The following is a 60,948-nucleotide window of genomic DNA, read 5'->3' as shown; positions in this document are numbered from 1 at the left end:
CCCAAGTGGCTTTTTTTTTTTTTCTTACAGAAAAGGCTCTGGCCACGGGTGATTACATTTTCTGGGGGGTGTAATAAACAAATACACTCCTTAGTGAATTTTACTTTGCTTGTGTAACAGGAGAGGCCTCGTTGATTTATTACTATTATATATATGTAACTAGTGCCATTACAGCACTGCAAAATATGTTTGAGCTATATAAATACATGTTAATAATAATAATAATATCAACTCAGAATTCTGTATCCAATTAACCTGCTACATGTCAGCAGTTTGTACATCCAGTTGGCCAGGGGGTGGTGAAAAATTGAGGCTTTGTAGGATTTTTCTCTCCCCTATTAATAACTATGGCAGAAGGGTAGAACCGTGTACTAAAAAACCTCACATTTTCTGTTTCTGCATATCAGTGGTTACCCATCACTGCATGCCAAAGGGTACAACTACTTTACCATTTCCACACCAATGATATAGATTCTATGTTAAGGTAAGACCCTGCTGATTGTGTACAATCTCCACCATATAATTAGCCCCAATAAGAAGAATAAAATAAATTGAAAATGGCTGCTGTTTACTGCCAGGAAAAGCCAAAGGCAGTGAAGCCTTAGTGGTTGTACTTGAAAGTAATGGTTTTGTATTCTTTCCACAGAGGAGATGCAGAGGAAAAAAAAAAAGAAATCAGCAATTTGAATGCAGTGCATAGGTAAACTCATAGTTAAATGATATAATATGTGGATATGAAAATAGCCATACACTGTATTAAGAAAATAGATTGACACCACAATTATGGCATTACAGAAAAAAAAATAACTAAATATGTATAAATAGTAATTTAGCAAGTACAGTATGTACATATACAAATATATATATAGTGCAGTAGGTAGGACCACAGACCTGTTTCACATCACACTGCATATAGCGACTGTGACATTACTATAACGGACTTGTTCACTTTATCTACATTTGCAATGCAGTCATTTCCCGTCACTTTCCCTGTGGGAACAAGCCCTTTCTCATCTGCTAAACAGGCCTGACATGGTGGCAGGAGTAACAATATTGCTGTGTTACACTAAAGGGAACAAAGTGTAAAAGCTACAGATGTGCACTGCACTATCTGCTATGTATTCATGGAAATACACTTTGGGCTGTATTTAGACAAAAATTGCTCTGTTGTGCTTTCATTTCTGTTCTTAAAATAAATAGAGAGTAAACCATATTGGTGCAGAGATGTTTCAGCTTTTGTTTAAGAATTATAGCTGTTAAATTGCCTCTCATATTGACAGGAATCTAAAACTATCTGCATTTAGTCAGTTTTCTCTGAGGGGTTCTGCACCTCTTTAGTTTGAATTAGTTAATATTTTAGACCCCTAGCCAATCTGCTTATATGTAAACACAGAAAAGGGGGAAGCATATTATTTTAAATATTATTTAAAATATATTATTTAGCCCTTTACTAGAATGCAAAGTGCAAGCCCGTGCTTTCCTGTTGTTATGCATTAGCAGCAACATTTTTTGCTTGGGCAATGGGTTAACTTGTAAATCTACCATGAAAGACAGCAGGATCACTAAGGTTATGTATGGGCCTGCGTGTCAGCTCCTTCTTATGCATATAAGAGAAGGATCTATTTTAAGGGAAAACAAATGGAAGATGAAAACGGCTTCCAAACAGTGCACATTTCACATTAAAAAGAAAAGAATATTGCGTATAGTGCATGAATCTGAACACAATCAAATGAGTGGACAGGGCCAGACTGACACTTTGCTTAGATATAAATGCAAATAGTATTACTTAAATAGTTTACTATAAAAATGTTCTATCATATGGCATTCTGCTGCTACTGAAAGAGACATGCTTTTTTCCTGGTTATTAAGCTTGATATTCTTAGCAAATCAAGCTGTTCCTTACAGAAAAAAAGCCTGGTGGGTTTAAATGTTACATTTGGAAAGTCACATGCTTTGGTGCTTTAAAAAAAACAAAAAAAAAAACATGCAGTATGTAAATGTTATGGCTCATAGTGATAGATGGCAAAGACATGTTTGTACACTGAAATTGCTCCGTGAAACCCTGAGGAAAACACGTTAGGCAACAGTAACCAGCCTCCCAGATTCTGGGTAATTAGTCCTCACGTCACCCTTGTTCCAGGGAATATGCTTGTCTTCTGCCAAAAGACTCCCAAGGCAAACTTTATGACAAGGATTCAGTGGAATATGCTTGGTTGGAAGCAGTGTCCCCTCCTGAAAGTGATTCACTGGTTGTTTCTAGGTCTCCGTTTTCATTTTCATCAATGTGCAGCTTCTGTTCAAATGCTGGAATGGAAATGGAGGAAGAAAGCTTAAACATAAAGAAATGTCAGAAATATCTTGGCAATTCTAAAAAGCATTGTACACACCCCTTTTCAAAATTAGTTCATTGACTAGGGCTTGTCTTAAACATATATTTTGCCTATTCTTGACAATTCTACATCCTCTGTATAATAATCTCCTTCTTATCTCAAAGCTATGACTGCAACTTAGGGAACGGAGGATTTTGTTTTTACAGAACTAATTATCTCCCTATGAACAAATGTCCATGTTTATGGACATGGGGGGGGGGGGGGGCACAGTTTAGTAAAAACAAAAACATTTCCATTAGTTTTAATGGATGTCAGTATAGTGTAGTGTAGTGGGGGCAGCCATTTAAGCACAGGATAAGTTCTGAAAAATCCCATTGTATACTGCATAGCGTATCCATTATCTGCTGTGTATCCTGTGCCTTTTCTCCTTTTTAGCTTTGAATAGCTGCCCCCATGGCTACACAGCAGCTTGTTTATATGAACACCAGGTTTTCCAATGCAGTACTTCAGCACATTATATTTTCATTACAAGACTTTAATTTTTGGTGTAGCTGTCCCTTTAACAGAACAAAACCTTTGGGGCTATAGCACTCTCTGCGTGTCATTCCTAGTGCTTGCATCTTTTACTTAAATGGATCCTGTCATCGGAAAACGTTTTTTTCAAAACGCATCAGTTAATAGTCTGACTTGGGGCAGCTGGGAAACTGACAAAATGTCTAGCCCCATGTCAGATTTCAACATTGAATATAAAAAAATTTGTTTGCTCTTTTGAGAAATGGATTTCAGTGCAGAATTCTGCTGGAGCAGCACTATTAACGGATTCATTTTGAAAAAAATGTTTTTTCCCATGACAGTATCCCTTTAAGTAGACAATCATAGGCTGGGATGACTTCCATTGCTGTCAAAGAGAAACAACTGATCATGTTCCCTAGAAATTAGAAACCAGTTTAGCAACTCCCATTGGACTAATTAGGATGTTTGCATTTACACTGACATTTGGTATGATTCAGATAGCAGAGATTCCCCACTTTGGTAAAACAAGTCTCACGTAATTATCATGGTTACCTTCCATGCCTCCACCCATCACTGCTAAAATTACAATTAGTATTTACATTTGTCTGAAAAGATTATATATTTCCATTGCCTTCACAGACAACACATAATTTACATCCATGCCCCAATGGAGCTTACAGTCTAATACTTATCACATTCACACACTATGGTCAGTCTTATTAAGAGCAGACATGAAGAGAACATACACAGCCAAGTTGGGTTGAAATAAGACCAAAGTCCATCAAGTTTAACCCCTCCAAATGATCCCCAGTGCACATACACTCACATAAAGATATTAACCAATATCTATACTAATTGTATATTAGTCTTATGTCTGTCCAAGAAAACATGCAAGCCACTCTTAAAAGCATTAACAGAATTAGCCATCACATCATCATCCGGCAGTGCATTCCACAACCAAGCATTTCTCTTGATCTTGATTTTCTGCATTGTCGTAGTACCCAGGCTCTGTAGAGCAAATTGCCCTTTTCATTAGCACAGTGAAGATTTACTCAACACTTTAGCTGTGCAAATTGTCAATTGAGTCCTAACTAATGAAGATCATCTTTCAAGGAAAGAACAAAAGAACAGGAGTGTCCAACCTGCAGTCTTCTAGCTGTCAGTTCTTCATCATTTGAAGTGCAACTGGCCTGCCACAGAATGGACATTCCTCAGAAGCTAAAGCTGCTTACTAGATATAAAGAACTAAAATGTGTTACATTTCTTATAAGCTATATAGCAATCATCAGGTAGTATTTAATTACACTTCTCTCAAACAAACATCTTATTGGTTGCTATGGGTTACTACATCTGGGCAAACTGTGTTTTACATGTGAAGACAATAGTACTATAGATAATCCTCAAAGATAACCTTACCTTGCAGTGGTTTGGTATCTGCATCTTTAGTACTAACCCCAGGGTTAGCACCTCCATCTTCTAATTCATCAAGATACAAGCGATAACGATGCCCACTCTCATCTTCATACTCTACGTTTTCATCGTCAGAATCTATTTCAGGGGCGACATACACAACCTCAAACTCAATTTCTCCTCTCTGGAAGGCAAAGAATGTGGGTTAGAGAAAATGTAATACAAAAGGCTACAGCAACATATGCGCAGATCAGAATGGCAGTACTAAGAAACATTCAAACACTGTGTGGTTAATTCCCACGTAACTGCATTATAAACACCTACAGGATGTTAATGTAATTCCAAATGTAATTTATAAGGACATTAAAAATCACCAAGGATTTCCATAATGATCTAAAGGCATGAGCCTAGAGTATTACCTGCTGAGAGAGAATTGTAACGGCTTCTTTGTGCTTGGCGTCTCTAAGATTAATTCCATTTACAGCTAAAATTGCGTCCCCAACATGCAGTCCACCACAACGGTCTGCTGGCTGAGCTGGATGGATTTCAGAGATAAGTATTGGAACACCGTGCTCTTTACCACCCTAAAATACAACACAAAAGCCTTTATTTTAAGTCACACTTGCATAATACATACACATTCACCCTCACAGCGCATCTAAAATGACATACATATGGTACAGTATATATGTGTATTTATAAAACATATAGCAATAGTTTGATATGATATGTAGTCACAACTTCACTGCAAGCCCACTTTATAAAGTGGTGAGCACATATTCCTCTTTTGTTGGACCCATCATGTTCATCACTTGTCAGACACTGTTCTGCACACGCAATCATGTTGACATACCTCCACAAGACAAACAGATTTTGAATGTACAGACAACTAATAAACAAGAACTGCTACTCACCGTGATTGATATGCCAAGTCCTTCATGGTCTTCTTTAGCCAGAATAACTTTTCTGATTGGGCCAACTCCTTGGCTTTTCTTTAAGCATTCTGGGTCCTGCTGAGGCACAAAGACATAATGATTATCCTAAATGCAGAAATGAGTTCAATACAAAACAGAAGTGTTAAATCTGTTTGCAACCACATCCTGGAACTTTTCCTATATTTGTAACAATACTTGCATGAGTCTGTCATGATAACAAGGACACTGGTCTTAGCAGTTGGATGTTAGGTTACGTGCTACTGCAGGTGTGCAAACACTGCAATAAGGCAGATTAATTGCTCACACATAAGATCTTCTGGAACTTACGTGTCCTGGAGGTGCTGGCAATGGCCGCTTCAAATCATTCCGCCCCCGACAGGCTCGAATAACAGTCTTGTGCCGATGCAGGTGAATTTCAGCTTCAAGCTGATTCCATAGTTTGTCGTGAGCAGGGCCCTTCATGTCCCTACCAAGCAACTGAATCTGCTGGACTCTTAAAACAAAATAAAGTTCCTTTACTAACACTTTCCACTTCTTTGTGTCCTGCAACACTAACATTAAAGTATAGCCTTGTGCCTGAAATCAAAGGCAACATTTAGTAAAGAACTGCTGGGGAAAAAAAAGTTACGGTATTTACTCATCCCAAAACGGTCTTTGCATAGTGAAACAGTATGTAATTCTAAGCAACTTTACAAAGATTAATGGGCATTAATGAGTTTAAAGCGATTTGTCAATGTAATTGCAATTCAAAGCAATTCTGTCTGCCCCTTACTATTTAAAGGCCTGGAGATCTGAATTCTGCAACGATGTAAGAAAAACAAAAAAAGATAATCAAACACTGCTTTCAATTACAATAACATTTACAATTAAATTTAAAATTATTTAACCTCTCAAAATTTGTAATGAATGTATAATGGAAAGTTGCTTAGAATTACATTTTCTTACATTAGGGACAAATCAGTTTTTGCGTGGATGGTCCCTTAGAGGATACATTTTCAGCATTTACTGGTCATCTGTTTAAAACCTAAAATCTTATTGGCTGTTATGGGGTACTTTACCTGTGCAAACTCTGTGCCTTTTACTACATATGGGGTTTAGAGTTTAAGTTCCAAAGTTAATGCACAAATTCATTTTAGAACTATTAACATGCCAAGGCATATTAGATATTATTGCTCAAATCCCATTTACCCAACATAACAGCCTTTCAAAGACAACCCTTAACCTAATATAAAACAGGGCTGACAAAAAAGGTGTATTTTGGTTTATTAAACAGCAACTGACCAGATTCCTGGGACCTTTCCTTGTTTAAATTGCACCGGTACAATTCAGTAATGGAATGAATGTCTTTCAGCATCAGCGCTCTTACAAAAGATATATAATACGTACTATTATATATGGTTGTATGTTTATTAAATTGCCCTGGAGGTTAAACACACAAAAGGTGAAAGGGCACATGTTCAAATATAAACCCCCAATATGAAAACATCTGGCTACCCACATTTCCATCAAGCTAAACATTCAGTTAGTCATCTAGATTTTCAAGCGATCGGTTTGGTAGGGAACCCCAGATGTGGTGGCTCGTGGGAGGTGCAATGGATCAATAGATTGGATACCGCTGCCCACGAGGGTTCAATAGGGATTACACCCCGGCAATGTTTATATATACCTAATTGGGTTTGTAGTCCTGTTATCATATAGAGAATTAAAATAAGGCATGACAGTTTTTCTGTATTGGTTTTAATCAAATTTTCCTTCCTCTTTCTTTTGAAGGATTTTGATCTACAATGTGTATTGGTGCCTATTGGTGCATACAATGAAGTGTCTCAGGTGCAGAAGATGTGTGCTTTATGTCATGTTGGTACCAGATGATAGATGGACCATGTATGTTCTCACTGGGATTATATTACTGATTTTGCAATAATATCAAAACACATTTTACAATTCCAATTTATTTACCTATATGGAGTACGGACACTACTATTGATATGTACTTGGCTGACATGGCCTTTTTCAATTGATGCCGGACCAATTATATCCACCTGAAAGACTCTTTGAATAATGTTTTTTTCAGGGCAGTATAAGCCTCCTTCTCACTACCTTAGATCACTTTCATTATTATACCATTCACGCTTGACAAACATTGTATAGACCTAAAACTTTGCCACTGTTTTTTGAGTTAATAAAACACTCATCACATTTTCATAGAATCAGAAGTGCCACTGGTGTTTTTTTTCTAATATTAGATATTATTGTGCACAAATTATAGAAGTTGTGTGTTTTTGTGTGTAGTTTTGTAAATCTGCTAAAATCATGACACAAACGGACTCATGTTAAATTAGGGGACTTGACGCAGCACTTGAACTTACATATTTTGGCCCAAAAAACAGCAGTTGGTCAACACTGCAGTGAAGGTTATACCAAGCACTCATTATATTTCCTCCTTGTTTCACGACTGTAATATTTGTGTAAGAGGCCAGTTTCCACTTTATTTAGCTGTATGCAAGTACTGACCAGAATCCCATATTTTTTATTAAAATATATGGGTTTCTTACGCTTATGATTTTTGGGCTGCACAGATCAAAGTTTAGTATGATTGTGTTTGCAGGGTCCAAACTTATGTGTATACATAATTTACAGTTTACGGTTCTCTACATGCCTACATATTTGGGTAATCCTATGCATAGCAGGTATCAAATTGTTCAGAAGACATCTGGCATGCATATGTATAATATCATCTTTGTGGGAGATTGCATTAATGCAATCCTTTTTTACTAGGATTGCATTAATGGACTGCAGAGTGAAAAGTCCTACCTCATCGGAATGTGTATTGGAGAAAAACATATAGTTTTCTGCTGACCACTTTCTGTTAGGGCCTTTTTTGGCCCGGAATCTACATTATGCTTATTTCTGGTGCTGTGGTTTGAAAGTATATCCTATTTTTTCTAAAAATATATGGTTTCTGGGGGTTAAAAATAGTGTTTAGTGGCTTTTACCACTGACCACTTTTACATAAAAAGGCATGTGTTGTATTTGCAGGTGCCGAAGTGTCTGGCTTGAAAGTTTGTATGGACTATCTATATTTTGGGACTCTACATGCTAAACGGTTGTGCATTATTATGCTAAAAGGAGCAGCCTACATGGCTTCACACTAATCTAATGTAATAATGTTTTCCCGTTAAAATAAATATTATAAAGTGACACTCCCTCGCCATCCCCTACATATTTTGAGATTTTATGTAACACCTCAGAACAGAATACCCACTTGATATCTCTATTGTATAACAATCTAGTGGTGGATATTACCACTTTAAAGCAACCCTATATGACAAAATGGGAGGAAGATCTGCAGGAGGGGATCACACCAGCGAAATGACAGATTATCTGGGACAAAACTGGCAAAACATCCATCTGTACAACAATAATGGAAAGGGCATACAAATTGATAATTAGGTGGTATTACACTCCCACAAGGCTAGCCCATATCTTAAGTAGTACTTTATCCCCGCTATGCTTCAGGGGAGATAGGCACATTCCATCACATGTGGTGGACCTGCACACTGGTTAAAGAATACTGGGACATGGTAGCTCATACTCTATTGGCTGTATTTAAACACACTATCGAACTAGATCCATTGGCATTTCTTTTGTGACTACCAATTAAAAGCACTCCGAGCAGCTCAGTGGAAAAGTACCTTCCTTCCAAACCAACAAGCTCTCATTATCAAAGTTAAATGGGTCAGAACAACGGAAACTATTAGAGCATATTTGCAAGGTATGAGATACGAAAGCAAGCTGTTGTGGCTTCCTTGATGGAATTTGAAATGGCCCAATCAGAAACTGCGTGATTGTGGGACAGATCCCTTGGTAATTACTTCTTAGACCCCGCCCAACCCACCTTCCTGGTTTATCCCCATAATTTACATAGCACATAGTTAACATTATGGATAGTTCCAAGATCGAACAGGGATTACAGGTTGCCTATGTAAATGATACAAAAATATACATGAATGACTGTGTATGGAACTGAACCACCATTGCATACTTGCTACATTATAACTGTTAATTGTTCAAAATACAATTGATTGTTAATGGCATGTAAAATTGATAAAAATGTGAATAAAAATATATATTATAGTAAAGCAGGAACTCACCTTCCAGCTAGTTCCTTATCTAGGTACTTGGCAGCCAGTCGTGCTCCATACACTTCTGCCTGCAGAACTGCAATGTGCCGACGAAGAGCTTCATTTTCCTTTCGAAGTAATTTCACTTCTGCTTCTAGCTGAGCTTCCTTCACCTTTTCTTTTTTGTTTGCCTCAAGTTCTTTTTCCTAAGCCAGACATAATGACCAGCATTAGTTTGTAAAATCATGAATATTATCATGGCATTTAGCAATTCATTCATCTCAACCATGAAACTCTCTTGTAATCTTGGTTGAGAACACATTGAAAATAGCAAACAAAGGGACCCCATGCAGAATTAAGGTGCGTAGGTTTAAAAACTTTGCATTTGGTCTAACAATTTATATTTTTAAGATTTTGGAATTAAATTTATTCTCAAGCTCTCCATTGTGGCTCTGGTTGCTATGCCCACTGTCCCTAGGTTGTAGACAATTTGAGTGATAGGTAGGAATATAGGAAAGGAGCAGAATAAGGAATAAAAATACCATCTACTGTCAACAATTTACTATGATAAGCAAAATTAAATAGACATGCAACTATGCATTCCAGATGCTACAAAGATAAAACTCCCAGCATTCCTACATCTGTTGATCTGCTGGCAGAATACTGGGAACTGCAGTGCCAACATTGCACCATCTGGAGTGCCAAAGAGTCCTTATTTTCCTGTTTTGTATTTCAGAACTGGATCAAGTGTGTATGAAACGTTAATGTTCAGTGCTATTGCATATCATAGTGCTATGCTTTACAGAAAGATAGGAACATACTCACCATTGCCTCCACAGAAGGTACAGACTTAAAGCAAGAAAACAAAGACTTCAGATTAGAAAGGCTGTTACAAAGACAGAAAGAAACTGTAAATCTATGTCAAATGCTTTCTTCATTTGTATATGGGCTTTTTTTCTAATTGTTAAATGATGGTAAAGTAGCATGAACGTTAAATGCGTTCCAGTAGAATAAGAGAATATTAAAGGGATTCTGTCATGATTTTTATGATGTTTTTATTTACATTGCAAATAATTCATTAGACAATATAAAATTTAATTCCTGAACCAGCAAGTGAATTTTTTTTTAGTTGTAATATTGGTGTGTAGGCAGCCATCTCAGGTCATTTTGCCTGGTCATGTTCTTTCGGAAAGAGCCATCACTTTAGGATGAAACTGCTTTCTGGCAGGCTGTTGTTCCCCCTACTCAATGTAATTGAATGTGTCGCAGTGGGACCTGGATTTTACTATTGAGTGCTGTTCTAAAGCTGGCCATACATGCATAGATCCAATCGTATGATTTTCGGACCGTGTGTGGAGACTGCCGTCATTTTTCGTCCCACGGAGATCTGGCAGGTTAAAAGATTTCTGTCAGCTGCTGATAATATCTCTGCATGTATTGCCGGTCGTACGATTTTCAGTGGGAGACACCAGCTTTCTCGGACATAACTTTCGTACAATTGCTGTCAGGGGCAGAACATCGGCTGATCTGTTCTTCTACTACTTTATTTGATCGGAATGATTAGTGACAGTTCTGAAGATGGGGGAAGTCCGATCGTTCGAATCCTTTGCATCTATGGCCAGCTTTAGATCTACCAGGCAGCTATCTTGTGTTAGGGAGTTGCTATTTGTTTACCTTCCCACTGTTCTGTTGTTAGGCTGCTGGGGGGGGGGACTGGGTGATATCCCTCCAACTTGCAGTACAGCAGTAAAGAGTGACTGAAGTTTATCAGAGCACAAGTCACATGACTGGGGGCAGTTGGGAAACTGACAATATATCTAACCCCATGTCAGATTTCAAAACTAAATATAAAAAAAAAAAAAATCTGTTTGCACTTTGAGAAATGGATTTCAGTGCAGAATTTTGCTGGAGCAGCACTAACTGATCCGTTTTGAAAAAAAGATTTTTTTTTTCCCATGACAGTTAGAGTTAATAAATGCAGAGGTAAGAATTTGTTCACCAAACCTCATCCTCATGTTAATACTACTCATTACGGGGTTGTAGTAATTTTCTTAGCACGCAGCTACACACCAGTTTAGCCTTGATGGCTCCAGAGTCGACATTCTGGCCTGTCTTTGAGTGCAGCTGAAGTTGTACAGCGTGTAACTGCAGAAGCTGGTCATGAACCTCCTTATCTAGCACTGCCTTCTCTGCTTGAACTTCTGTTAGCTCTGACTTCATGTCCAACAGCTGTGCCTACAAAATACAAGGAAAACAAAGGGGGAAAAGAACACATTTAGCTTTAGGGGAAAGCTAAACTGAAATAATCACAGTATAATGCTGGATTTTAATTAAGACAACTATTGCAGTATCTTGTGTTTGAGATGTAAAAATCCTCTGTATTATTTATGCATCTACTCTACAGTGGGGGGAAAATTATAAGGAATTTGGAATTGTCGGATTTTCTGCATTCATTTGATATAACAATACAGAGAATCTTATAAAACATAAATAGGTTGTGGACAAATTGCTCTAATAAAAATAATTAAACATTTAGGTTTTAGAACTGCTAGCTTCTACTACCCAACAGACCAAGCTAATCCTTTATCTGTATAGGCTTTCAAATATTTTGGCCCATATGAACTTCGGGGCTAACCTCCACAATCTTGCACCGTCACGCAAACATGTATAACTAGTTCTTCAGTAGGGTTTTTTTTAGGGATGCACCGAATCCACTATTTTGGATTCAGCCGAACCGTTGAATCCTTCGCAAAAGATTTGGCTGAATACCGAACCAAATCCTTATTTTTATATGCAAATTAGGGGTGGGAAGAGGAAATTTTTTTTACTTCCTTGTTTTGTGACAAAGTCACATGGTTTCCCTCCTGCCCCTAATTTGCATATGAAAATTAGGATTCAGATTTGGTTCGGCCGGGCAGAAAAAAAGGCTGAATCCTTGGCGAATATCGAACCGGATCCTGGATTCAGTGCATCCCTAGTTTTTTTTTATGTGTTTCAGATTCTTGAATGGTTTATGACCAGGGTGCTGCCATTCTCAAAAAAATCGGGGGGAAGGGTTATATTTACCCTTGAGATTACTCTGAACTAAAATTTCTTAAAAGTGAATAGCTTTGTTCAGGGAAACCCTTCAACCGTTGATAAACATAATAATATTGTATGAACTTTGTACCAAAGGAGGAAGTAGTAATAAAGTCACACATTAACAGTTAGCTGTGTTCCTGCAATTTTTATACATTTAACTAATCAACCACCAGGATCTTATATTTGACAGGGGGAAAAAAAATCGAAGCTTTTTTAAAAGCTATACTTTTTTCCGCATTGCATTGTTGTTGTACTATATTTTTCAGCTGGTATTTCAGCAATAACCTGTTATAAAGAATTTTTGTTAAGTTATAGGTGTGACCGTGCCATTGTATAGCACTACAAACCAGTCCTGCAAGTCTACAAAACAGGGATTGAGGACCTTCAAAGGGAGGAAGAATATGAATGGACTGAAGGGGCTGGGATCAACAAACAGGGAAAAATAGACCTTAAATGAGATATTGCACTGGCTGAATTGCGCATCCAGTGACTTTTGTGTACAACTGCAACTTATATCTTTTACATGTCAACTGATGAAAAAACCTGTTAAACTGCTTGCATTCCTGGTTTCCTCAGACACGGTGTTACAGTTGCAGGTCATGACACACATTCACACAGTTATAAGCACTGCAACCCTGTCCTGTATTCTATTGTATTATATTATACTGGTGTGTGTTGTACCTACACAGCTGCCAGAACTTAACAACACTGTTTGTACAATATCTGTAACAAATCTCAGAGACTAAAAATTATTAAAGGGGTAGTTCACCTTAAAGCTAACTTTCAATGTCACATCATGGCCAATTATCAGCAATCTTTCAAATGGTCTTCATTTGTCACTTTTTTTTCTGACACTTTCCATCTGTCAAATGGAGTCACTGACCCCAGCATCCAAAAACTATTGCACTGTGAGGGTACAATATTATTGTTATTGTTTCTTTTGATTATTATTTTTGCATATAGGCCCTCCTATTCATCTTCCTGGCTCACATTCACACCACTGAGGTGTTGCCAGGGTAATTGCACTCTAGCAACCGGATAGTGGAGAGCTGCTTACCAAACAGCTACTTAATTCAAACATGTAATATAATAAACGAATAGCTCTTTACATCATACTAAAAGTTAATTTTAAGGTCCCCAGAGGACATAACTGCCATCTCAAGGCCAGGTACCCCTAACCCCACCCAACTCCACCACTGGATTTACATGGGATTTGTCAATCAAAGTAAAGAGACAAATCCATCACTTAATCCACTGCTTATAGCCCACAGGCTTACCATATCAATTGCTAGGAGTGCCAGTCCATAGGAACTGGTGGCAGTTTCTTAGGCCTTACTTAGTACCACTTATTTATGAGCAGTTGCCTTTCTTAAAGGGAAAGTTTATAAGAACTCTTAGCATGGTACTATACTTGCATTGATTAAAATATGCATTCAATCACTCATTCAAATCATTTAAGAGGAGAGTATTAGCTTGCACTAGGATTGTTAAATACCAAGGCCCCCTACATATCCATGAGTGGTATTCAATATTGGCAGTTACAATTTTCTCCTGTATCTATGTATTTTATTTCCTAGTTTGACCATTAGGTGGATGCAATGTACATTGTTACCCACTCTCAAATCAATACCAAGCAGTACTCCATGTTACCCAAACGTTCCAGCTACAACCAATGAGGGCTTTCTTAGCTGACAGTGGGTGAGCACTCTCAGTAACTTGCAATATTATCCCACCTTTGATAACACTGTCAGAAAAAGGTTTCAAAAAGATTTATTTCCCAACAATTCTTTGTGATCCAAAAGCCAGAAATATTCCTTTTTCAGTCACTGACTTCTCCAATCCTCCAGCTTTTCTCGTTATATTTACTCCAACCCTCCAACATTTCTCATTAGATCTACCCCAATCTTAACCACAAGCTTCCTGATTGCTTCCAGAGCTGTGGAGTCGTGGATTCGGAATGTGGGGTATCTGGAGTTTGAGTTGCCAAAAATGTAACGACTCCGACTCCTAATAACTTTAAATACAAGCACTGAAAATAATCAGATCAGATGTAAGAGCTTTTATGAAGGAGGATATGGCAGAAGCAATTCTGTTTCTAAGAACAAAACGTTCATACATTTTTTAGATTGTATTCAACAGCTATTCTACAGCTATATGCTAGGTTCAATTAATATATAAGTTGTTTTAGGTTTTCCAATTGTTTTTGGTTTATGTAGTTTAACCATGATTTTTGTTTTAGAATTACCAAAGGATGTGGTTTATATTTTTTGAGCTTTGGCAGTGATAAAATGCCTTGTATCGTGTGTACTTAACTCCTTTCAATCAACATGGAAATTACATTAGTATATTAACATATATAGCAACACAAAAAAAATTAAAGTTAACACTGGTCAAAGCGGTGTGTCTGCTTCAGAGAGACTAGTATATATATAGAACAGTAACCCCAAGAACTTAAAGTGTATTGAAGTAATGAAAATATAATGTATTGTTGATCTGCATTGGTAAAAGCTGTGTGTTTGCTTCAGAAAGACTACTATAGTTTATATAAATAAGCTGCTGTGTAAACATGGGGGCAGGCATTCAAGCTGGAAAAAAGGTGAAAAGGCACAGGTTACATAGCGCATAACAGACAAGCCCTGTCCAATACAATGGTGTTTTATCTGTTATCTGCTACAGTACATTATATTTTCATTACTTTGATACACTTTCAGTTTTTGGTGTTACGGTTACTTTAAAAACAAAGGGGTAGAAGGATGTATGTACCAACTCCACATCCCCGATTGCTTGTCATGTAAGCACAACCCCCCCCCCTATCATTTCTCCACTCTCTCCTTTGTACCTAATCAGAATCCATTTACCAATTACCCCTATGCAACCAACCTCCTTTTTCTTTTTATTAAAGGAAAACTATACCCCCCAAACAATGTAGGTCTGTATAAAAAGATATTGCATAAAACATCTCATATGTGAAATCCTGCTTCATGTAAATAAACCATTTTCATAATAATATACTTTTCTAGTAGTATGTGCCATTGGGTAATCATAAATAGAAAATTGCCATTTTAAAAAATAAGGGCCGCCCCCTAGGATCGTAGGATTCACTGTACTCACAAACATACCAACAAACCATACATGTTAGGTCACATGAGCCAATTAACAGACAGAGTTGTGTCTTTTGCTTCCACACTTCTTCCTGTTACAGTTAGAGTTGAAGTATTTCTGGTCAGGTGATCTCTGAGACAGCACAGAGACCATCACGAAATGGTGGCTCAAGGCAAGAGATGTAAAAGGGCAATATTTACTTAAATATATATTCCAGTTTGGTAAGATTCTTTAATATGCCACTTAATATGATATGAACTATCTGTTGCTTAAGTGTTCATTTTGGGGGTACAGTTTTCCTTTAAATATATTCCTAATATCTCCACAGTATTTCGTGTTTCCCTCTTTCTCCATCAAGCCAATTTCTCATGCTCCCATATTATTCAGGGACCCCACTTCTCACCCCTATAAAATGTGACTTCCCAGTCCCCTCATGTACATGATGCCCTGACTATACCAACCTCCAACTTGTGGTTGATCTGACTGACCGTCTGCGCTTTGTGGCAAAGTTGTGCGAAACAAGAGCTTAGGGTGGTCATTTTCTGTCGACCCTCATATGTGATATCTGCCTGGTCCGGGTCTATCTCCCCTAGCAACAAGTCAACATCCACAAACGCCTTATCAAATTCTTTCTCCAGCACTTCCAGCCAACGGAACATGGACATGCCGGGAACAGGCCCGGAGGCAGAAGCCAAGCACGGAGCCGCAGACATTACGAAGTAGATCTACACCGACAGACAGGAAGAAAAAGGGAGAATGTCACTTGATTATTCCGCTCTCTGATTGGCTGCCCTAGCGCAGTAAAACTCTCCCCTGATTGGCTAAACTACAAGAACGTCAGGAAAACCCCCTTCGGGCTAAAATCACCCGAAGACGCGGATTTGTCAGAATCAGCCCACGTGACACCCTCAAACGCTTCCGATTGATAGAATGATTAATCGAGAATGGGCGTTTACATTTCGACAGTATATATGGAAATAGAGGAGTAGGTTGCACTATAAGTATCAATGCAAATACTAATAACTACTGTCGTTTAACAGGAATGTGTGCGTTTCATCTATGGCTTTTGCAGCACAAGTGCGTGTAGGCGGTCAGCTTTTATTGCCTGCCACAACTGCGGCAGGCAGAACCAAAAGATGCTAGAAAGCCATTGTAGTTGAGCCCCGGCAGTCACGTGAACAGATTTTATAGCTTCGCAAAATGGAATTAAGTTTTGTTCTTCCGGTAGAATGTAGAGAGCTGCGCGTAGTTTGTAGGTTTTTTTGTCCTTTCCCAACTGGCTGACCAGTACAATAACTGTTCTAATATGAAAGTCTCAGAATAGGTGTTATTGGAGAAGGCTTATGCTCTTTATCCCACCACCATTTTATTTCTAAAGATTTTGTAAACCCAGCAATAGAAATATACTTCATTAAAGAAAATGTCGTTGTGAGCAAGATTCCAGTAGTATGCATATAGTATGCATATAACCATTCAATATTCATCTTCAATGTAATTGCAACTGAAAGTAGTAGTACTTTTTCAAAGGCCGGTGTAAAAAAAAAAAGGTGACACCTTTTCTGGAAAACAATACCAGCCTTCCTATATATTTACCTTTTTTCCCTATTAATAACATTGGGATCAATCATCATTTTTACCGGCCAGGCCTCACAATAGGCAAATTCCAGGTGTTGTCCTTTTAGCGGGCCAACGCTGGTCTACTTGCCCCCTCTTCTCTGCGAGTGGTTACCGTCCTGCGTGGGAGCTCATTACAAAAAAAGATGGGCACCTGACTAAACTAAGTGCCTTTAATTACATATGGGGGCTAGAAAATGTAGCGCCATAAATATAGAACCAACTTCTTCTTTAACGCCAAAGAATAGATGTATAGGTGTGGGACCTGTTATACAGAATGCTCGGGACCTGGGCTCTTTCTGTAATTTGGATCCTGATACCTTAAGACTACTAGAAAATCATGTAAACATTAAATAAACCCAATAGGTTGGTTCTGCTTCCAATAAGGATTAATTATATCTTAGTTGGGATCAAATACAAGCTACTGTTTTATTATTACAGAGAAAAAGGAACTCATTTTAAAAATTATAAAATGGAGTCTATGCAAGACGCCCTTTCCGTAATTCAAGGCTTACCGGATAACATATCCCATACCAGAACTAACTTCATATTAAAAAGAGAAGGAAAGTTGGTGCCAAAATTGTTAGCCCTCCCCCAGTGATTCTAATCGCTTACCACATACTGGCTCTTCTCTTCAGAAAACTGCACCATCTCAGGATATTTTCTTCTTCATCATCATCATTTATTTATATAGCACAAACAAGTTACGCAGTGCTTTATTTTCTTCCATTTCTGTGCATATGCCCATGCTCCTATTAAAGCTGGGCATATGCACAGTACAAAAATTATCGAAAAGTTCTGTACTAAGCATGTGCTCCCCCAGTATGCCACAGGGCAACTACTTAATTTTTTTGAGTACAGGCCCTGGTCTATTTAGTATTCAAAATCCTGTAAGTGCTGCAGTTTGCTATTTATTTGTACTGAGCATGGGCACCCAGTGCCTTCTTTTGGAGAAAGAACACAATAGTAGTGCATATGCATCTTTTATGTACCCAGCACTCCCAGATCAATACTTACAGTGCTACCTTCACACTATCCCAGTATACACAGCAGTATAAATGCATTTCCAACTACATGTTTGATGTCCCAGAACCTATTGCAATATAGGTAAAGTGCCAACTACAAATGTAATTCTCCAAAACTTACACAATATTTAAATTATATTATTATATAATTGTAATGTTCCATAAACACTTTTCCTCTCCCTGTCTACATTTATGCTTTAATGCCCCCTGCCCTGCATTTTGTTGACCCAGTCCTGCTCACTCTACAGACTTTTATTTAACTCTGTCATTACTAGTTGAATGCAAAAAATACTTTTCATAGGATGATAGCTAACTGCAGTCAGACTGTTAAATCTAATCTTAGAAAGCTCCACAACAATCATTAAACATTGCTGGGTCATTTATATTGATGCACATGGGAAGGTCCTTGTTCCTGAATTTGCTTACCGTAGGCACCACCTCTTGACACAAGTTTATAACAACCAAGTCGTGACAAATATTTCAACTATCGCTACGGTAGTTGCCTTCCATGTCAATTAAGTGAACTTCTGACATAAAAAAATTAAAGCATTGAAGAGAAACTGTACTCTGCTCTCAAGCAATAAAAGAGAAATGGTGCCTAGATGTCAAGATTACATTGATTTACGCATTTACTTTAAATGACAGTGTACCAAGATATATTATAGTACACTTTCTATCATTTGTGCCACAGATTTTATACAGTGTTTTCTATTCTTCTTGCTATTTAAAATTATATATACTGTAACAATGGAGAAAATAAGGTGGCACCCGGATTTGAACCAGAGACCTCTTGATCTGCAGTAAAATGCTCTACCACTGAGCTATACCCCATCTGATAAAATGCTATACCCCATCTGATAAAATGCTATACCCCATCTGATAAAATGCTATACAATGTGTGTTTTCTTTTATTACTAGTAGAGGAATGGCTTATTATCCATGTTACAGGGCAACTCTTTTGAAATAACAAAAGTGGTATAAAGGTGATACCTTTATTGGCTAACTAATATAATCATAGCAAGCTTTCAGAACACTTAATTCCCTTTTCAAGCGGATTACACTGAAGCTGTGGTGTTCTCTGGTATATATACAACATTCAGCTCATAGGTCAAATGACCAACAAAAAGTAATATCAATCTATGTGTAAGGTGTCAATATCATTTACGAGGGGATCTGCAAGAGACAAGCAGATAAGGTACAAGATAATGTGGGTCAAAGAGGCTAAGTATAAATTAGGGCTGAATTATTGGAGTGTAGAATCAAAGGAATTCCATATGATCTCTTTGTTGGTGTTTCTGACCTGGTGCAGTCCTTTCTTAGTACCAGGTCAGAAGTACCAGGTCAGAAATACCAACATGTCTGGATATGGACTAAGAGATCATATGGAATTCTTTTGCACCAGCATTACGAATAAAGACGTTCATGCAACTTTTAGGTACCCGCCCTATTCAAATTAACCTAAACATATGAGTACTAACAGCTTAGAAAGAGTACTAGGCAGAAATGAACACTAGCGAAAATTCGCTATCAAATGCTCGCCCAGCCGATGTTAGGCTAGTGAAAATTCACCAGCGTTTGACTGCTGAGACGCAACTTTGCATTTTAGTGAATTAGCGTAGTGGTAACGAATTTGCACCTGGCAAAGTGGCGCAGAGTGTGGCGAAGGGGTTCCTGGAAAAAATTCGTTTTAGTGAATTTGTCCCAATGTGTTTTACAAATTTTCCTGCGCTTTTGCAAATTTTTTGGCAAAGCGAAAAGGGACAGTTTCACTCATCACTAATCTCCAGTATTAATGAATAAAATAGGGAACAAGAATGTTGAAAAGTCAGTAGCTGAATGTATACAACAGGTGATCCAGGTGCACCAGCCCCAAACTTTCAACCTAGTGAGCTAATATCAATGCATCAACACAAGGAAGTGGCCATTCATGAAATCCACATTGATTCAAATTAGTCAAGTGAAAAATAAATTTATTGAAAAATCATCTCTGACAAGAGATGTCTTCAAACATTTCATGCTGTGAACATTTAACAGCACAGCTGGATGAACTGGTTTTTCAAAAATGTACAGAGGTCACATACCAGCATGAAATCCTAATGATTATTTCATAAGTATCTCTGCTACTTATTAACTCTGTGATTTCATCTAAAATAACGGGTGTTCAGGCAGTTTCACAAAAAGACAATTATTAGGAAATGAGATGCTCTGTACCTTAATATTTCCTGTAGAATTGTACTTACCACAGGGAAATATATACAATAGGTTAATAGATCTTTATAGGTTATTTTTTTTAAAAAATTCTAACAAATAGTAATAATTGTGATCAATCAGTTACAATTGAGGCAGAAGTAATCTGTCATTTTTGGCTCAAGAAGGACTGTCCACCTCATCCTTCTTAGATGAATTGCCAGTGGGCTTGCTGGGAGCTGTGCTCCTTCCTCTGTAAAAGTTTGACACTTTGTAGAGCATAGATGATGTCATTGTTCAGCCTATGTTACATGTCAAAGAATCACACATGGTCACAAAACAACGATAAACATGTGTCATACCATTCCAAACATTACTTTCCAAATACTAAACAAATCTGAGGATTGGAGTGTCCCCTTCTGGATAGTGAGAGAAAAGGGGAAAGAAAAGAATAAATAAATAAAAAGAGTAGAGAGAAAAAGAAATGTGGATAAAAAGACAAAGATAATATATAAAAAAAAATTAAAGTAAAGAAGAAGACAAAATCTATTTTTAGATGTGATTTAAAAATCACATTTACTAGAGAGTTCCCTTCAGGGAGCATATTTGCAAGTAGTTAACCATCCATTCCAGTCTCCAACCACAAACTTAAAATTCTGTGAAATCAGTTTGATGCACCTCTGGCTTTACACAGAATATTAGTTTTACTGAAGGAATAGTTTTGGTGATTAAAGGAAGAAACCCCAAAACATCAAAGTGTTTTAAAGTAATGAAAATATCATGTAGTGTTGCCCTGCACTAGTAAAACTGCTGTGTTTGCTTCAGAAACACTACTATTGTTTATATAAATAAGCTGCTGTGTAGCAATGGGTGCAGCCATTCAAAGGAGAAAAGGCTCAAGTTACACAGCAGACAGCAGATAAGCTCTGTCTGTCTAATGGTGTTATCTGTTATCCATTATCTATTCTGTGCCATTTAGCCGTTTTTCAATTTCCGCCATTGCTACACAGCAGCTTGTTTATATGAACTATAGTAGTGTTTCTGAAGCAAACACATCCGTTTTACCAGTGCAGGGCAACACTACATGATATTTTCATTACTTTAAAACACTTTCAGTTTTTGGTGTTACTGTTCCTTTAAATAGTGGTTAACAGATAACACCATTATGTTCTACAGAGCTTATCTGCTATCTTCTGTGTAACCTGAATCTTTTCTCATTTGAATGGCTGCCCCCATTGCTACACAGCAGCTTATTTATATAACCTTAACAAACACAGAGTGGAATTAAAATTGAACTTTTATATCCTTTAATTTATACACACATACTAATCAGTGACTGGCCAGTCTGCTAATTCATAAAAACAATTAAAAATCAATACTTAAATAAATAGATTAGCAGACCCTTAAAATGCATATACACTTCTAACCATAATTCACTCACAATTCATATCATTCAATATAGAATTAAAAAAATTAAATCCAAATTATCCCCTAAAAATGACCTTCCCTTTATCTGTTGCCATCTTCTATGAGAAGTACTCTGCTCCTTTTTAAGATTTTTTCGAAGGCTGTAGATGTGATGTTTCCACATAATATTGGATGTTTTGGAACTGATAACTGAAAATACATTTTTAATATTTTGGATTTCTAACCAACAATTAATCTCATCAATGTAATCACAATCAATTTATTCACAGGGAACAACAGTGTGTGAAATCTGAATCTAGTTTGATTGTGTCGTCCATGCTTTCCAACAGAGGCAAAGGCAGGATGGTTAGGAAGGCCAATTCATATTTAAAGGGATTCTGTCATTATTTTTATGGTGTAGTTTCTATATCTAAATTACACTGTTTGCACTATACCATATACAATTGTATTCCTGAACCAAGTATATTTTTTTAGTTGCAATATTGGTGTGTAGGCAACCATCTCAGGTCATTTTTCCTGACCCTGTGCTTTCAGAAAGAGCCAGCACTAGATGATGCAATGGCTTTCCTATACTAGGGAGATGTTATCTTGTGTCAGGGAGCTGCTATCTGGTTACCTTCCCATTGTTCTGCTGATGGGCTGATGGGGGGTTGATATTACTACAATTAACGGTGCAGCAGTAAAGAGTGACTGGAGTTTCACATTACTGGGGGCACCTGGAAAAATGCATTTTGAAAAAAACATGTTTTCCCTGACTTTTCAAGGAGACAGATACATTTATAATAAGTAGACAGTAGCACATCATGTTGAGATAATTTGATTTTTTTGAGTCACATTTAGGCCAGTTGTCATTGGATTGGTTCTCAACAACTTTTTGGATGGTAAATTGAGCTAGTGGATGATCTTATACTTGCCTAGTTTTTCTTCTAAACCATCTTCCTTTCTCTCTTTCCTTAGTTCTCATCACTTGCTACATTTTACCCTTTCTCTCATCTTTACCTATTTTAACCTCTTTTACTTTGTGTACTCTTTACTTCTCTTGCTCTCACCTCTTTAGCTCTTCTCAATTCTATTATGCTCTTCAAATTTTTATTTTCTCCTTTATCTTCAAATCTTCTCTAACCAACCCCATTTTACTTCCCTTTACCATCATGATCTTTACTTCTTGATCTGTTGCCCTTTTCCTTCTATTTCATCACTTAGAAACACAATATGGCATAAGCAATGGGAAGAGAGCTTTGACTGGATGTGATACAGTCATATGAAAAAGCTTGCAAACCCCTCTTAATTCTTTGGAGTTTTATTTATCATTGGCTGAGCTTTCAAAGTAGCAACTTCCTTTTAATATATAACATGCCTTATGGAAACAGTAGTATTTCAGCAGTGACAAAGTTTATTGAATTAACAGAAAATATGCAATATGCATCATAACAAAATAAGAAAGGTGCATAGATTTGGGCACCCCAACTGAGATATTACATCAATACTTGGTTGAGACTCATTTTGCAAATGTAACAGCCTATAGCCTTTATATGTCTGGATTCTGGATGGCAGTATTTTTTACCATTCATCCATACAAAATCTCTCCAGTTCAGTTAAATTTGATGGCTGCCGAGCATAGACAGCCTGCTTCAAATCATCCCATAGATTTCCCATGATATTTAAGTCGGGGGACTGTGACGGCCATTCCAGAATATTGTACTTCTCCCTCTGCATAAATGCCTTTGTAGATTGCAAAATGTGTTTAGGGTCATTGTCTTGTTGGAATATCCAACCCCTGCGTAACTTCAACTTTGTGACTGATGCTTGAACATTATCCTGAAGAATTTGTTGATATTGGTTTGAATTCATCCAACCCTCGACTTTTTTTTTTTTTTTTTTTTTCCTTTTTAATCGTTTTTATTGTTTTCAACAGACATGTCAAATACCAACCCTCGACTTTAACGGGGTTGTTCACCTTTGTATTACAATCAAAAATATAACAGTTCATTTAAAAATAATAAGTTTTGCCAGATATTTAACTGAAAATGTGCAGTTTATGAGATATTCACCTCAAATGGATCCCTTTGCTGAGCCTTCCTTTCATCATGGGTCCCAATCCGCCGACCCCCCAAAAAGGCTTCAGTGACTCCTGCACTTCCTTATTTTGTCATATACACTCCTGGCAGAAGCAGGAAGTGTGTGTGTGTAGTTTTAGCTGCTTCTCCTGTTAATCTGCTTCTGATCCCTAATCTGCCTCAGTGTGGTTAATTTGCATACACACAGGTTTAGCTCTTTGTGTGTGTTGGAGGCAGGAGAAGATGTCATTTTGAGAGGGGGGAGAGGAGGGTGCAGGTGCAGGGAAGGAGGAGGGGTTCATGAAATGCATGTGTGTGAGGGATGGCACTGGGTGGAAAGAGGTCTGTCACTTGTGGGGACATGTGAGGAAGCAGAAGCCTGTTTTCTGTGTGTGTGGAAGGTGGCTGTGTTATAATGGGGTTTGTGAGGATAGAACTGACATTTCTGGACTTGGGGAGTGCTGGTGAAGAGCTCAGTAACTTTCAGGCAGGGCTGAGCTGACATGACTTTTCAGTGTTTGGGGGTAAGTTGCAAGTGGACAGGCTGCCATATTCTAGAGGGGAATAAGACTTAAGAGGGTGTGCCCATCTTGGTTATGGAGTATGTCTTTCAAATTAAACTTAAAATGGTAAATGTTCTGCACAACAAGTTAAATAAATGAGCAATACAACACCAACATCACCTTAGCAGAGTGTTCTTATTTTGCCTGCATTCTATACTCAAATGCACTTTACCTTTCCAAACACAACTCTGCCGGTGTCACATACATTACATTTCAGCAGTATTTGCTGAAGTAACTGGATTTATTTTACACACCAACTGAAAGTATTAATTAATCTATAATCACAGCCTCATGATATAAAAACTAGACAGCACTGGAATTTATTATTAACCTTCAACTCCTGTGTACCTGTGTCAATGAAGGGACATGTGTATATTTTTTGGATTAGAGAATTGGAAAGGACTTTGCAATGGTATTTGTAGCTCTTCACATACATTAAGGGATTTCTTAACACACTTAGGGCTTTCTCACAAGCACTTAAACCTGTGTTCAGTCACAGGGGAGCACATGAAAAAATGCACACTATTAATTTAAAGGGTCCATATTGACACATACGTATGTAAGCTTCGAATGCAGGTGGAACGCAACATGCTGTGTTTGGCTCTTATATGGGCCTGTGCAGTGGCATAACTACCGGGGAAGCAGGGGGTGCGTTTGGGCCAGGGCCTGCACCCCCTCAGGGCCCCCGGCAGCTCGCACGCCACTGTGTTCTTAGGTAATTGCGGCTGTAAACGCTGCAGTTTCCGGCCGTACAGAGGGGGCGGGGCCCAGCTGCACGTCCCGCGCCAGGGCCCGCCCCCCTCTAGTTACGTTTCTGGGCCTGTGTCAGTACTGGGGCCATTTAAAAGAGTTGTGTGTGTTTCTTCCACATTTAAACTGAACACAGGGGGGTGCAGGTTTAAGTGCTCGTGAAGAAGAGCCCTTAGCTTCTTTTAAAAATGCATATAGATGCCCATAATGCATTTTTACTGTTTGAAAATCACATAAAAATACCCATAAGTAAGAGCCTTAAGCGACCTTTTTGGGGAGTATAAGTTAAATCACCCCAATTATATCAAATTACCTTCCAGAGATTGTGGTATATGGGCAAATGTTTGTAGTCATTTTGTTGTACATCTCAATGATTTAATTATCTAAAGATCATCATCATGTTATTCTACTATAAGCTCCATCCTGCTCTGTATGGCAAGCAGGCAAGGAGAAAAGTCAATCAGACTGAAAAACCCCAATAAGCATGCACATCCACATGCATCTGATCCATTTGCCATTTTAATTACCCTCTGCACACACATGTACTTCATCCATTACATATACAGGTATGGGACCTATTATCCAGAATGTTCGGGGACCTGGTGTTTTCTGGATAACGGATGTTTCCGTAATTTGGATCTTTGTACCTAGAAAATCTACTAGAAAATCATGTAATTATTAAATAAACCCAATAGGCTGGTCTTGCTTTCAATAAGGGTTAATTATATATTGTTTGGATTAAGTACAAGTTACTGTTTAATTATAACAGAGAAAAAGGAAATCGCTTTTAAAAATTTGAATTATTTGGATAAAATGGAGTCTATGGGAGACGGCCTTTCTGTAATTTGGGGGTTTCTGGATAACAGATCTCCTACCTGTACTGGCCCTGTACACCTACAGCCCAAGGTTACTCTGTACCACACGACCATTTTCATCCTTCCTCTGAAGAGTTCCCTGTTCTAGTACAGTGAATTTGCAGTAGATACATTTCAGGAGCATTATGTACTGTGCGTGCAAAAAAAATGTCAGATCACTTCTATTTTTTGCATTTGCATCCTTCTATGCACTTATAAAAATTGCAGCAAATATCTGCACTCCAAAGCAAAGTGTAGAGACCTGCTTCTAACAAAGAATACCGTACTACCTGCGTTTGCAGTTCTCAATGGAGCCCTGTACTTTAACCCTTTGTCTACCAAGCGCATACACGGTATATGCAGACAGGCAAGCACCCTATCTGCCAAGAATGTACTAGGAGCGTTCTCTAGCAGATTTGCACTTCTCTCTGCACTGTTGGCTTCTGCTGCCTCTGCATAGAGGTAGAAGCAATGACAGCCCCCTGGGCAACGAGGCTGGGGGGCTGTCATATTGGTCCTGCAATGTGATTGTCACAGGACAGACGTCCAAGCAGCAGATGCGACTGGATTGCACATCTGCTGCTATGCTAGCTACCTCCACACCCCAGCTCCTCACACTCACTTCCTGCTCAGAAGCGTAACTAGAGGGGGGCGGGCCCTGGCGCAGGACGCACAGCCGGGCCCCCGCTCCCCTCCGTACACCTGGAAACTGGCCGGGAATATGCGCTGCACAGAGGCGCGCGGACTGCGCGGATTGCCGGGGGTGCGGGCCCTGGCCTGCTCGCACCCCCTGCTCCCCCGGTAATTCAGCCACTGTTCCTGCTGCACAGCACTCTGCACATGCACACCATCAGGACACGGCAAGTGATGCGAGTGTACCTCTTGCTCCAGAAACGCTAAGTGGCATTTGTGCACACACACTTATGTACATTTACAAACAGACATTTTAGTAAAGATTGCTTTTTTAATTTTACACATTTACAATTTTATACACACACTGTCAGTGGTGTAACTAGATGCTACTGGGCCCCAAAGCAAGTTAATTTTAGGGCCCCCGACATATCCAGAGGTTGTCCTGTTTCACCAATAATTATAGAAATTGTATATGAATTAGAGCCTCATGGGGCCCCCTATACCTCCTGGGCTGCCTGCAGCCTCAGGGTCTACTTCCGCTATAGTTACGCCACTGTCACAACTTTTAGAAGTGTATACACAAACACAGGTTTTTTTTGTTTTTCCCCTAAAAATGTATTTTGGCAATGTCACTATAGGATCATTATTTCAACCACTAATTATGCAATCTTATCCTTGTATTATTGTTCCTTATGTGTTTTCATAGCACTGCAGTTTGGTACTTTGGTATAGAAATTTGTCTTTTCCCTTGTTGGATTAGGTGAAAAGGGGGCCCTGTGTAATAAGGCTACACATTTATTGTTATTGCCACTTTTTATTACTCATTTTCTAGTAAAAAACCTCTCATATTTCCATTCTATTCTCTTATTCAAATCAATGCATGGTTGCTATGGTAATTTAGATCCTAGCAAAGTTTGCAAAAATACTGGCCTTCCTATGTTTATATTTCTGCCCTTTTTATAACATTGGCAACATGCATCATTTTACTGGCTGGCTGGTAAAATACCAGCAATGTAAAACCCCTATCTGCATGGCTGTGTGGTTGTTTGTCACAAGGCTTATGTTTGAGGACAGAGACTCTCAAATGGGGCCAAACACATTGAAAGATATGATTAATATATATGTTTAATTGCATAGTAAAAATGTGTTTGATTTGGGATATGCTGGTCTTTTTACATATGTTACTCCCATATGTAAAAAGGGCACTATGTTTGCCCAGGAGCAGTATCCCGTAACAACCAATTAGATGTTTGCTTTTAAATAGGTGACCAGTAAATTCTAACTGCTCATTGGTTGCTATGGGTTACTGCTCCTGGGCAAAAAAAGTCCCTTTTATTACATAACCCCCGTAGACTTTTAAGTAATGCACATAAGATATAAGCCAATGCAAGGGAGAGATGAACAAACTGCTTACATGTGCACACGCAACAAAGGAATTACAAGGGGGAGGGCAGTATCAATGTCTAATATGAAACAAGTAATGGTGTAATCATATAGGAAGTGCAGGATTAAAACAGGCCACTCCCATCCTTCAGTAAACTGACCAGAGAGACAGGAGAAGGACAGATTTAAATGGGATATAAACTAGCCTTTACAATGACCCTTTTGTGATTGTGAATGGATTTTCATATGCATTGAGAGCATTGTTAGTGGTTTTATAAGATTTAGACATTGAAAGTAAACAACCTCTTTAACAAGGGCCCTAGTCGCTGAACTAGCCACACAGCCCCACAGCATGATGGAACCTCAGTAGGTAGCAGGTGTTTTTCTTGGAATGCGGTGTTCTTCTTCTGCCAAAGCGCTTTTTGTTATGACCAAATAACTAAATTTTCATCTTATCAGTCCAAACCACTTCGTTCCAAAATGACTGTGGCTTGTCTAAATGAGCTTTTGCATACAACAAGCGACTCTGTTTGTGGCATGAGTGCAGAAAGGGCTTCTTTCTCATCACCCTGCAATACAGATGTTCTTTGTGTATTGTAGAACGATTTACAAATACACCATCTGCAGCAAGATGTTATTGCAGGCCTTAGGAGGTGATCTTTGGGTTGTCTGTAACCATTCTCACAATGTAAGATAATTAGGTGAAGGAATAATTAGAAGGATAAGCAATATTAAATAAGAATAACAAATGAACCCTCAATGTCCATATGTTTATATTGTGCTGGGGTCAGCGACCCCAAATTCCACCGCTTTTTCAGTTGCAAGGTGGAACTAGGCAAAAAATAGAAATAGTGATAGTTAAAACTTAATTTTTTTGCTCTATAATATAATAAATGTTAATTTAAATATACATTTTCTCTGTAATGTTTAATTGGTCATATATGGGTTGAGTAACTCATTCAATAAATCAGCCAAATGGCCAGATCTTTTTGTCTACTCTATTTTGCTACTCAGTTTGGTCTAATTATCATCTTCATGCCAAAACTCTCTCAGCCTCACTTTCTTCTCCTAACTTGATATTTTAATTTATGTACCTTATGTCACCTTCAAAATAGAAAAGACAATTTGAGTTTGTAAAAAAATAAAGCTTTATTTAGAATATGTAGAACAATATACATTGCATATATAGTTCATTACATCTGTTTTCTACATTCACTACTTTCTGGAAGCAACATCAGCCTAGTTGTCATCTATGGAATCCCGACAATGTAGCTTCATAGATGCCATTTAGATCCTCAGCCCTAATGCAGAATTGACTCTGATTCTCACACCTTTATCACTTTCATGTGATTTCATTGTTGCAGTTCCTGTAAGAAAGTATAATTAGTACTGATTCCCCAATTATAATGCCCAATCCAGTATAATCATTACTCTGAGATATTTACCTTCTTATACGTGGCTTATGTTGCTTTTCTCACTGAAAATAAAAAATAAAAGTGTGCAAAAGTGAGTACTCAACAAAGAAAAACATGAATAAATAAAAAATAGATTAAAGTAATACCTATGTTTTAGGAGTGCAAGAGCATATACTAAGTACAGCAAAGCACAAATGATCAGGAGAAATCCACATCCTGCAACTGTTGAAATTATTATAAGATTTCTATCGTTATTGTCATCCAGATCTTCAAACATATCTTTCATCAGTTCTGAAAAGAAATAAGATTGTATGGGAACAATGTGTTATATGAGTACAAGAAGGAATCTAATGAACGTTTGTTAATGTCAAATTTTCAGTAATTAATCATGCATATAAATTGTACAAATAAATGTCTTTTTACACTTACTCCCTCCTCCCTTATGGAAGGTACAGCAATCGTATTAAATTGTGAATAAATGTGTCATTACATGAGAATAGGTTTACCTAAATTTGAGATAGCTGGCACTGGAGGTGGCTCAGTAGTAGTGGCTTCTGTTGGAAGAAAGAATAATATTAATTCTGAGAATGTAATACCAGCTTTTAAATAAACATAAAAAAACAAACTGCTCAAGGCTACCAGGCAAATTCGGAAGCTATCCGGAAACATTCACATGGAACAGTGCACCAGCCGCAGGTTAATAAATAGTGGTCATGTAATTGCCATGTGTGCTAATGCCAGTGCTAATTACAGGCCCTGACAGCCATCCTGGAGTGCCCTCACATTACTCTTATAAACTCTACATAAATGGGTTGATTTCTGCTATGCTGTTGTTAAAAACCTCTCTACTAAAATGCAGAGATATGCAATTTTATGGCTTTGCGTAAAAACCTAAGTATATCAGCTTTTATAGGATCAGAAAATTTATCAAGTATCCCCCCCCCCACTTTGCATTTCTAAGGGTAAACTTTACTTAGAATGTAAGGGCTGTTCATGGACAGATAGATTCCATTTCCTAATAATGTATTCATTAATATAAACACAAATTAGTTTAATACGCACCTTCCATGCTTCTGATGTTTTCAGTAACATCAGCCTCCTCTTCACCATCTTTTGTTGTTGCTGAAATAAAAAAAAACGTATTACTTCATATCTTTGTGCTTGAAATAGAAGTTCTTTGTCTTTTGCAGAGTATATACTCATTAATATGAATAAATAAAGGGCTGTTTTGTGCAAGGGCAAAACTGCAAGAAGTATCCTAAACACAAGATTAATATACTTTTTATAGTGCTTTTATTAGTGACACTGGTCTCATCTTTTTGACTTTCTGTTGATGAATTAAAAGAAAAAAAACATTTATAACTGCATGCTGTCTCGAATTATACAGATTTTCAAAAAATTATTTCCTTTTTTTCTATATAAATAAAACAGATCCTATACCTGTTTATATATTTATATTTAACATAATTAATATATATATATATATATATATATATATATATATATATATATATATATATATATATATATATATATATATATATATATATATATATATATATATATATATATATATACACACACATATATATATCTACACACACACACACATATACATACAGGTTTGGGACTTGTTATCCAGAATGCTCGGGACCTGGGGTTTTCCGGATAATGGATCTTTCCGTAATTTGAGTCTTAATGCCATAAGTCTACTAGAAATGCATTTAAACATTATATAAACCCAAATAGGCTGGTTTTGCTTCCAATAAGGATTAATTATATCTTAGTTGGGATCAAGTACAAGCTACTGTTTTTTTATTACAGAGAAAAAGGAAATATATATATTTATTAACAAAAGTGACCATTATATTTAGCAGAGCTGTATGGGCAAACTATTATTGTTTTGTGGGAATATGTAATACTCACTTTCCACACTTCTGCCAATTATGGTAGTATCATCTATATAGTCATCATCTTGTTCATCTTGTGTGGTTGCTGAATTAAAAAAAAAACCAACATTTTATTATTCAGTCCTTATTATACAGTCCTATTTCATGGAATGTTAGGGAGACATTTTTCACTGTGTGTATTTTTAATAAGACAAACATAATGCTAAAGCACTATATAAAGCAGACAACTGTTCTGTGAAAAAAGTAAATGTATAAATTCAACAGGTAATATATTATTAAATAACAGGGATATGAAATGGTTAGTGTAGTCTCATATTTACTATACTGGCATCCCATTATGGCTATGTGTGAAATGGCAAATATTTTCTATTCTATTCTCCCCGTATAGACCTAGTGTATCTTGATGAACCTAAAAGGCAAAATAATCATAGAGAGGGAACATTTGAAATAGAAGTACTTTGTCTTTTGCAGACTATATACTCATTAATATGAATAAATAAAGGGCTGTTTTGTGCAAGGGCAAAGCTGCAAGAAGTATCCTAAACACAAGATTAATATACTTTTTATAGTGCTTTTATTAGTGACACTGGCCTCATCTTTTTGACTAATCTGTTTTTTTTTTGACTTTCTGTTGATGAATTAAAAGAAAAAAAACATTTTTAACTGCATGCTGTCTGTTTTAATAGATTTGTTTGCAAAATATACATTGACAGCAGTATGAAAACCTCTGAAATGTGGAAGAAGTGCAGGTATGAGATCCCTTATCCATGAACCCATTATGCAGAAAGCTCTGAATTACCGGCAGGCCATCTTCCATATACTCCATTTTTATTTGAATTACACAGATTTTAAAAAATGATTTCCTTTTTTTCTATATTAATAAAACAGTACAGGTATGGGATCCGTTATCTGGAAACCCATGGTCCAGAAAGTTCTGAATTAAGGGAAGACAATCTCCCATAGGCTCCATTTTAATAAAATATTTCCAATTTTTTAAAATAATAAGACAATACTTTGTTCTTGATCCCAGTTAAGATATGGCCAATCTTTATTGGAGGCAAAACAATTTTATTATAATGTATGGAGATCCAAATTACAAAAAGACCCTTATCCGGAAAACCCCAGGTCCTGAGCATCCTGGATAACTGGTACCACACCTGTACCTTGTACTATATCCTAACTAAGTTACATACATTTATACTGATGGCAAAAAAACATCCTATTGGAGCAACTGTTAAAATATGCTCCATATTTAAGCAGTGGATAATGGTGCAATAAATAAATAAAGTATAATGTTACCAAAAAACTACTATTGTGCTCACGAGTTAAATAGATTTATAATAGCTATAAATACACACATAAAAAATGCTCTAATAGTCCAAAGCCTAAAAATACAGACTAAACACATACAAATGATTGATTCCTTGCTAGATATAGAATATAATAATGCATATATAGTATTATATTCTAGATATACAGGTATTAGGCCTGCTATCCAGAATACTCAGGTCATCGGGTTTTCTGGATAAGGGATCTTTCTGCAATTTTTATTTTCATACCTTATGTTTACTAGAAAACTATTTAAAAATCAAATAAAGCCAATAGGCTGGATTTGCTTCTAATAAGGATTAATTATATTATAGATTGGATCAAGTACAAGGTACTGTTTTATTATTACAGAGAAAACAGTAATAATTTTTAACGATTTGGATTATTTGATTAGAATATAGTCTATGGGAAATGGCCTTTTGTAATTCAGAGCTTTCTGGATAATGGGTTTCTGCATAATAGATCCCATACCTGTATTACAGAACAGTATGTAGCCTTCAGTCAGAGCTGGAACTAGGGGTAGGCATCAGGGGCACATGACTATGGTACAACAGTGAGGGGGTGCTAGGACACTAAGCAAATACCTCTGCTGCCTTCTCTAACTCTGCCTTGAGCATCCAAAAGTAGCAATGGAACAGTAAGCAGGAGAGCTACAGAGGTGGGAAATGTCAAGCAAAGGGAGAGATAATGGGGGCAGTGGATGATGGCAGGGGGCTTGCCTTGGGTTCCCTAACTTTCAACTTGGATCTGTCTAAAGTTATTAACAGTTACAATTTAAATCTTACCTGGCAGTGCTGTAACTGTGACAGAAGTACTCAGGGGAATTGCAGTATTATCCTCATCTTCATCATAAGAAATCACATTCCCTTCTGCAATAAGGAGGAAAAAAAGAGATTTTAGGACTATTGAGCTTTAAAACTGTGCTGTTTCTTGGGGGTTAGTGGAGACTTTTACCAGTCAAAAGCAAAGATCAAACATAGCAGTTCTAATTTAAAAAAATAAAAACCTTGTCTGCTCCTACATCAAACAATGATAAGATTATGGCCATTATAAGAAAAAAAACTCAATGTTATATAATATTGATCGAATATACAAGGGTAAATACATTTTAATTTTAACATTATTGCTTTGTGGGAATCTGTAATACTTACTTTCTTCACTGGTGTTGATTTCATTAGTATCATATACATCATCATCATCATCTTCATCTTGTGTGGTTGCTGAATTAAAAAACAAACAAACCAATAAGTACAGGTGTAAACCTCAACTCAAAACAATTACTTTATTATTACATTGTGGGAATATGGAATGTTAAATACATTTTAATATTTATTTAAGTTATTTAAGTGACTTTGATGATAATTAAGCAATATGTATGGGCAACATGTTATTGCTTTGTCAGAATCTGTATACTCACTTTTCACACTTCTGCTGCTTTCAGTAACATCCACTTGATACTCTTGACCATGTTGAGTGGTTGCTGAATTAAAAAAACATGATTTTATTACTCAGTCCTATCTCATGGAATGTTTGGTCTAGGTTAAATATAATAAATAAATAAATAAATATATATATATATATATATATATATATATATATACACACACACACACACATATATATGTATGTACAGGTATGGCATCTCTCTGTACAGGTATGGCAGCTCTAAATTATGGAAAGACAGTCTACCATGGACTCTATTTTATCTGAATAATCAAAATTAAGATAACAAATTAAAATGTAATTAATCCTTATTGGAAACAAAACAAGCCCATTGGGTTTATTTCATGTTTAAATTCATTATTAGAAATCTAAAAGCATAATGATCCAAATTACAGAAAGAACATTTCCCCTCCAGAAAAACCCAGGTCCTGAGTATTGTGGATAATAGATCCTATGCATATATATATATATATATATATATATATATATATATATATATATATATATATATATATATATATATATATATATATATATATACACTCAAATATGCTGACACACACCAGGATTTTTCTTCAAGTGATTTATTTTATTTCATCGACGTTTCGATCCCCAGGGGGATCTTTATCAAGATATATATATATAATTAACATGAGCTGTATGGGTAAGATGTTATAGTTTTATGGGAACATGTAATACTCACTTTCCAGACTTCTGCCAATTTCAGTAGTGTCATCTATATAGTCATCATCTTGTGTGGTTGCTGAATTAAAAAAAAAATATTTTATTATTCAGTCCTATTTCATGGAATATTTGGTTGACTAATATTTTTATATATACTGTATATATATATATATATATATATATATATATATATATATATATATATATATATATATCTCAAGGAAATTTTTAAAATATTGGCGTGCTTGACTTATATAGTTATAGGTTTTATAGGTTTACAGTGCTATGAACAGCAATTTATTTTTGTAGGGGAGCCCAGTCTGGTCTAGTTTCACCACTGGTAAAATATTTAGATTTAGAAACTACTCAGAACAATATTGTATTGAGGTAATATGGAAGGGTCAATATAAATATATATACATTAACATAAGTGACCATTATATTTAGCAGAGCTGTATGGGCAAAATATTATTGTTTTGTGGGAATATGTAATACTCACTTTCCAGACTTCTGCCAATTTCAGTAGTATCATCTATATTGTCATCATCTTGTGTGGTTGCTGAATTAAAAAAAATTATATTTTATTATGCAGTCCTATTTCATGGAATGCTAGGGAGACATTTTTCTCTGTGTGTATTTTTAATTCAATAAACATAAAGCTAAAGCACTACGAAAAGCAGACACCTGCTCTGTGAAATAAGTAAATGTATAAATTCAACAGGTAATATATTATTAAATAACAGGGATATGAAACAATTAGTGTAGTCTCATATTTATTTAAAGTGGCATTGTCACTTTAAACTATATTGGCATCATGTTATGGCTTTGTGTGAAATGTCAAATATTTTCTATTCTATTCTCCCTGTATAGACCAAGTGTATCTTGAACCTAAGAGGCAAAATAATCATAGAGAGGGAACATGTGAAATAGAAGTACTTTGTTTTTTGCAGACTATATACTCATTAAGATGAATAAATAAAGGGCTGTTATGAGCAAGGGCAAAGCTACAAGATTAATATTCTTTTTATAGAGCTTTTTAGTCACACTGTCCTCATCTTTTTGTAATATATTGAGATCCAGATTACAAAAAGATCCTTATCTGAAAAAACCCAGGTCCTGAGCATCCTGGATAACTGGTACCACAACTGTACCTTGTACTATATCCTAACTAAGTTACATACATTTATACTGATGGCAAAAAACCTCCTATTGGAGCAACTGTTTAAATATGCTCCATATTTAAGCAGTGGATAATGGTGCAATAAAATAATTGAAGTATAATGTTATCATAAAACTACTAGTGTGCTCACGAGTTAAAAAAGATTTATAATATCTATAAATACACACATAAATAATGCTCTAATAGTCCAAAGCCTAAAAAATACAGACTAAACACATACAAATGATTGATTTATTGCTAGATATAGAGTATAATAATGCATATTTGGTAGTATATTCTAGATATATAGGTATGATGCCTATCTAGTATAGGTAAATCTAAAAAACAACTGGACTTGCTCAGTAATCAATGAATAAGGGTTCTTTCTGTAATTTGGATCTTCATACCTTATGTATACTAGAAAATCATTCAAAAATTAAATAAAGCCAATAGGCTGGTTTTGCTTCCAATAAGGATTAATTATACTATAGATTGGACCAAGTACAAGGTACTGTTTTATTATTACAGAGAAAACAGTAGTAATTTGGATCATTTGATTAAAATGTAGTCTATGGGAGATGGCCTTTTTGTAATTCAGAACTTTCTGGATAATGGGTTTCTGCATAATAGATCCCATACCTGTATTACAGAATAGTATGTAGCCTCCAGTCAGAGCTGGAACTAGGGGTAGGCATCAGAGGCACATGACTATGGTACAACAGTGAGGGGGTGCTAGGACACTAAGCAAATACCTCTGCTGCCTTCTCTAACTCTGCCTTGAGCATCCAAAAGTAGCAATGGACCAGTAAGCAGGAGAGCTTGAGAGGTGGGAAATGTCAAGCAACGGGAGAGGTAATGGGGATCGCAGGGGGTTAGCCTTGGTTTCCTTTAACTTTCAACTTGGATCTGTCTAAAGTTATTAACAGTTACAATTTAAATCTTACCTGGCAGTGCTGTAACAGTGACAGAAGTACTCAGGGGAATTTCAGTAGTATGCTCATCTTCATCATAAAAAATCACATTCCCTTCTGCAATAAGGAGGAAAAAAGAGATTTTAGGACTATTGCGTTTTAAAACTGTGTTATTTGTTTACCAGGCATAAGCAAAGGACAAACATAGCAGTCCTAATTAAAGAAAAAAATAAAATAAAAACCTTCCATGCTCCTACATCAAGTCATGATAAGAATATGGCCATTATAAGAAAAAAAAACAAAAATATTTTTTCTACATTTGTATTCACTAATAACAGCATTACTTGAAATGTATCTATCAAAAGCAATTGTAAAGATTAAGGTAAATCCACAGAAATTAAAATAAATTTAATTCTTACCAGTTCTCAAATAAAGTATTGATAATGAAAAGGAGATTATCAGAAATCTCAAAAAAATATTTCTAAATATCAAATTGATTTCATATTAAACTAAAGAATTAAAATGTTCTGTAACGTCTTTCCTCAACGAAAGTCCAAAACAGACTGAGAAAGGTCAGCCTGAACGTTAACACTTTACTTTCATAACCATTGTGATGTCATTGCTATAATGATGTCATAATAAGGATCTTCCAGAAACGTCATTAACAATGAACATCCTGGCACGATGCCAAGTCACTAAACTTTTCTATGTTTATCTCTGAAAATTCTACCATGCCTTACTCACAGGCACTTGTGATTCTTACCTGTTCTCAGATAAAGGATCAATAAGAAAAAGGAGATTAACAGAAATTTACAAAAAATAATCATATTAATTAAATTATATAAATTGTTAAGGTGTTGTCTGTTGAGCAAATCAGCCTCAACGTTGAGACTTTGTGATGTCACCGTTATAATGATGTCATAATAAGACTTTTGCAGTAACTTCCAACAGAAACTATGACCATCTTGCCACCATGCCAAGTCACTAAACTTTGCTATATTTATTTCTAAAAACTCTACCATGCCTTACTCACAAGCAAGGTGTGGATATTTTGAATATTGTTCTATGAGCAACATAATTGAAAGAAATTATGCAAAAAACAATAAACACTTCTTAATACCTAAATCCTATTAGGTTTATTTAATGTTAAAATTACTGTTTTTAGTAGACTTGAGGCATGGAGATACAAATTACAGAAGGATCCCTTATCCAGAAAACCTTTATTGCAGTGCACACTTGCAGTAGCATGTAACATTTATAGTAGCATGTAACGATTAATTTGAGTTTTTGGGTTTCGGGACTCGAACTCGCAGAATTGGGTTTTTCCAACCGAGTTTTTTCTTAAATAAAAAAACGTTAGAGTTGTGAGTTCATTCGAGGTATAAAAATTCTAAAAAAACAGAAAAAAGTACAAATGGAAAATGACACTGAATGATGCTCTAAAGAATACAAATAACTCGACAACCTATAATAATTGGAGTTCTTCGGACAATTCCTAGCAAAAAAAAATTAAAACCTCTAAGGGGCAGATGAACCTGAAATTCGAATTAAAGATGACCAATCGAAATGTTAAAAAAAAAAAATCTAATTTTGCAAACTTGGGTGAATGGGATCGACCCACAAACTCGAATCGAGTTTGAATATTCCCTAGTCGAATTCCACTTAAAAAAACTCAAATTGTAATTTTCACTTTGATACTTGATAAATCAGCCCCTTTAATAAATTTAATTTTTTTTAAAAAATAAGAAAACTGTATTTGTAGAGAAAATCAAATCTTGTTAGTAAATGGCCCCCAGTGTCTTTATTATCATGACAGACTCCTTAAAGTATTGCTGCAAATATAGCACAAATTGGTGGTTGAAAGCAGATTTAACACTTTTGTTCTTTATTTAAATTATTTCTGCAGTTAGGGTAATCGTTATCTAGTTCCCTCTTACTTTTACACTGAACTGTATACAGGTGTGGGATCCATTATCTGGAAACCCAATATCCAAAAACTCGATTTCCCATAAACTCCATTTTATCCAAATAATTCAAATTTTTAAAAATGAATTCCTTTTTCTCTGTAATAATAAAACAGTACCTTGTACTTTTCATAATTTTCAAAAATGATTTCTTTTTTTTCTATATTAATAAAACAGTACAGGTATGGGATCTGTTATCCGGAAACCCATGGCCCAGAAAGTTCTGAATCAAGGGAAAGCCATCTCCCATAGGCTCCATTTTAATAAAATATTTCCAATTTTTAAAAATGATTCTCTTTATCTCTGTAATAATAAGACAATACCTTGTTCTTGATCCAAACTGAGATATAGTTAGATATAGGAGGCACTACAATTTTAGTGTAATTTTTGGAGATCCAAATTACAAAAAGACCCTTATCCGGAAAACCCCAGGTCCTGAGCAGCCTGGATAACTGGTACCACACCTGTACCTTGTACTATAACCTAACTAAGTTACATACATTTATACTGATGGCAAAAAACATCCTATTGAGCAACTGTTAAAATACGCTCCATAATTTGAGTCTTCATACCTTATGTCTACTATAAAATCATTTAAAAATTAAATAAAGTCAATAGGCTGGGTTTGCTTCCAAAAATGATTAATTATATTATAGGTTGGCTAAAGTACAAGGTACTGTTTTATTACCACAGAGAAAACAGTAATAGTTTTTATAAATTTCGATTATTTGAATATAATGTAGTCTATGGGAGATGACCTTATTGTAATTCAGAGATTTCTGGATAATGGGTTTCTGCATAATAGATCCTATACCTGTATTACAGAACAGTATGTAGCCTTCAGTCAGAGCTGGAACTAGGGGTAGGCATCAGGGGCACATGACTATGGTACAACAGTGAGGGGGTGCTAGGACACTAAGCAAATACCTCTGCTGCCTTCTCTAACTCTGCCTTGAGCATCCAAAAGTAGCAATGGAACAGGAAGCAGGAGAGCTACAGAGGTGGGAAATGTCAAGCAAAGGGAGAGGTAATGGGGGGGAGTGGATGATGGCAGGGGGCTTGCCTTGGATTCCATTCAATTTCTAACTGGATTTGCCTAAATGCAGTTACAATATAAATCTTACCTGGCAGTGCTGTAACAGTGACAGAGGTACTCAGGGGAATTTCAGTATTATCCTCATCTTCATCATAAAAAATTACATTCCCTTCTGCAATAAAGAGGAAAAAAGAGATTTTAGGACTATTGAGTTTTAAAACTGTGCTATTTGTTAACCAGGCATAAGCAAAGGAAAACATAGCAGTCGTAATTGAAAAATAAATAAAAACCTTCCATGCTCCTACATCAAGTCATGATAAGAATATGGCCATTATAAGAAAAAAACAAAAATCATTTTTCTACATTTGTATTCCCTATTAAAAGCATTACTTGAAATGTATCTATCAAAAGCAATTGTAAAGGTCAAGGTCAATCCCCAGAAATTAAAATAAATTAAATTCTTACCAGTTCTCAAATAAAGTATTGATAATGAAAAGGAGATTATCAAAAATCTCAAAAAAATATTTCTAAATATCAAAATTGATTTCATATTAAACTAAAAGATTAAAATTCTCTGTAAAGTCTTTCCTCAATGGAAGTCCAAAACAGACTGAGAAAGGTCAGCCTGAACGTTAACACTTTACTTTCATAACCATTGTGATGTCATTGCTATGATGTCATAATAAGGATCTTCCAGAAACTTCCATCATTAACTATGAACATCCTGGCACCATGCCAAGTCACTAAACTTTGATATGTTTATCTCTAAAAACTCTACCATGCCTTACTCACAGGCACTTGTGATTCTTACCTGTTCTCAGATAAAGTATCAATAAGAAAAAGAAGATTAACAGAAATCTACAAAAAATAATCATATTAATTAAATGATATAAATTGTAAAGGACTAAGCAAGATCAGCCTCAACATTGAGACTTCAGCTTCTTAACCATTGTGATGTCACCGTTATAATGATGTCATAATAAGGCTTTTGCAGTAACTTCCAACAGTAACTATGCCCATCCTGCCACCATGCCAAGTCACTAAACTTTGCTATATTTTTTTCTAAAAACTCTACCATGCCTTACTCACAAGCAAGGTGTGGATATTTTGAATATTATTCTATGACCAAAATAATTGAAATTATGCAAAAAACATTTCATAATACCTAAATCCTATTAGGTTTATTTAATGTTAAAATGTTTTTAGTGAACTTGAGGTATGGAGATACAAATTACAAAAAGATCCCTTATCTGGAAAACCCTTATTGCAATGCACACTTGCAGTAGCATGTAACATAACATCCAGCTGCTAAGACCCGGGAGCCTATTTATCAAAGGTTGGATTTTAGAAGTTTTTGAAACCATCTCTAAACTCACAAACACTAAGGGGCAGATTTATTAAGGCTCCATTTGTGTTTTCCATGAAAATTCAAGTTTTTGAGTTGTTTTTTTTCAGTCAAAACTCACATTTTTGGGTAAAAAAAACCCTCAAATTAGTTTTATTTTAAACCCTGGAAATAGATTGTATCGGACAATACACCAGCTAAAAACCTGTCGAGGTACTGTAGGAGTCAATGGCAGCAGTCGCTTAAACCATTTGATGATATTAACAGTCTACATGATGTGTTTAGTTTTTTCTGGAGGGTTTTGCCCGAAAATTCGAATAATACAAGCAAGTTCAGTTTTTTTCCTGCGGAAAGCTTGATTAATGAGAGGTTTTGGGATTTGAAGTTGCAGAATTTTGGTTATTTCCATTCAAGTTTTTTTCTTAAATAACATACCATTCAAGTTGTGAATTCATTCGAGGTATAAAAAAACCTCTAAAATTTGATAAAAAAAACAACCCCTAAAACAAATGGAAAAATACACTTAACGATGTGCTAAAAAATACGAATAACATGAAAACCAATAAAAATTTGAGTTTTTCTTTCTTTGCGGAAAAAAACATGAAATCCTCTAAAAGTCTAAATTGATTTAAAGTGGACCAATAGGATCAGCGCAGCTCCCACTGACTTCTATAGAACTTCAACAACTTTTACCTGGCAAAGTTTTGTATTAGAGGTTTACACTTAATAAATCTCGATTTTTTTTTAGCTTTTAAACTTTTTTAAAAAAAAAAAAAGCTATGAATTTGTGGAGAAAATTGAATATTGTTAGTAAATGGGCCCCCAGTGTATTTATTATAATGACAGACACCTTTAAGTATTGTTGCAAATATAGCACAAATTGGTGAAAGAGGATTTAACACTTTTGTTCTTTATTTCAATTATTTCTGCAGTTAGGGTAATCGTTAGAGTTCCCTCTTACTTTTACACTGAACTGTATACAGGTGTAGGATCCATTATACGGAAACCTATTATCCAAAAATACGGGAAGGCCATCTCCAATAGACTTCATTTTATCTAAATAATCCAAATTTAAAAAATTATTTCCTTTTTCTCTGTAATAATAAAACAGTACCTTGTACTTGATCCAAACCAAGGTATAATTAATAATTATTGGAGGCAGAACCAGACTATTGGGTTTGTTTAATGTTTACATAATTTTCTAATAGAGTTTAGGTATGATCCAAATTATGAAAAGATCTGTTATCCGGAAAGCCCCAGGTCCCAAATATTCTGGATAACAGGTGCCATACCTGTATATAAAGGAGTTAAGATCATTAAAAAGATATTTGACTGCTACCTACTTACTTGATGCAAGTAAGAGTGCAAGTAAGAATATGATACATGCCCACTGAGTTTGACTTCAGTTTTATTTGTTGATTGGATAAGGTAAAGGGTTCATTTTTTTCTTATCACGCATTATGCATATAAGAAGTTATGCATAGATAAAATGTATAGACAGTTGTCACTGTGATCACCTTAATCACAATCAATTTATTCACATGGAACAAGTGTGTGAAATCTGAATCTAGTTTGTGTTGTCCATGCTTTCCAACAGAGACAAAGACAGGATGGTTAGGAAGGCCAATTCATATTTAAAGGGATTCTATATAGTCATTGTTTTTATGGTGTAGTTTATATATCTAAATTACACTGTTTACATTGTACCATATACAATTATATTTCTGAACCAAGTATATTTTTTTAGTTGCAATATTGGTGTGTAGGCAACCATATCATGTAATTTTGCCTGACCCTGTGCTTCAGAATAAGCCAGCACCTCATGATGGAACTGCTTTCAGTTAAGCTATTGTTTCTCCTACTCAGTGTAACTGAAGAAGTTGCAGAAGGAGTTTTATTTTTACTATTGAGTGCTATTCTCATATATATATCAGGGAGCTATTATCTTGTCTCAGTGAGCTGTTATCTGGTTACCTTCCCACTATTCTGCCGATGGGCTGCTGGGGGGGAGTGATATCACTCCACTTTGCGGTGCAGCAGTAAAGAGTGACCGGTGACTGGGGGCACCTGGGAAAATAACATGTCTAGCCCTACATCAGATTTCAAAGTTATACTATAAAAAAAATCTGTTTGCTCTTTTGAAAAACCAATTTCAGAGCAAAATTATGCTAGAGTAGCACTATTAACTTATGCATTCTGAAAAAAACATGTTTTACTGTGACAAAATCTTATCAAGGAGACAGATACATTTATAGTAAGTAGGCTGTAGCATATCATGTTGAGATAATTAGAGTTTATTGAGTCACATTTAGGGCAGTTGTCATTGGATTGGTTCTCAACAGCTGTACATTTTTTGGATGGTAAATTGAGCTAGTGGATGATCTTATACTTGGCTGGCATGACTCTAGTGAAAATGAAGAACTGATACATTGTTGTTATCGTTTCATTTATTTTTATAACCCTGTTTATACATCATAATAGTTTCTCTTCTAAACCATCTTCCTTTCTCTCTTTCCTTAGTTCTCATTACTTGCTGTATTTTACCCTTCCTCTCATCTCCCCATTCATACTTTACCTATTTTAACCTTTTTTTTTACATTTACTTTGTGCACTCTTTCCTTCTCTTGCTCTTCTCCATTCTATTATGCTCTCCAAATTTTTATTTTCTTTTTTATCTTCAAATCTTCTCTAACCAACCCCATTTTACTTTACTGTGCTCTTGATTATTCCCTTTAACTTCATGATCTCTAATTCTTGGTCTGTTGCCCTTCTCCTCCCATTTTGTCACTCAGAATCACAATATGGCATAAGCAATGGGGGGGGGGAGAGCTTTGGCTGGGTGTGATATACTGTACACAGGGACAATTCAGCTTAAAATACATTTTTAATTTTATATAGATTTTTTTTGGCTCAGGATGGAAGATAGATAGGCAAAGGAATAATTATAAGGATAAGCAATAATAAATAAGAAAAACAACTGAACCCTCAATGTCTATGTGTTTATTTTGTGCTGGGGTCATGACCCCAAATTTCACAGCTTTTTCAACTGCAAGGCGAAATTAGGCAAAAATAGAAATGGTAATAGTTAAAATTACAAAATAAACAGTGAAGACCTCCTGAAAAGTTTAGAATTTAATCTATTTATTTTTTCTTTGCTCTATAATATAATATATGTTAATTATATATACAAATTTTCTCTGTAATGTTAAGTTGGTCATATATGGGTCGATTAACTCATTCAGTAAATCAGGCAAATGGCCAGATCTTTTTGTCTACTCTATTTTGCTACTCAGTTTTGTCTAATTATCATGATTATGCCAAAACTCTTTCAGTCTAACTTTCTTCTCCTAGCTTGATATTTTAATTTATGTACCTTTTGTCACTTTGAAAATACAAAAGACAATTTGAGTTTGTAAAAAAAATAAAGCTTTATTTAGAATATGTAGAACGAAATACATTGCATATAGCATTCATTATTACACCTGTTTTCTACATTCACTACTTTCTGGAAGCAACATCAGCCTAGTTGTCATCTATGGAATCCAGAGAATGTAGCTTCATAGATGCCATTTAGATCCTCAGCCTTAATGTAGAATTGACTCTGATTCTCACACCTTTATCACTTTCATGTGATTTCATTGTTGCAGTTCCTGTAAGAAAGTATAATTAGTACTGATTCCCCAATTATAATGCCCAATCCAGTATAATCATTACTCTGAGATATTTACCTTCTTATACGTGGCTTATGTTGCTCTGCTCACTGAAAAGAAAAAAGAAAAGTGTGCAAAAGTGAGTACTTGACAAAGAAAAACATGAATAAATAAAAAATAGATTAAAGTAATACCTATGTTTTAGGAGTGTAAGAGCATATACTAAGTACAGCAAAGCACAAATGATCAGGAGAAATCCACATCCTGCAACTGTTGAAATTATTATAAGATTTCTATCGTTATTGTCATCCAGATCTTCAAACAAATCTTTCATCAGTTCTGAAAAGAAATAAGATTGTATGGGAACAATGTATTATATGAGTTTAAGAAGGAATCTAATGAACATTTGTTAATGTCAAATTTTCTGTAATAAATCGTGCATATAAATTGTGCAAATAAATGTCTTTTTATCTCTCCTAGGAGACCGCTCAGCCTCCCCTCCTATAGCAGCTTCTGTTCCTCTTCAGGGGTGCTCGGTCCGCAGCGTCCCCACCGCTTAACTCAAAATGTGCCAAAGGAATGGACGGCACTCCACATGAAGAGGGAAAGAGGGAAAAAGTCTTTATTACAAGCTAAAAATAGGGATCAAAGGCCCTACGCGTTTCGGGATACAATGCCTATGATTAAGGGATTGTATCCCGAAACGCGTAGGGCCTTTGATCCCTATTTTTAGCTTGTAATAAAGACTTTTTCCCTCTTCATGTGGAGTGCCGTCCATTCCTTTGGCACATTTTAAATGTCTTTTTACACTTACTTCCTCCCCCCTTATGGAAGGTACAGCAATCGTTTTAAATTGTGAATAAATGTGTCATTACATGAGAATAGGTTTACCTAAATTTGAGATAGCTGGCACTGGAGGTGGCTCATCAGTGGTGGCTTCTGTTGGAAGAAAGAATAATATTAATTCTGAGAATGTAATACCAGCTTTTAAATAAACATAAAAAAACAAACTGCTCAAGGCTACCAGGCAAATTCGGAAGCTATCCGGAAACATTCACATGGAACGGTGCACCAGCCGCAGGTTAATAAATAGTGGTCATGTAATTGCCATGTGTGCTAATGCAAGTGCTAATTACAGGCCCTGACAGCCATCCTGGAGTGCCCTCACATTACTCTTATAAACTCTACATAAACGGGTTGCTTTCTGCTATGCTGTTGTTAAAAACCTCTCTACTAAAATGCAGAAATATGCAATTTTATGGCTTTGCGTAAAAACCCAAGTATATCAGCTTTTATAGGATCAGAAAATTTATCAAGTATCCCCCCCCCCACTTTGCATTTCTAAGGGTAAACTTTACTTAGAATGTAAGGGCTGTTCATGGACAGATAGATTCCATTTCCTAATAATGTATTAATTAATATAAACACAAATTAATTTAATACGCACCTTCCATGCTTCTGATGTTTTCAGTAACATCAGCCTCCTCTTCACCATCTTTTGTTGTTGCTGAAATAAAAAAAAACGTATTACTTCATATCTTTGTGCTTGAAATAGAAGTTCTTTGTCTTTTGCAGAGTATATACTCATTAATATGAATAAATAAAGGGCTGTTTTGTGCAAGAGCAAAGCTGCAAGAAGTATCCTAAACACAAGATTAATATACTTTTTATAGTGCTTTTATTAGTGACACTGGTCTCATCTTTTTGACTTTCTGTTGATGAATTAAAAGAAAAAAAACATTTATAACTGCATGCTGTCTGTTTTAATAGATTTGTTTGCAAAATATACTTTGACAGCAGTATAAAAACCTCTGAAATGTGGAAGAAGTACAGGTATGAGACCCCTTATCCATAAACCCATTATGCAGAAAGCTCTTAATTACTGGCAGGCCATCTCCCATACACTCCATTTTAATCGAATTATACAGATTTTCAAAAAATTATTTCCTTTTTTTCTATATAAATAAAACAGATCCTATACCTGTTTATATATTTATATTTAACATAATTAATATATATGTATATACACACACATATATATATATATCTACACACACACACATATACATACAGGTTTGGGACCTGTTATCCAGAATGCTCGGGACCTGGGGTTTTCCGGATAATGGATCTTTCCGTAATTTGAGTCAATGCCATAAGTCTACTAGAAATGCATTTAAACATTAAATAAACCCAAATAGGCTGGTTTTGCTTCCAATAAGGATTAATTATATCTTAGTTGGGATCAAGTACAAGCTACTGTTTTTTTATTACAGAGAAAAAGGAAATATATATATTTATTAACAAAAGTGACCATTATATTTAGCAGAGCTGTATGGGCAAAATATTATTGTTTTGTGGGAATATGTAATACTCACTTTCCACACTTCTGCCAATTATGGTAGTATCATCTATATAGTCATCATCTTGTTCATCTTGTGTGGTTGCTGAATTAAAAAAAAAACAACATTTTATTATTCAGTCCTTATTATTCAGTCCTATTTCATGGAATGTTAGGGAGACATTTTTCACTGTGTGTATTTTTAATAAGACAAACATAATGCTAAAGCACTATATAAAGCAGACAACTGTTCTGTGAAAAAAGTAATTGTATACATTCAACAGGTAATATATTATTAAATAACAGGGATATGAAATGGTTAGTGTAGTCTCATGTTTACTATACTGGCATCCCATTATGGCTATGTGTGAAATGGCAAATATTTTCTATTCTATTCTCCCTGTATAGACCTAGTGTATCTTGATGAACCTAAAAGGCAAAATAATCATAGAGAGGGAACATTTGAAATAGAAGTACTTTGTCTTTTGCAGAGTATATACTCATTAATATGAATAAATAAAGGGCTGTTTTGTGCAAGAGCAAAACTGCAAGAAGTATCCTAAACACAAGATTAATATACTTTTTATTGTGCTTTTATTAGTGACACTGCTCTCATCTTTTTGACTAATCTGTTTTTTTTTTTTGACTTTCTGTTGATGAATTAAAAGAAAAAAAACATTTATAACTGCATGCTGTCTGTTTTAATAGATTTGTTTGCAAAATATACTTTGACAGCAGTATAAAAACCTCTGAAATGTGGAAGACGTACAGATATGAGACCCCTTATCCATAAACCCATTATGCAGAAAGCTCTTAATTACTGGCAGGCCATCTCCCATACACTCCATTTTAATCGAATTATACAGATTTTCAAAAAATTATTTTCTTTTTTTCTATATAAATAAAACAGATCCTATACCTGTTTATATATTATATTTAACATAATATATATATATATATATATATATATATATATATATATATATATATATATATATATATATATATATATATATATATACATACACAAACATACATACAGGTTTGGGACCTGTTATCCAGAATGCTTGGGACCTGGGGTTTTCCGGATAATGGATCTTTCCGTAATTTGAGTCTTAATGCCATAAGTCTACTAGAAATGCATTTAAACATTAAATAAACCCAAATAGGCTGGTTTTGCTTATAATAAGGATTAATTATATCTTAGTTGGGATCAAGTACAAGCTACTGTTTTTTTATTACAGAGAAAAAGGAAATCATTTTTAAAAATTTGGATTATTTGGATAAAATGGAGTCTATGGGAGACAGCCATTCTGTAATTCGGAGCTTTCTGGATATCGGGTTTCCGGATAAGGGATTATATATATATATATATATATATTAACAAAAGTGACCATTATATTTAGCAGAGCTGTATGGGCAAACTATTATTGTTTCGTGGGAATATGTAATACTCACTTTCCACACTTCTGCCAATTATGGTAGTATCATCTATATAGTCATCATCTTGTTCATCTTGTGTGGTTGCTGAATTAAAAAAAAAACAACATTTTATTATTCAGTCCTTATTATTCAGTCCTATTTCATGGAATGTTAGGGAGACATTTTTCACTGTGTGTATTTTTAATAAGACAAACATAATGCTAAAGCACTATATAAAGCAGACAACTGTTCTGTGAAAAAAGTAAATGTATAAATTCAACAGGTAATATATTATTAAATAACAGGGATATGAAATGGTTAGTGTAGTCTCATATTTACTATACTGGCATCCCATTATGGCTATGTGTGAAATGGCAAATATTTTCTATTCTATTCTCCCTGTATAGACCTAGTGTATCTTGATAAACCTAAAAGGCAAAATAATCATAGAGAGGGAACATTTGAAATAGAATGTCTTTTGCAGAGTATATACTCATTAATACGAATAAATAAAGGGCTGTTATGTGCAAGGGCAAAGCTGCAAGAAGTATCCTAAACACAAGATTAATATACTTTTTATAGTGCTTTTATTAGTGACACTGGCCTCATCTTTTTGACTAATCATTTCTGTTGATGAATTAAAAGAAAAGAAAAACATTTATAACTGCATGCTGTCTAGTGTTTTAATAGATTGTTTGCAAAATACATTGACAGCAGTATGAAAACCTCTGAAATGTGGAAGAAGTGCAGGTATGAGATCCCTTATCCATGAACCCATTATGCAGAAAGCTCTAAATTACCGGCAGGCCATCTCCCATATACTCCATTTTTATTTGAATTACACAGATTTTAAAAAATGATTTCCTTTTTTTCTATATTAATAAAACAGTACAGGTATGGGATCCGTTATCTGGAAACCCATGGTCCAGAAAGTTCTGAATTAAGGGAAGACAATCTCCCATAGGCTCCATTTTAATAAAATATTTCCAATTTTTTAAAATAATAAGACAATACTTTGTTCTTGATCCCAGTTAAGATATGGCCAATCTTTATTGGAGGCAAAACAATTTTATTATAATGTATGGAGATCCAAATTACAAAAAGACCCTTATCCGGAAAACCCCAGGTCCTGAGCATCCTGGATAACTGGTACCACACCTGTACCTTGCACTATATCCTAACTAAGTTACATACATTTATACTGATGGCAAAAAAACATCCTATTGGAGCAACTGTTAAAATATGCTCCATATTTAAGCAGTGGATAATGGTGCAATAAATAAATAAAGTATAATGTTACCAAAAAACTACTATTGTGCTCACGAGTTAAAATAGATTTATAATAGCTATAAATACACACATAAAAAATGCTCTAATAGTCCAAAGCCTAAAAATACAGACTAAACACATACAAATGATTGATTCCTTGCTAGATATAGAATATAATAATGCATATATAGTATTATATTCCAGATATACAGGTATTAGGCCTGCTATCCAGAATGCTCAGGTCATCGGGTTTTCTGGATAAGGGATCTTTCTGCAATTTTTATTTTCATACCTTATGTTTACTAGAAAACCATTTAAAAATCAAATAAAGCCAATAGGCTGGATTTGCTTCCAATAAGGATTAATTATATTATAGATTGGATCAAGTACAAGGTACTGTTTTATTATTACAGAGAAAACAGTAATAATTTTTAACTTTTTGGATTATTTGATTAGAATATAGTCTATGGGAAATGGCCTTTTGTAATTCAGAGCTTTCTGGATAATGGGTTTCTGCATAATAGATCCCATACCTGTATTACAGAACAGTATGTAGCCTTCAGTCAGAGCTGGAACTAGGGGTAGGCATCAGGGGCACATGACTATGGTACAACAGTGAGGGGGTGCTAGGACACTAAGCAAATACCTCTGCTGCCTTCTCTAACTCTGCCTTGAGCATCCAAAAGTAGCAATGGAACAGTAAGCAGGAGAGCTACAGAGGTGGGAAATGTCAAGCAAAGGGAGAGATAATGGGGGCAGTGGATGATGGCAGGGGGCTTGCCTTGGGTTCCCTAACTTTCAACTTGGATCTGTCTAAAGTTATTAACAGTTACAATTTAAATCTTACCTGGCAGTGCTGTAACTGTGACAGAAGTACTCAGGGGAATTGCAGTATTATCCTCATCTTCATCATAAGAAATCACATTCCCTTCTGCAATAAGGAGGAAAAAAAGAGATTTTAGGACTATTGAGCTTTAAAACTGTGCTGTTTCTTGGGGGTTAGTGGAGACTTTTACCAGTCAAAAGCAAAGATCAAACATAGCAGTTCTAATTTAAAAAAATAAAAACCTTGTCTGCTCCTACATCAAACAATGATAAGATTATGGCCATTATAAGAAAAAAAACTCAATGTTATATAATATTGATCGAATATACAAGGGTAAATACATTTTAATTTTAACATTATTGCTTTGTGGGAATCTGTAATACTTACTTTCTTCACTGGTGTTGATTTCATTAGTATCATATACATCATCATCATCATCTTCATCTTGTGTGGTTGCTGAATTAAAAAAACAAACAAACCAATAAGTACAGGTGTAAACCTCAACTCAAAACAATTACTTTATTATTACATTGTGGGAATATGGAATGTTAAATACATTTTAATATTTATATAAGTGACTTTGATGATAATTAAGCAATATGTATGGGCAACATGTTATTGCTTTGTCAGAATCTGTATACTCACTTTTCACACTTCTGCTGCTTTCAGTAACATCCACTTGATACTCTTGACCATGTTGAGTGGTTGCTGAATTAAAAAAACATGATTTTATTACTCAGTCCTATCTCATGGAATGTTTGGTCTAGGTTAAATATAATAAATAAATAAATATATATATATATATATATATATATATATATATATATATATATATATATATATATATATATATACACACACACACACACATATATATGTATGTACAGGTATGGCATCTCTATGTACAGGTATGGCAGCTCTAAATTATGGAAAGACAGTCTACCATGGACTCTATTTTATCTGAATAATCAAAATTAAGATAACAAATTAAAATGTAATTAATCCTTATTGGAAGCAAAACAAGCCCATTGGGTTTATTTCATGTTTAAATTCATTATTAGAAATCTAATAGCATAATGATCCAAATTACAGAAAGAACATTTCCCCTCCAGAAAAACCCAGGTCCTGAGTATTGTGGATAATAGATCCTATGCCTATATATATATATATATATATATATATATATATATATATATATATATATATATATATATATATACACTCAAATATGCTGACACACACCAGGATTTTTCTTCAAGTGATTTATTTTATTTCATCAACGTTTCGATCCCCAGGGGGATCTTTATCAAGATATATATATATAATTAACATGAGCTGTATGGGTAAGATGTTATAGTTTTATGGGAACATGTAATACTCACTTTCCAGACTTCTGCCAATTTCAGTAGTGTCATCTATATAGTCATCATCTTGTGTGGTTGCTGAATTAAAAAAAAAATATTTTATTATTCAGTCCTATTTCATGGAATATTTGGTTGACTAATATTTTTATATATACTGTATATATATATATATATATATATATATATATATATATATATATATATATATATATATATATATATATATATCTCAAGGAAATTTTTAAAATATTGGCGTGCTTGACTTATATAGTTATAGGTTTTATAGGTTTACAGTGCTATGAACAGCAATTTATTTTTGTAGGGGAGCCCAGTCTGGTCTAGTTTCACCACTGGTAAAATATTTAGATTTAGAAACTACTCAGAACAATATTGTATTGAGGTAATATGGAAGGGTCAATATAAATATATATACATTAACATAAGTGACCATTATATTTAGCAGAGCTGTATGGGCAAAATATTATTGTTTTGTGGGAATATGTAATACTCACTTTCCAGACTTCTGCCAATTTCAGTAGTATCATCTATATAGTCATCATCTTGTGTGGTTGCTGAATTAAAAAAAATTATATTTTATTATGCAGTCCTATTTCATGGAATGCTAGGGAGACATTTTTCTCTGTGTGTATTTTTAATTCAATAAACATAAAGCTAAAGCACTACGAAAAGCAGACACCTGCTCTGTGAAATAAGTAAATGTATAAATTCAACAGGTAATATATTATTAAATAACAGGGATATGAAACAATTAGTGTAGTCTCATATTTATTTAAAGTGGCATTGTCACTTTAAACTATATTGGCATCATGTTATGGCTTTGTGTGAAATGTCAAATATTTTCTATTCTATTCTCCCTGTATAGACCAAGTGTATCTTGAACCTAAGAGGCAAAATAATCATAGAGAGGGAACATGTGAAATAGAAGTACTTTGTTTTTTGCAGACTATATACTCATTAAGATGAATAAATAAAGGGCTGTTATGTGCAAGGGCAAAGCTACAAGATTAATATTCTTTTTATAGAGCTTTTTAGTCACACTGTCCTCATCTTTTTGTAATATATTGAGATCCAGATTACAAAAAGATCCTTATCTGAAAAAACCCAGGTCCTGAGCATCCTGGATAACTGGTACCACAACTGTACCTTGTACTATATCCTAACTAAGTTACATACATTTATACTGATGGCAAAAAACCTCCTATTGGAGCAACTGTTTAAATATGCTCCATATTTAAGCAGTGGATAATGGTGCAATAAAATAATTGAAGTATAATGTTATCATAAAACTACTAGTGTGCTCACGAGTTAAAAAAGATTTATAATATCTATAAATACACACATAAATAATGCTCTAATAGTCCAAAGCCTAAAAAATACAGACTAAACACATACAAATGATTGATTTATTGCTAGATATAGAGTATAATAATGCATATTTGGTAGTATATTCTAGATATATAGGTATGATGCCTATCTAGTATAGGTAAATCTAAAAACAACTGGACTTGCTCAGTAATCAATGAATAAGGGTTCTTTCTGTAATTTGGATCTTCATACCTTATGTATACTAGAAAATCATTCAAAAATTAAATAAAGCCAATAGGCTGGTTTTGCTTCCAATAAGGATTAATTATACTATAGATTGGACCAAGTACAAGGTACTGTTTTATTATTACAGAGAAAACAGTAGTAATTTGGATCATTTGATTAAAATGTAGTCTATGGGAGATGGCCTTTTTGTAATTCAGAACTTTCTGGATAATGGGTTTCTGCATAATAGATCCCATACCTGTATTACAGAATAGTATGTAGCCTCCAGTCAGAGCTGGAACTAGGGGTAGGCATCAGAGGCACATGACTATGGTACAACAGTGAGGGGGTGCTAGGACACTAAGCAAATACCTCTGCTGCCTTCTCTAACTCTGCCTTGAGCATCCAAAAGTAGCAATGGACCAGTAAGCAGGAGAGCTTGAGAGGTGGGAAATGTCAAGCAACGGGAGAGGTAATGGGGATCGCAGGGGGTTAGCCTTGGGTTCCTTTAACTTTCAACTTGGATCTGTCTAAAGTTATTAACAGTTACAATTTAAATCTTACCTGGCAGTGCTGTAACAGTGACAGAAGTACTCAGGGGAATTTCAGTAGTATGCTCATCTTCATCATAAAAAATCACATTCCCTTCTGCAATAAGGAGGAAAAAAAGAGATTTTAGGACTATTGCGTTTTAAAACTGTGTTATTTGTTTACCAGGCATAAGCAAAGGACAAACATAGCAGTCCTAATTAAAGAAAAAAATAAAATAAAAACCTTCCATGCTCCTACATCAAGTCATGATAAGAATATGGCCATTATAAGAAAAAAAAACAAAAATATTTTTTCTACATTTGTATTCACTAATAACAGCATTACTTGAAATGTATCTATCAAAAGCAATTGTAAAGATTAAGGTAAATCCACAGAAATTAAAATTAATTTAATTCTTACCAGTTCTCAAATAAAGTATTGATAATGAAAAGGAGATTATCAGAAATCTCAAAAAAATATTTCTAAATATCAAAATTGATTTCATATTAAACTAAAGAATTAAAATGTTCTGTAACGTCTTTCCTCAACGAAAGTCCAAAACAGACTGAGAAAGGTCAGCCTGAACGTTAACACTTTACTTGCATAACCATTGTGATGTCATTGCTATAATGATGTCATAATAAGGATCTTCCAGAAACGTCATTAACAATGAACATCCTGGCACGATGCCAAGTCACTAAACTTTCCTATGTTTATCTCTGAAAATTCTACCATGCCTTACTCACAGGCACTTGTGATTCTTACCTGTTCTCAGATAAAGGATCAATAAGAAAAAGGAGATTAACAGAAATTTACAAAAAATAATCATATTAATTAAATTATATAAATTGTTAAGGTGTTGTCTGTTGAGCAAAATCAGCCTCAACGTTGAGACTTTGTGATGTCACCGTTATAATGATGTCATAATAAGACTTTTGCAGTAACTTCCAACAGAAACTATGACCATCTTGCCACCATGCCAAGTCACTAAACTTTGCTATATTTATTTCTAAAAACTCTACCATGCCTTACTCACAAGCAAGGTGTGGATATTTTGAATATTGTTCTATGAGCAACATAATTGAAAGAAATTATGCAAAAAACAATAAACACTTCTTAATACCTAAATCCTATTAGGTTTATTTAATGTTAAAATTACTGTTTTTAGTAGACTTGAGGCATGGAGATACAAATTACAGAAGGATCCCTTATCCAGAAAACCTTTATTGCAGTGCACACTTGCAGTAGCATGTAACATTTATAGTAGCATGTAACGATTAATTTGAGTTTTTGGGTTTCGGGACTCGAACTCGCAGAATTGGGTTTTTCCAACCGAGTTTTTTCTTAAATAAAAAAACGTTAGGAGTTGTGAGTTCATTCGAGGTATAAAAAATTCTAAAAAAACAGAAAAAAGTACAAATGGAAAATGACACTGAATGATGCTCTAAAGAATACAAATAACTCGACAACCTATAATAATTGGAGTTCTTCGGACAATTCCTAGCAAAAAAAAAATTAAAACCTCTAAGGGGCAGATGAACCTGAAATTCGAATTAAAGATGACCAATCGAAATGTTAAAAAAAAAAAAATCTAATTTTGCAAACTTGGGTGAATGGGATCGACCCACAAACTCGAATCGAGTTTGAATATTCCCTAGTCGAATTCCACTTAAAAAAACTCAAATTGTAATTTTCACTTTGATACTTGATAAATCAGCCCCTTTAATAAATTTAATTTTTTTTAAAAAATAAGAAAACTGTATTTGTAGAGAAAATCAAATCTTGTTAGTAAATGGCCCCCAGTGTCTTTATTATCATGACAGACTCCTTAAAGTATTGCTGCAAATATAGCACAAATTGGTGGTTGAAAGCAGATTTAACACTTTTGTTCTTTATTTAAATTATTTCTGCAGTTAGGGTAATCGTTATCTAGTTCCCTCTTACTTTTACACTGAACTGTATACAGGTGTGGGATCCATTATCTGGAAACCCAATATCCAAAAACTCGATTTCCCATAAACTCCATTTTATCCAAATAATTCAAATTTTTAAAAATGAATTCCTTTTTCTCTGTAATAATAAAACAGTACCTTGTACTTTTCATAATTTTCAAAAATGATTTCTTTTTTTTCTATATTAATAAAACAGTACAGGTATGGGATCTGTTATCCGGAAACCCATGGCCCAGAAAGTTCTGAATCAAGGGAAAGCCATCTCCCATAGGCTCCATTTTAATAAAATATTTCCAATTTTTAAAAATGATTCTCTTTATCTCTGTAATAATAAGACAATACCTTGTTCTTGATCCAAACTGAGATATAGTTAGATATAGGAGGCACTACAATTTTAGTGTAATTTTTGGAGATCCAAATTACAAAAAGACCCTTATCCGGAAAACCCCAGGTCCTGAGCAGCCTGGATAACTGGTACCACACCTGTACCTTGTACTATAACCTAACTAAGTTACATACATTTATACTGATGGCAAAAAACATCCTATTGAGCAACTGTTAAAATACGCTCCATAATTTGAGTCTTCATACCTTATGTCTACTATAAAATCATTTAAAAATTAAATAAAGTCAATAGGCTGGGTTTGCTTCCAAAAATGATTAATTATATTATAGGTTGGCTAAAGTACAAGGTACTGTTTTATTACCACAGAGAAAACAGTAATAGTTTTTATAAATTTCGATTATTTGAATATAATGTAGTCTATGGGAGATGACCTTATTGTAATTCAGAGATTTCTGGATAATGGGTTTCTGCATAATAGATCCTATACCTGTATTACAGAACAGTATGTAGCCTTCAGTCAGAGCTGGAACTAGGGGTAGGCATCAGGGGCACATGACTATGGTACAACAGTGAGGGGGTGCTAGGACACTAAGCAAATACCTCTGCTGCCTTCTCTAACTCTGCCTTGAGCATCCAAAAGTAGCAATGGAACAGGAAGCAGGAGAGCTACAGAGGTGGGAAATGTCAAGCAACGGGAGAGGTAATGGGGGGAGTGGATGATGGCAGGGGGCTTGCCTTGGATTCCATTCAATTTCTAACTGGATTTGCCTAAATGCAGTTACAATATAAATCTTACCTGGCAGTGCTGTAACAGTGACAGAGGTACTCAGGGGAATTTCAGTATTATCCTCATCTTCATCATAAAAAATTACATTCCCTTCTGCAATAAAGAGGAAAAAAGAGATTTTAGGACTATTGAGTTTTAAAACTGTGCTATTTGTTAACCAGGCATAAGCAAAGGAAAACATAGCAGTCGTAATTGAAAAATAAATAAAAACCTTCCATGCTCCTACATCAAGTCATGATAAGAATATGGCCATTATAAGAAAAAACAAAAATCATTTTTCTACATTTGTATTCCCTATTAAAAGCATTACTTGAAATGTATCTATCAAAAGCAATTGTAAAGGTCAAGGTCAATCCCCAGAAATTAAAATAAATTAAATTCTTACCAGTTCTCAAATAAAGTATTGATAATGAAAAGGAGATTATCAAAAATCTCAAAAAAATATTTCTAAATATCAAAATTGATTTCATATTAAACTAAAAGATTAAAATTCTCTGTAAAGTCTTTCCTCAATGGAAGTCCAAAACAGACTGAGAAAGGTCAGCCTGAACGTTAACACTTTACTTTCATAACCATTGTGATGTCATTGCTATGATGTCATAATAAGGATCTTCCAGAAACTTCCATCATTAACTATGAACATCCTGGCACCATGCCAAGTCACTAAACTTTGATATGTTTATCTCTAAAAACTCTACCATGCCTTACTCACAGGCACTTGTGATTCTTACCTGTTCTCAGATAAAGTATCAATAAGAAAAAGAAGATTAACAGAAATCTACAAAAAATAATCATATTAATTAAATGATATAAATTGTAAAGGACTAAGCAAGATCAGCCTCAACATTGAGACTTCAGCTTCTTAACCATTGTGAGGTCACCGTTATAATGATGTCATAATAAGGCTTTTGCAGTAACTTCCAACAGTAACTATGCCCATCCTGCCACCATGCCAAGTCACTAAACTTTGCTATATTTTTTTCTAAAAACTCTACCATGCCTTACTCACAAGCAAGGTGTGGATATTTTGAATATTATTCTATGACCAAAATAATTGAAATTATGCAAAAAACATTTCATAATACCTAAATCCTATTAGGTTTATTTAATGTTAAAATGTTTTTAGTGAACTTGAGGTATGGAGATACAAATTACAAAAAGATCCCTTATCTGGAAAACCCTTATTGCAATGCACACTTGCAGTAGCATGTAAGATAACATCCAGCTGCTAAGACCCGGGAGCCTATTTATCAAAGGTTGGATTTTAGAAGTTTTTGAAACCATCTCTAAACTCACAAACACTAAGGGGCAGATTTATTAAGGCTCCATTTGTGTTTTCCATGAAAATTCAAGTTTTTGAGTTGTTTTTTTTCAGTCAAAACTCACATTTTTGGGTAAAAAAAACCCTCAAATTAGTTTTATTTTAAACCCTGGAAATAGATTGTATCGGACAATACACCAGCTAAAAACCTGTCGAGGTACTGTAGGAGTCAATGGCAGCAGTCGCTTAAACCATTTGATGATATTAACAGTCTACATGATGTGTTTAGTTTTTTCTGGAGGGTTTTGCCCGAAAATTCGAATAATACAAGCAAGTTCAGTTTTTTTCCTGCGGAAAGCTTGATTAATGAGAGGTTTTGGGATTTGAAGTTGCAGAATTTTGGTTATTTCCATTCAAGTTTTTTTCTTAAATAACATACCATTCAAGTTGTGAATTCATTCGAGGTATAAAAAAACCTCTAAAATTTGATAAAAAAAACAACCCCTAAAACAAATGGAAAAATACACTTAACGATGTGCTAAAAAATACGAATAACACGAAAACCAATAAAAATTTGAGTTTTTCTTTCTTTGCGGAAAAAAACATGAAATCCTCTAAAAGTCTAAATTGATTTAAAGTGGACCAATAGGATCAGCGCAGCTCCCACTGACTTCTATAGAACTTCAACAACTTTTACCTGGCAAAGTTTTGTATTAGAGGTTTACACTTAATAAATCTCGATTTTTTTTTTAGCTTTTAAACTTTAAAAAAAAAAAGCTATGAATTTGTGGAGAAAATTGAATATTGTTAGTAAATGGGCCCCAGTGTCTTTATTATCATGACAGACACCTTTAAGTATTGTTGCAAATATAGCACAAATTGGTGAAAGAGGATTTAACACTTTTGTTCTTTATTTCAATTATTTCTGCAGTTAGGGTAATCGTTAGAGTTCCCTCTTACTTTTAAACTGAACTGTATACAGGTGTAGGATCCATTATACGGAAACCTATTATCCAAAAATACGGGAAGGCCATCTCCAATAGACTTCATTTTATCTAAATAATCCAAATTTAAAAAATGATTTCCTTTTTCTCTGTAATAATAAAACAGTACCTTGTACTTGATCCAAACCAAGATATAATTAATCCTTATTGGAGGCAGAACCAGACTATTGGGTTTGTTTAATGTTTACATAATTTTCTAATAGAGTTATATATATATTCTGTATAACAGGTCCCATACCTGTATATAAAGGAGTTAAGATCATTAAAAAGACATTTGACTGCTACCTACTTACTTGATGCAAGTGAGAGTGCAAGTAAGAATATGATACTTACTGAGTTTGACCAGTTTTATTTGTTGATTGGATAAGGTAAAGGGTTCATTTTTTTCTTATCACGCATTATGCATATAAGAAGTTATACATAGATAAAATGTATAGACAGCTGTCGCTGTGATCACCTTAATCACAATCAATTTATTCACATGGAACAAGTGTGTGAAATCTGAATCTGAATCTGTGTTGTCCATGCTTTCCAACAGAGACAAAGACAGGTTAGGAAGGCCAATTCATATTTAAAGGGATTCTATATAGTCATTGTTTTTATGGTGTAGTTTATATATCTAAATTACACTGTTTACATTGTACCATATACAATTGTATTCCTGAACCAAGTATATTTTTTTAGTTGCAATATTGGTGTGTAGGCAACCATATCATGAATTTTGCCTGACCCTGTGCTTCAGAATAAGCCAGCACCTCATGATGGAACTGCTTTCAGTTAAGCTATTGTTTCTCCTACTCAGTGTAATTGAAGAAGTTGCAGAAGGAGTTTTATTTTTACTATTGAGTGCTATTCACATATATATATCAGGGAGCTATTATCTTGTCTCAGTGAGCTGTTATCTGGTTACCTTCCCACTGTTCTGCCGATGGACTGCTGGGGGGGAGTGATATCACTCCACTTTGCGGTGCAGCAGTAAAGAGTGACTGGAGTTTCACATAACTGGGGGCACCTGGGAAAATAACAACATGTCTAACCCTACATCAGATTTCAGTTATACTATAAAAAAAAAATCTGTTTGCTCTTTTGAAAAACCAATTTCAGAGCAAAATTATGCTAGAGTAGCACTATTAACTTATGCATTTTGAAAAAAACATGTTTTACTGTGACAAAATCTTTTCAAGGAGACAGATACATTTATAATAAGTAGAGTTTATTGAGTCACATTTAGGGCAGTTGTCATTGGATTGGTTCTCAACAGCTGTATATTTTTTGGATGGTAAATTGAGCTAGTGGATGATCTTATACTTGGCTAGCATGACTAGTGAAAATGAAGAACTGATACATTGTTGTTATCGTTTCATTTATTTTTATAACCCTGTTTATACATCATAATAGTTTCTCTTCTAAACCATCTTCCTTTCTCTCTTTCCTTAGTTCTCATCACTTGCTGTATTTTACCCTT

General features: G+C 35.0%; 1 protein-coding gene and 1 non-coding gene across 5 annotated transcripts; both read right to left on the bottom strand.

Moving 5' to 3' along the window:
* Positions 1-335: 335 nt before the first annotated feature.
* Positions 336-16,316, bottom strand: gopc.L (golgi-associated PDZ and coiled-coil motif containing L homeolog). Of its 4 annotated transcripts, none has more exons than XM_018263267.2 (9): positions 15,954-16,316; positions 11,380-11,544; positions 10,135-10,158; positions 9,340-9,515; positions 5,516-5,681; positions 5,168-5,263; positions 4,673-4,837; positions 4,260-4,437; positions 336-2,304 (listed from the first exon to the last, which is right to left on the bottom strand). In XM_018263267.2, exons 1-9 carry the CDS (start codon positions 16,203-16,205, stop codon positions 2,183-2,185), a joined length of 1,344 nt encoding a protein of 447 aa, XP_018118756.1. In that variant the 5' UTR covers positions 16,206-16,316; the 3' UTR covers positions 336-2,182. The 4 variants fall into 4 exon arrangements, with proteins under 4 accessions (XP_018118756.1, XP_018118755.1, XP_018118758.1 ...); XM_018263266.2 differs by having other exon boundaries at positions 5,168-5,266; positions 15,954-16,315; XM_018263269.2 differs by lacking the exon at positions 10,135-10,158 and having other exon boundaries at positions 15,954-16,312.
* A 2,574-nt stretch (positions 16,317-18,890) lies between these two features.
* Positions 18,891-18,961, bottom strand: trnac-gca. The gene has a single exon. It is a non-coding gene; the product is annotated as a tRNA-Cys (tRNA).
* Between the last annotated feature and the right edge of the window lie 41,987 nt (positions 18,962-60,948).

Source organism: Xenopus laevis, chromosome 5L (assembly GCF_017654675.1).
Source record: "Xenopus laevis strain J_2021 chromosome 5L, Xenopus_laevis_v10.1, whole genome shotgun sequence".
Taxonomy (NCBI): domain Eukaryota; kingdom Metazoa; phylum Chordata; class Amphibia; order Anura; family Pipidae; genus Xenopus; species Xenopus laevis.
This window is presented reverse-complemented; position numbering and strand designations above follow the sequence as displayed.

Excerpts from the sequence above, each read along its gene's own strand:
- gopc.L (XM_018263266.2), bottom strand. The coding sequence starts at position 16,205 with ATGTCTGCGGCTCCGTGCTTGGCTTCTGCCTCCGGGCCTGTTCCCGGC. Across the intron at positions 11,545-15,953 it reads AGATCAACCACAAGTTGGAG|GCACAGCTGTTGGACATGAA; the intron begins GTTGGTATAGTC and ends TGTATTTTGTAG. Across the intron at positions 10,159-11,379 it reads GAGCCATCAAGGCTAAACTG|TCTGTACCTTCTGTGGAGGC; the intron begins GTGTGTAGCTGC and ends TCTTGCTTTAAG.